Source organism: Ranitomeya variabilis, chromosome 4 (assembly GCF_051348905.1).
Source record: "Ranitomeya variabilis isolate aRanVar5 chromosome 4, aRanVar5.hap1, whole genome shotgun sequence".
Lineage (NCBI taxonomy): Eukaryota > Metazoa > Chordata > Amphibia > Anura > Dendrobatidae > Ranitomeya > Ranitomeya variabilis.
In genome coordinates, this window is record NC_135235.1 from 452,103,927 (window position 1) to 452,176,015 (window position 72,089).

The following is a 72,089-nucleotide window of genomic DNA, read 5'->3' on the forward strand; positions in this document are numbered from 1 at the left end:
TGTCATGTGCTGCTCCATCCTGCGCCCCCATCCTGTCATGTGCTGCTCCACCGTGTCATGTGCTGCTCCATCCTCATCCCCATCCTGTCATGTGCTCCCATCCTGCGCCCCAATCCTATCACGTGCTGCTCCATCCTGCGCCCCCATCAGTGCGGGCGGCTGTGCTGAGTGCGGGCGGCTGTGCTGAGTGCGGGCGGCTGTATGTGGCTGTGCTGAGTGCGGGCGGCTGTATGTGACGTGGCTGTGCTGGGTGCGGGCGGCTGTGCTGGGTGCGGCAGCTGTGGACGGCTGTGCTGGGTGCGGTGGCTGTGCTGGGTGCAGCGGCTGTGCGTGGCTGTAGGCGGCTGTGCGTGGCTGTGGGAGGCTGTGCTGGGTGCGGCGGCTGTGCGTGGCTGTGGGCGGCTGTGCTGGGTGCGGCGGCTGTGCTGGGTGCGGTGGCTGTGCTGGGTGCGGCGGCTGTCCGTGGCTGTAGGCGGCTGTGCGTGGCTGTGCTGGGTGCGGAGGCTGTGCATGGCTGTGCTGGGTGCGGCGGCTGTGCTGGGTGCGGCGGCTGTCCGTGGCTGTAGGCGGCTGTGCGTGGCTGTGCTGGGTGCGGAGGCTGTGCATGGCTGTGCGTGGCTGTGCTGGGTGCGGCGGCTGTGCTGGGTGCGGCGGCTGTGCTGGGTGCGGCGGCTGTGGGTGGCTGTGCTGGGTGCAGCGGTTGTGCGTGGCTGTGGGCGGCTGTGCTGGGTGCGGCGGCTGTGCGTGGCTGTGGGCGGCTGTGCGTGGCTGTGGGCGGCTGTGCTGGGTGCGGCGGCTGTGCTGGGTGCGGCGGCTGTCCGTGGCTGTGGGCGGCTGTGCGTGGCTGTGGGAGGCTGTGCGTGGCTGTAGGCGGCTGTGCGTGGCTGTGGCGGCTGTGCATGGCTGTGCTGGGTGCGGCGGCTGTGCTGGGTGCGGCGGCTGTGGGTGGCTGTGCTGGGTGCGGCGGCTGTGCGTGGCTGTGGGCTGTGGGCGGCTGTGCTGGGTGCGGCGGCTGTGGTCGGCTGTGCTGGGTGCGGCAGCTGTGCGTGGCTATGGGTGGCTGTACGTGGCTGTGGGCGGCTGCTGTGCGTGGCTGTGGTCGGCTGTGCTGGGTGCGGCTGTGCGTGGCTGTGGGCGGCTGTGCGTGGCTGTGGGTGGCTGTGCGTGGCTGTGGGCGGCGGCTGTGCGTGGCTGTGGGCGGCTGTGCTGGGTGCGGCGGCTGTGCGTGGCTATGGGTGGCTGTGCGTGGCTGTGGGCAGCTGTGCTGGGTGCGGCGGCTGTGCGTGGCTGTGGGCGCCTGTGCGTGGCTGTGGGCGGCTATGGTCGGCTGTGCTGGGTGCGGCGGCTGTGCGTTGCTGTGGGCGGCTGTGCGTGGCTGTGCTGGGCGCGGCGGCTGTGCTGGGTGCGGCCATTTTCTTGGTCCTGCTCCCGGAGTCGGCGCCTGCGCAGTCCGCGCTTTCCGGCACCATTTTCTTGAAGACACTGCAATGTGTCTTCAAGAAAATGGCGCCGGAAAGCGCGGACTGCGCAGGCGCCGATTCCGGGAGCAGGGGGACGGTCACGGCCCGGAAGCGCGTCGGTGGAACGGGTCAGGTAAGTATACTCACCCTCCGCCTCCTGGCTCGTCCCTGCTTGTCCAGTGGAGATCGCGGTGTGCGTTCAGCGCTTACGCATACCGCGATCTCCTGGGAGCGTCGCTCTGTGCGGTCCAGACTGCGCCGGCGCTTGCGCTTGCGCAGTCTATAGAGGCTTCGGACAGAGTGACGCTCCCAGCGTTATATTATAGATATCACTCCGTTGGTATAGTAGTTTTTTTGTCCACAGTATCCCTCTCGGTCTTTTATTCTTTATGGTGCCACTATCTTAGTTTTTTCTTCATCATGCTGGTAAGACATATTCTGATGTGCTAATTATATCCACAATAATCCATAGTGTATCAAACACTGCTAAATAAACTAAAATAAAACAGAAAATGAACACTATTAAAAAATCACATATAGACTAAGACAGAATTAAAATCTGGATGGAGTTTAATCAGATGGAATGGGCTATTGAAGAAGAAAAGTATTATCAAAAATACATTATAGGTAGGAAGAGAAGCCATGCGCCTCATTCAGCCCCTTCGGGGTAAGAGTCCCCAGAATGGTTATCCACCTACATTCCCTCTGTGCTAGTAGGCGATGTATATCGCCTCCTCTAATCCCACATTGGATATGTTCAATACCCCTAACTCGGAGCATGCCAGGGTCACATTTATGATGTTCCTTAAAATGGCGTGGAATGGTTTTCAATTTTGTAATGTCCTTTTCTTTTTCGGCTGCCATAATGTCCCTGACATGCTCTCGTGTACAGGTACCCAAACGTCTTGATGTTAGCCCAATGTAGATCTTAGGACAGCTGCATACTGCATAATAAATGACCTGAGTCATATGACACGTAATATGGTGTTTAATGTGATAGTTCTTTCCATCTACTGACTCGAATACAGAAGTTTGACTAATATTTTTGCACGAGATGCAGTCTCCACATGGAAAACATCCCATGGGTGGGCCTCTTGAACCAAACATATTTTTTAGAAGAGAGGGAACGTAATGACTGGAAACCAACATATCTTTAAGATTTTTGCTCCTTCTGGACGTCATCATTGGACGTTCCGTCAAAAGCCTAGAGAGTGTTGGATCCGTCATCAACACTTTCCAGTGTTTCTGGAGACAATCCCTCATAGTGGTCCATTCTCCATTAAATGTAGATATGAACCGGATTACATTATCCTGCTTAGGTTTTTCCTTGTTCTGGGGGTATAATAGGGCCTCACGTGTTTGGGATTTTGCCCTTAAGTACCCTCTCTTAATACTTCTATTGCTGTAACTCCTAGATTTAAATCTTTCTCGGAGGTCCTCAGCTTGCTTCTCAAACTTAGCTTCAGAGGAACAGAACCAGCAAAACGGTGGTGGACTTCCTTGACGTCAAAATTGAGGTGGATGAACATCGTTACCTACAGACTGATGTCTATAGGAAGTCCACCTCTGTTAATTCTCTGCTACATGCAGGTTCAAGTCACCCAGGTAGTACGATCAGAGCCATCCCGGTTGGGCAGCACCTCAGGATGAGAAGGATCTGTTCCTCTGAAGCTAAGTTTGAGAAGCAAGCTGAGGACCTCCGAGAAAGATTTAAATCTAGGGGTTACAGCAATAGAAGTATTAAGAGAGGGTACTTAAGGGCAAAATCCCAAACACGTGAGGCCCTATTATACCCCCAGAACAAGGAAAAACCTAAGCAGGATAATGTAATCCGGTTCATATCTACATTTAATGGAGAATGGACCACTATGAGGGATTGTCTCCAGAAACACTGGAAAGTGTTGATGACGTATCCAACACTCTCTAGGCTTTTGACGGAACGTCCAATGATGACGTCCAGAAGGAGCAAAAATCTTAAAGATATGTTGGTTTCCAGTCATTACGTTCCCTCTCTTCTAAAAAATACGTTTGGTTCAAGAGGCCAACCCATGGGATGTTTTCCATGTGGAGACTGCATCTCGTGCAAAAATATTAGTCGAACTTCTGTATTCGAGTCAGTAGATGGAAAGAACTATCACATTAAACACCATATTACGTGTCATACGACTCAGGTCATTTATTATGCAGTATGCAGCTGTCCTAAGATCTACATTGGGCTAACATCAAGACGTTTGGGTACCCGTACACGAGAGCATGTCAGGGACATTATGGCAGCCGAAAAAGAAAAGGACATTACAAAATTGAAAACCATTCCACGCCATTTTAAGGAACATCATAAATGTGACCCTGGCATGCTCCGAGTTAGGGGTATTGAACATATCCAATGTGGGATTAGAGGAGGCGATATACATCGCCTACTAGCACAGAGGGAATGTAGGTGGATAACCATTCTGGGGACTCTTACCCCGAAGGGGCTGAATGAGGCGCATGGCTTCTCTTCCTACCTATAATGTATTTTTGAAAATACTTTTCTTCTTCAATAGCCCATTCCATCTGATTAAACTCCATCCAGATTTTAATTCTGTCTTAGTCTATATGTGATTTTTTAATAGTGTTCATTTTCTGTTTTATTTTAGTTTATTTAGCAGTGTTTGATACACTATGGATTATTGTGGATATAATTAGCACATCAGAAGATGTCTTACCAGCATGATGAAGAAACAACTAAGATAGTGGCACCATAAAGAATAAAAGACCGAGAGGGATACTGTGGACAAAAAAACTACTATACCAACGGAGTGATATAGACTAATATTTGGTGATTATTTTCTTGGATTCATCCCTTGGATTATGTTTATGGAAGCGCCTTTCCGCAATTATAACCTAGTGTAATTAACCACTTGCGTCTTTCTATTTGATAGTGATGTATGGATAATATTATTGACAGAACTTTATTGTATGTTTATATTGTCACTATTTATATCCCATGCACGTAATGCACTTTTTTGTTTATATCAAGTCAGAATATTTATATGAGAAATAGCACTATAACACTTTATTCTATCTGTAAATGTCACTTAGTATAGTTAAGCATGCCTGATAGAAGCCGTTCTTTCTGCACGGTGGGATCTCGGTCTCTCTGGGGGTGTGATGGGGGCCTGGCGCCGGCCCGCTCACGCGACCCGGGTGGGCGGGGTGACCGCATGTAGACTGACGGAGCAGCGGCATGCCAGACTCGCAAAATGCAATAGGTTACTAGGGATGCTTACCATTAAGTGGAGACACGGGAAGCGGTCAGGCTCCATGGGTTACCATGACGGCAGGACGCCGCGGTCACAGGAGGCATCCTTTGGGAGCAGATGCATATAAGCACAGGGGTGGCGAGTCAGGCCATGGGTTACCATGGCAATGGAACGCCACATGAGCGCACGCGCACTTTAACTAAACACAGATAGGTGGCCGCAAGGTCAGGTGACCGGAACGGCTGACTATTAATACAGGACTAGGATTCAGGCTAAGCCACGCCCCCTGAGGAAGCGAGGCTACTGATAGCACGCGAAACGCGCGTTGGGGAGACCGAGGTCCTCACAGGAATCAGACCAACAACACATGGGTAATTATTACCATTAAATCTTTATTTGGACATCAACCAATGTAGTCAGTGATGGTGATATGCAGTGATTAGCGGCCCACTAGTAGAATGCTGAGGACAGAGTGTAAGGCCCAAACACATAGACAACACTGAAGCATTGGAATGTTATTACCATTGGGCACAAGCAGGTTTTGTCTTGTTTTTCTGTGTGGCCCATAGGTCATTTTATACTCACCTGGGTAGTTCACTTGTTTTAGTAATATGTACTTGACATTTATTATCCATTTTTATGATGTAAATCTTTTTGGATTCAATAAATAATATTCAGTAAACTCTTTGTCCTCCTATCTATATAATCTATGTATGAGTAATCTGAACAATTGGATAGTGTTGTATTGCTGGTATTTTTTCTAATGAATTACTGATTTCTGTGTTATTCACAGCATCTAAAACCAGCTTTAATATGGATTTCAGAGCCCGCGAACAGACGTGGCTAACGCAATTAAAGGATGTGTTTTGTGACGAACCCAAGGTGTTTCTGGTTGGAGGAGGTAGAGAAAAACAGGAATTGTTTAAAAAACTAAAAGAGATCTTGAATAAAAGAATGCGTACTTGGTGGAATAAGGCATTTTTAAATAAATATTTAGAGAGGGGGTTAATACCACGAGGACTTAGGGTCCAAGTATTCCCCTCGTTTGAGGTCGAAGATGACACATTTCGAAGAAAGTGGGAGGAGATAGCCAACTCATGTTCGAGGGGGTTCATGGATCTTTTGGCACAGCTGAATCAAACAGCTATTGATGGTATGGATAAAGAGATAGAGGAGATCCAGATTAAACTAAAACAGGATATAGCCAGTGAAATGTTGACAGTGTTTAATACTGAATTGGAACAAGAATTTGTAAAGTGGGAGAAAACTATATGTGAAAATAAAGCTAAGAAATTCCAGAGAGACGTTGGAGATCAACAATCCAATACGGTTTATAAATGGAATAGAAGGACATATCGCCACAGGGGATCCTCCCGTGCCAGATCAGCCTCTAATGTTTCAATGACCTCGAGTGAGGAATCAGTGAGATCTAGACCTATATACTATGACCTAAGAAATTCAGGTCTAAATCAGGAGAAAAAGAATGGCAAATTTAAGAATATCCAGAATAGTCAACAAACCAAAAAGGATAAGAAGGGATTGGAGGTAATTAATTTATCTCATCATATCCTTAATAATGACCAAATTAATGTTCTTCAAAAAGGTCTAACGTTTTCTCCCACAAATAATTTTGATTTGTTCACAGCCACCAAAGACCTTTATCTCTTCTCAAGAAAATTAATTTAAAAAAAACTTTTTTAAAAAGATGGGTCTATGCCTGATGATGATCAGATTGAGAGAGAGGCACAACAGGCATTGGAGGATCTCCTGGAGGAACAAACATCAGGCCCCACTGGTAGGTTCCCAACAAGTTGTTATCCTAAGTCAACAAAGTTTCCCCCCTTGTCCTTGAGTCCGGCAGTAGAGATTTTCACCTGTCTGGTGAAACAAGACTTTGAAAAGATAACTACTAAGCGTCAATATGACAACTTGACAGCAAAACAAAGAATAGCCCTACAACAACTGAGGGGCTATGATGATATTGTAATCAAACCGGCGGACAAGGGGGGAAACATTGTTCTATGGCCAAAGGTCCTTTATGAAAAAGAAGCAATGAGACATCTGAGAGATAGGGATACCTACCTTAAACTAGAGTGTAATCCAATAAATGAGTTTACTCATGAATTGGAGGACATTCTGGAGCAAGCCCTGGATAGGGGACTTATCCCTAAAAAAATTTATGATGGATTACTAACTAGGTTCCCTAAAGTACCCACTCTATACTTCGTCCCAAAAGTACATAAAAATCCCATTGATCCCCCCGGCCGTCCGATTGTCTCTGGCATGGGAGGTTTGAGTGACCCCATTTGCAAATTTGTTGACTTTTATCTCAAACCGTTGGTTGAAACCCTTCCCTCCTATGCCAGGGACACGTCGGACGTGTTGAGCAGGATCAATGGGATCCAGTTGGAGGAAGATATGATTCTTGTCACTGCAGACATAGAATCATTATATACATGCATACGACATGAAGACGGCTTGGAGGCGGTCCGTTTTTTCCTGGGGTCTGGCAACCGGGATGGCCTGATGTGTGACTTTATATTGGAGTTACTAACGTTCATTCTCACAAAAAATTTTTTTGTTTTTAAGGATGTGTTTTACCTGCAGCAGCGCGGCACTGCCATGGGTGCGGCCTGTGCGCCCTCGTTCGCCAACCTCTTCTTGGGTTTCTGGGAGAGGGAGGTTTTTGGCGGGGGGGGCGCCCGGGCTGCAGACCATGTGCAGTGCTGGCTGAGGTACATTGATGACCTACTCATAATATGGCAGGGATCTGAGAGTGAGTTACAGAACTTCATGCAGGATTTAAATCATAACAGATTTAATATTAAATTAACATACCAAACCAGCAAAACGGTGGTGGACTTCCTTGACGTCAAAATTGAGGTGGATGAACATCGTTACCTACAGACTGATGTCTATAGGAAGTCTACCTCTGTTAATTCTCTGCTACATGCAGGTTCAAGTCACCCAGGTAGTACGATCAAAGCCATCCCAGTTGGGCAGCACCTCAGGATGAGAAGGATCTGTTCCTCTGAAGCTAAGTTTGAGAAGCAAGCTGAGGACCTCCGAGAAAGATTTAAATCTAGGGGTTACAGCAATAGAAGTATTAAGAGAGGGTACTTAAGGGCAAAATCCCAAACACGTGAGGCCCTATTATACCCCCAGAACAAGGAAAAACCTAAGCAGGATAATGTAATCCGGTTCATATCTACATTTAATGGAGAATGGACCACTATGAGGGATTGTCTCCAGAAACACTGGAAAGTGTTGATGACGGATCCAACAATCTCTAGGCTTTTGACGGAACGTCCAATGATGACGTCCAGAAGGAGCAAAAATCTTAAAGATATGTTGGTTTCCAGTCATTACGTTCCCTCTCTTCTAAAAAATACGTTTGGTTCAAGAGGCCCACCCATGGGATGTTTTCCATGTGGAGACTGCATCTCGTGCAAAAATATTAGTCGAACTTCTGTATTCGAGTCAGTAGATGGAAAGAACTATCACATTAAACACCATATTACGTGTCATACGACTCAGGTCATTTATTATGCAGTATGCAGCTGTCCTAAGATCTACATTGGGCTAGCATCAAGACGTTTGGGTACCCGTACACGAGAGCATGTCAGGGACATTATGGCAGCCGAAAAAGAAAAGGACATTACAAAATTGAAAACCATTCCACGCCATTTTAAGGAACATCATAAATGTGACCCTGGCATGCTCCGAGTTAGGGGTATTGAACATATCCAATGTGGGATTAGAGGAGGCGATATACATCGCCTACTAGCACAGAGGGAATGTAGGTGGATAACCATTCTGGGGACTCTTACCCCGAAGGGGCTGAATGAGGCGCATGGCTTCTCTTCCTACCTATAATGTATTTTTGATAATACTTTTCTTCTTCAATAGCCCATTCCATCTGATTAAACTCCATCCAGATTTTAATTCTGTCTTAGTCTATATGTGATTTTTTAATAGTGTTCATTTTCTGTTTTATTTTAGTTTATTTAGCAGTGTTTGATACACTATGGATTATTGTGGATATAATTAGCACATCAGAAGATGTCTTACCAGCATGATGAAGAAACAACTAAGATAGTGGCACCATAAAGAATAAAAGACCGAGAGGGATACTGTGGACAAAAAAACTACTATACCAACGGAGTGATATAGACTAATATTTGGTGATTATTGTCTTGGATTCATCCCTTGGATTATGTTTATGGAAGCGCCTTTCCGCAATTATAACCTAGTGTAATTAACCACTTGCGTCTTTCTATTTGATAGTGATGTATGGATAATATTATTGACAGTACTTTATTGTATGTTTATATTGTCACTATTTATATCCCATGCACGTAATGCACTTTTTTGTTTATATCAAGTCAGAATATTTATATGAGAAATAGCACTATAACACTTTATTCTATCTGTAAATGTCACTTAGTATAGTTAAGCATGCCTGATAGAAGCCGTTCTTTCTGCACGATGGGATCTCCGTCTCTCTGGGGGTGTGATGGGGGCCTGGCGCCGGCCCGCTCACGTGACCCAGGTGGGCGGGGTGACCGCATGTAGACTGACGGAGCAGCGGTATGCCAGACTCGCACAATGCAATAGGTTACTAGGGATGCTTACCATTAAGTGGAGACACGGGAAGCGGTCAGGCTCCATGGGTTACCATGACGGCAGGACGCCGCGGTCACAGGAGGCATCCTTTGGGAGCAGATGCATATAAGCACAGGGGCGGCGAGTCAGGCCATGGGTTACCATGGCAATGGAACGCCACATGAGCGCACGCGCACTTTAACTAAACACAGATAGGTGGCCGCAAGGTCAGGTGACCGGAACTGCTGACTATTAATACAGGACTAGGATTCAGGCTAAGCCACGCCCCCTGAGGAAGCGAGGCTACTGATAGCACGCGAAACGCGCGTTGGGGAGACCGAGGTCCTCACAGGAATCAGACCAACAACACATGGGTAATTATTACCATTAAATCTTTATTTGGACATCAACCAATGTAGTCAGTGATGGTGATATGCAGTGATTAGCGGCCCACTAGTAGAATGCTGAGGACAGAGTGTAAGGCCCAAACACATAGACAACACTGAAGCATTGGAATGTTATTACCATTGGGCACAAGCAGGTTTTGTCTTGTTTTTCTGTGTGGCCCATAGGTCATTTTATACTCACCTGGGTAGTTCACTTGTTTTAGTAATATGTACTTGACATTTATTATCCATTTTTATGATGTAAATCTGTTTGGATTCAATAAATAATATTCAGTAAACTCTTTGTCCTCCTATCTATATAATCTATGTATGAGTAATCTGAACAATTGGATAGTGTTGTATTGCTGGTATTTTTTCTAATGAATTACTGATTTCTGTGTTATTCACAGCATCTAAAACCAGCTTTAATATGGATTTCAGAGCCCGCGAACAGACGTGGCTAACGCAATTAAAGGATGTGTTTTGTGACGAACCCAAGGTGTTTCTGGTTGGAGGAGGTAGAGAAAAACAGGAATTGTTTAAAAAACTAAAAGAGATCTTGAATAAAAGAATGCGTACTTGGTGGAATAAGGCATTTTTAAATAAATATTTAGAGAGGGGGTTAATACCACGAGGACTTAGGGTCCAAGTATTCCCATCGTTTGAGGTCGAAGATGACACATTTCGAAGAAAGTGGGAGGAGATAGCCAACTCATGTTCGAGGGGGTTCATGGATCTTTTGGCACAGCTGAATCAAACAGCTATTGATGGTATGGATAAAGAGATAGAGGAGATCCAGATTAAACTAAAACAGGATATATCCAGTGAAATGTTGACAGTGTGTTAATACTGAATTGGAACAAGAATTTGTAAAGTGGGAGAAAACTATATGTGAAAATAAAGCTAAGAAATTCCAGAGAGACGTTGGAGATCAACAATCCAATACGGTTTATAAATGGAATAGAAGGACATATCGCCACAGGGGATCCTCCCGTGCCAGATCAGCCTCTAATGTTTCAATGATCTCGAGTGAGGAATCAGTGAGATCTAGACCTATATACTATGACCTAAGAAATTCAGGTCTAAATCAGGAGAAAAAGAATGGCAAATTTAAGAATATCCAGAATAGTCAACAAACCAAAAAGGATAAGAAGGGATTGGAGGTAATTAATTTATCTCATCATATCCTTAATAATGACCAAATTAATGTTCTTCAAAAAGGTCTAACGTTTTCTCCCACAAATAATTTTGATTTGTTCACAGCCACCAAAGACCTTTATCTCTTCTCAAGAAAATTAATTTTAAAAAAACTTTTTGAAAAAGATGGGTCTATGCCTGATGATGATCAGATTGAGAGAGAGGCACAACAGGCATTGGAGGATCTCCTGGAGGAACAAACATCAGGCACCACTGGTAGGTTCCCAACAAGTTGTTATCCTAAGTCAACAAAGTTTCCCCCCTTGTCCTTGAGTCCGGCAGTAGAGATTTTCACCCGTCTGGTGAAACAAGACTTTGAAAAGATAACTACTAAGCGTCAATATGACAACTTGACAGCAAAACAAAGAATAGCCCTACAACAACTGAGGGGCTATGATGATATTGTAATCAAACCGGCGGACAAGGGGGGAAACATTGTTCTATGACCAAAGGTCCTTTATGAAAAAGAAGCAATGAGACATCTGAGAGATAGGGATACCTACCTTAAACTAGAGTGTAATCCAATAAATGAGTTTACTCATGAATTGGAGGACATTCTGGAGCAAGCCCTGGATAGGAGACTTATCACTAAAAAAATTTATGATGGATTACTAACTAGGTTCCCTAAAGTACCCACTCTATACTTCGTCCCAAAAGTACATAAAAATCCCATTGATCCCCCCGGCCGTCCGATTGTCTCTGGCATGGGAGGTTTGAGTGACCCCATTTGCAAATTTGTTGACTTTTATCTCAAACCGTTGGTTGAAACCCTTCCCTCCTATGCCAGGGACACGTCGGACGTGTTGAGCAGGATCAATGGGATCCAGTTGGAGGAAGATATGATTCTTGTCACTGCAGACATAGAATCATTATATACATGCATACGACGTGAAGACGGCTTGGAGGCGGTCCGTTTTTTCCTGGGGTCTGGCAACCGGGATGGCCTGATGTGTGACTTTATATTGGAGTTACTAACGTTCATTCTCACAAAATTTTTTTTTGTTTTTAAGGATGTGTTTTACCTGCAGCAGCGCGGCACTGCCATGGGTGCGGCCTGTGCGCCCTCGTTCGCCAACCTCTTCTTGGGTTTCTGGGAGAGGGAGGTTTTTGGCGGGGGGGGGGCGCCCGGGCTGCAGACCATGTGCAGTGCTGGCTGAGGTACATTGATGACCTACTCATAATATGGCAGGGATCTGAGAGTGAGTTACAGAACTTCATGCAGGATTTAAATCATAACAGATTTAATAATAAATTAACATACCAAACCAGCAAAACGGTGGTGGACTTCCTTGACGTCAAAATTGAGGTAGATGAACATCGTTACCTACAGACTGATGTCTATAGGAAGTCCACCTCTGTTAATTCTCTGCTACATGCAGGTTCAAGTCACCCAGGTAGTACGATCAGAGCCATCCCAGTTGGGCAGCACCTCAGGATGAGAAGGATCTGTTCCTCTGAAGCTAAGTTTGAGAAGCAAGCTGAGGACCTCCGAGAAAGATTTAAATCTAGGGGTTACAGCAATAGAAGTATTAAGAGAGGGTACTTAAGGGCAAAATCCCAAACACGTGAGGCCCTATTATACCCCCAGAACAAGGAAAAACCTAAGCAGGATAATGTAATCCGGTTCATATCTACATTTAATGGAGAATGGACCACTATGAGGGATTGTCTCCAGAAACACTGGAAAGTGTTGATGACGGATCCAACACTCTCTAGGCTTTTGACGGAACGTCCAATGATGACGTCCAGAAGGAGCAAAAATCTTAAAGATATGTTGGTTTCCAGTCATTACGTTCCCTCTCTTCTAAAAAATACGTTTGGTTCAAGAGGCCCACCCATGGGATGTTTTCCATGTGGAGACTGCATCTCGTGCAAAAATATTAGTCGAACTTCTGTATTCGAGTCAGTAGATGGAAAGAACTATCACATTAAACACCATATTACGTGTCATACGACTCAGGTCATTTATTATGCAGTATGCAGCTGTCCTAAGATCTACATTGGGCTAGCATCAAGACGTTTGGGTACCCGTACACGAGAGCATGTCAGGGACATTATGGCAGCCGAAAAAGAAAAGGACATTACAAAATTGAAAACCATTCCACGCCATTTTAAGGAACATCATAAATGTGACCCTGGCATGCTCCGAGTTAGGGGTATTGAACATATCCAATGTGGGATTAGAGGAGGCGATATACATCGCCTACTAGCACAGAGGGAATGTAGGTGGATAACCACTCTGGGGACTCTTACCCCGAAGGGGCTGAATGAGGCGCATGGCTTCTCTTCCTACCTATAATGTATTTTTGAAAATACTTTTCTTCTTCAATAGCCCATTCCATCTGATTAAACTCCATCCAGATTTTAATTCTGTCTTAGTCTATATGTGATTTTTTAATAGTGTTCATTTTCTGTTTTATTTTAGTTTATTTAGCAGTGTTTGATACACTATGGATTATTGTGGATATAATTAGCACATCAGAAGATGTCTTACCAGCATGATGAAGAAACAACTAAGATAGTGGCACCATAAAGAATAAAAGACCGAGAGGGATACTGTGGACAAAAAAACTACTATACCAACGGAGTGATATAGACTAATATTTGGTGATTATTGTCTTGGATTCATCCCTTGGATTATGTTTATGGAAGCGCCTTTCCGCAATTATAACCTAGTGTAATTAACCACTTGCGTCTTTGTATTTGATAGTGATGTATGGATAATATTATTGACAGAACTTTATTGTATGTTTATATTGTCACTATTTATATCCCATGCACGTAATGCACTTTTTTGTTTATATCAAGTCAGAATATTTATGAGAAATAGCACTATAACACTTTATTCTATCTGTAAATGTCACTTAGTATAGTTAAGCATGCCTGATAGAAGCCGTTCTTTCTGCACGGTGGGATCTCCGTCTCTCTGGGGGTGTGATGGGGGCCTGGCGCCGGCCCGTTCACGTGACCCGGGTGGGCGGGTTGACCGCATGTAGACTGACGGAGCAGCGGCATGCCAGACTCGCACAATGCAATAGGTTACTAGGGATGCTTACCATTAAGTGGAGACACGGGAAGCGGTCAGGCTCCATGGGTTACCATGACGGCAGGACGCCGCGGTCACAGGAGGCATCCTTTGGGAGCAGATGCATATAAGCACAGGGGCGGCGAGTCAGGCCATGGGTTACCATGGCAATGGAACGCCACATGAGCGCACGCGCACTTTAACTAAACACAGATAGGTGGCCGCAAGGTCAGGTGACCGGAACGGCTGACTATTAATACAGGACTAGGATTCAGGCTAAGCCACGCCCCCTGAGGAAGCGAGGCTACTGATAGCATGCGAAACGCGCGTTGGGGAGACCGAGGTCCTCACAGGAATCAGACCAACAACACATGGGTAATTATTACCATTAAATCTTTATTTGGACATCAACCAATGTAGTCAGTGATGGTGATATGCAGTGATTAGCGGCCCACTAGTAGAATGCTGAGGACAGAGTGTAAGGCCCAAACACATAGACAACACTGGAGCATTGGAATGTTATTACCATTGTGCACAAGCAGGTTTTGTCTTGTTTTTCTGTGTGGCCCATAGGTCATTTTATACTCACCTGGGTAGTTCACTTGTTTTAGTAATATGTACTTGACATTTATTATCCATTTTTATGATGTAAATCTTTTTGGATTCAATAAATAATATTCAGTAAACTCTTTGTCCTCCTATCTATATAACCTTATCTGCCCTAGTTGACGACAGAGCTACTGCCTCTGGGTACCGGGTAGCGTAGTCTACCACAGTAAGGATGTATCGCTTTTTAGAGCTGCTGGGGACGGCCAGCGGGCCCACAATGTCCACCGCGATCCTCTGGAAAGGCTCCTCTATCACTGGCAAAGGGATCAGGGGAGCCTTAAGAGCAGGCCCCGCCTTCCCCACTCTTTGACAGGTGATACAGGAGCAGCAGTAGTTTGACACATCTGTCCCCATCTTAGGCCAATAGAAGTGTTGAGACAGCCGGGCCTTTGTTTTGCTGATCCCCAAGTGTCCAGCTAGTGGGATCTCATGGGCAATCCGTAACAACTCACCCCGGAATTGCTGCGGGACGACCAGCTGTCTTTCCCTCAACCACTCCTTTTGCGATTTTCCGGGTACTGTCTCCCGGTACAACCTTCCTCGTTCCCAAAACATCTTCTCCTTTTCAGTCTCGGAGAAGGGCGTCCCGGCGAGTTGTCTCAAACTCTCTAGGCTCGCATCTATGTGCAGAGCGGCCGGAAACTCCTGGCTAGGGGAAGCCAGAAGTGACGTCAGGGTCCCTTCCCCACGGGAGCCCTCTTGGACCTGCTCTGGGTCCACCTCTGGTTCGGTCATACTGATGACTGAGGAGGGTCTGGGAGGCAGACAGTTATCTGCGTTCCAGGCACTCTGACTGCGGGTGACAGCAGCTACGTAGGCTGTCTCCCCCGGGATTTCTACAGACCCATCAGCCGACGCTGCTATGGGTTCTACCTCCCCATCCACCCCCAACACTTCAGGGGCATTGTTACTTATGGGCCAGTTACCTTCCTCCGCACTGGTCAATTTCATGGTGTCACCTTTCTCACGGTTCCCATGCATCTCCCCATTTTCTGTAGCACCGACACTTGCCCCTGCTAGGGGTTCCTCAGCCGTCTCACTCCACAGAGTGACGTGGCTGAGCACTCCTGTACCTATGGACACATCAGCTTTCACAGAAACATCATTATCAGATTCAGTTGGCACAGGTACCACATTTTCACCATCAATCCTAGGAAAAAATGGTTATCAGATGCATTATTACAAGATAAAGCATGGTAAGGTAACACATCATCATCATCATTTCCCATCATCATCATCATCATCATCAGGGTTAACGTTACCCTTATTAGGACATTGGGGAGGTATGTCAGGGACGTAGTATGAAACCATCCTCCCCAAATCAGTCCTCAACAAAACATCAGTGGGCAAATTATCAGACAGCCCCACTTCCTTCACCCCGCTCCCGGCACCCCAATCAATATACACCCGGGCCTTTGGCAAGGGACAGCTGATGCCCCCAATCCCAGTGACAGTTAGGGTTTTCCCTGGAATGATTTCTTCAGGGGCCACCAGTTCGGGTCGGATGACGGTTCGTTCAGCCCCGGTGTCCTTGAGGCCTGTAGCAACATGGCCTCCCACAGTGACGTGCTGTACGTTGTCACACACCCTCCCAACCACACCACCCACCAAAAGAACTGCTGCATTAGGCCCTGGGGCCTTGGATTGGGAGTTCTTCTGCTTGTCTGGACAGTAGTGACTGATATGACCAGGCTGCTTGCAGTGGTAACACAGGCGAGGGTCGGTGGTAGGTCTGGTGCTGTTGGCCACGGGGACAGGACCTCTGTTGTGTTGGCTGGCAGGAGTACTGGTGTTGGTTGCTGGCTTACCCCCTCTCCAGCTGGTGGTGATTGGCTTCCACACTTCCGATCTACGGTTGGCCTCATAGGCATCGGCAATCTGCTCTGCTTTCGTCACGTCTTTGGGGTCTCTGTCCATCACGAACTGTCGCACCTCAACTAAGCAAAGATGGAAGAACTGGTCTTTGATCATCAGGTCTCGCAGCTGTGCAAAGGTGGTCACTGACAGTCCTTGGGTCCACTGATCAAAGTGGGTCCCCAGTCCATGCACCACATCACTGTAACCATCATGTGGGCCACATTGGAGAGTCCGGAACTTTCTATGGTACACCTCGGGCGTAAGCTGGTACTTGGCTATCAGAGCCTGCTTGATGGCCTCATAGTCTCCATCTTGTTCTTGAGTGAGGGCAGCAAATGCCTCCAGAGCTTTGCCTCTCAGCCCTGGTGTCAGGTATCGTGCCCATTCTTGTGCAGGCAGCTGGTACTGTCTGCAGGCTTTCTCAAAGGCCCGCAGAAAAGTGTCCAAGTCCCCGTCCTTTTCCATAACAGGGAAGTGATCAGGCAGGGGCTTTGGTGTCTGAGCGCTGCTGGGCTCACGGCTGGACTGGGACAACCCCCTGCATTTGCAGTCGGGCCATCTGCAGCTGGTACTCCCGCTCCTGGTATTGCTGGATCAGCTGTCGACGTCCATCACGGTCATCGGCGGGGAGTAGTTCCAAGACCGCCAGCAGACTGGGGTCCAAACCACCCTGGTTGCTAGTAGGGCCCGTATTCAGTGGTTGGACCTCTGCTGCAGCACCATGTTCGCTTGTACTGGCTTCTGCGGCCTCTGGGCTCTGTGGCCTGGCTAGGTCTGCTTCAAATTGCACCAGTTCAGCGACCATTTGAACCTTGGTCTTGCCCTGGGAGTTCAGGCCATGGTACGTGAATATCCCATCAAGAGCGTCCATCTTCTGCTGGGTATACCAGGCTTCTCCTTTCACAGCCATGGTTGCCATATAAAATATAGGATAGAAAAACGAAGAGAAAGGGAGGGGATAATTACCAGTACACACAATTGTCTCAAGACTAATAAACACTGAGTTCGTTCTCCAAACTTATTTGCGCAGAGTCCTCACAAGAACTTTCTGCAAGTTTTTAGTGAGAGGAATGATTGCTCAAACCAAATCACTAATGCTCTAATATCCCACCGCTTTGCCACCAATTTTTCAGGATTCCTGACCGCTGCCACCAATTTGTCACGGATTCACACCGTGACCGTCACCCCTACCTCACGGATTGGGGTGACTTTAGGCCAGCAGATGGCTATCACATGTGCAGGGGGCTTATCTTAGTTATCCCTCCACTGCTACAATGTGATAAGAAAAACACACACAAGGCTATTGACCTCTTAGGCCATGTTCACACTTTGCGGGTTTTACCGCGGACACGCAGCGTTTCTGCAGCTGCGGGTCCGCAGCAGTTTCCATTGCGTTTACATTTACATGTAAACCCTATGGAAACCGCAAACCGCTGTGCGCATGCTGCGGGAAAAAACGCGCAGAAACGCAGCGGTTTACAACCCGCAGCATGTCACTTCTTTGTGCAGAATCGCTGCGATTCTGCACCCATAGGAATGCATTGAACCGCTTACTTCCCGCATGGGGCTGTGCCCACGTTGCGGGAAGTAAGCGGATAATGTGCGGGTGGAACCCGGGGTGGAGGAGAGGAGACTCTCCTCCAGGCCCTGGGAACCATATTTGGGGTAAAAAAAAGAATTAAAATAAAAAATCATGTTATACTCACCTCTCAGCGCTGCACGCGGCCGGCCGGTCAGAGTTGCTGTGCGAACAGGACCTGCGGTGACGTCGCGGTCACATGACATGACATCACGAAGGGTCCTTCTCGCACATCATCTTTGGAACCAGACCGCCGGGTGCAGCGCCGAGGAGATCGAGACGTCAGAGGGTGAGTATATAAACTTTTTTTTTATTTTAACATTACTATTGATGCTGCATATTGCTGCATATGCAGCATCAATAGTATAGGCGGAAACCCGCAGCAGAAACCACGGAACAAACCACGATAAATCTGCAGGGATAACTGCAGCGGTTTTGCCCTGCAGATTTATCAAATCCGCTGCAGGAGAACCCACAGAGGTCACCCGCAAAGTGTGAACATGGCCTTAGTTTACAGCAGGGGCTTATTTTAGGTATCCCACTGCTCTTCAATATACCATGAACTGCAGGGATCTATGAGTATCCCGCTTACAGTTCCACTTAAACCTTGTAGCTCTCTGGCACCCCCCTTACTGTCAGGTCAGATTAGGTACTGCACCTATGGTAATTAGTCACCAGAAAGGCTGCCTGCTATGTACTGGCTATTGGGCACGCTGCAGCGACGCGATAAACTACTCCCACTCAGGCAGGAACAATAATTATCAACGCCACAGTCGCTACAATGACACCCAAAGGTCTGCACACGGTATTGCTGCCACCAGCTTCGATTAAACGGGTCTGAAGCTAACCCAAAACAGTAGCGTAATTCCCTTCAGGAGACATAGGGTACGTTTTAGAACAGGAAGAACGAACTAGTATTAAATATTATACTCCAGAAAGTTTAGAGACATAACGACCTGAAATGTATGTAACACAAGATCTTTATTAGGACATATAATGGGACCAGTGGAGAACACGTGCAAATGCATATAAAAAGTACAACCGTGCAAAAAGATGACGACGGTCTGGAGAAAAGATCACCATGGATGTTATTTCCAGTAACAAGAGTCATAAATAAATAAATGCATGAAAACACGGCAATAGTAACAATAGTGGTCTTCACCTCAAAACAAACTTGGTATAGAAATATACAAACAATAATGATAGAATATATGAGGGAAACCTAGAGGTATATCTATCAGGGATGGTCAATATGACACCTCAATCGGAAAAAATAGTAGTGCCGTAATAGCAATTTGCCAGCTGGTACATCATAAACCAGCCTATTTAAAATAACCACGTAATAGTGAGTGCAAATAGCACTTTGGCAACCGAAAAGAGGAGAGTGACCTGAGTGAGGAATGATGAAAGGACCATCCCAGTATAGCTACCTGAATGCCGGCTAATGAAGATTCACAGACCGCCCATCTGTCCCGACGCGCGTTTCGGAGACTAGCTCCTTCGTCAGGAGTAGGCCACTATTGTTACTATTGCCGTGTTTTTATGCATTTATTTATTTATGACTCTTGTTACTGGAAATAACATCCATGGTGATCTTTTCTCCAGACCGTCGTCATCTTTTTGCACGGTTGTACTTTTTATATGCATTTGCACGTGTTCTCCACTGGTCCCATTACATGTCCTAATAAAGATCTTGTGTTACATACATTTCAGGTCGTTATGTCGCAATTTTTGTGGTCTCCACAAACTTCCCCTCTCCCTATGCATTGATGGCGATTGATCTGTAATAAGTCCATATTTGGCAGCCCATATTGCTTTATTAGAAGATACTATTAGTACAGTGATGCTGTTATCTACCATTGTCTCCTTCCTTTCCAGAAAGTTTAGGCAGTGTTTATCAAAAAATATTACTAGGATGTTACAAAAGAGACAATTGCAAATATGTACAAGGTAATTATAAAGAAACAGGGAATAACTTAGAAATAACACTTACATGTGTTCAGAGCATTGTAGGCAACCAGGCTAGTGGAGTTCCCATACGTCCCAGTGCATTAGGACTTCCTCAGGGCTCTTCAGGTAAAAAACTGACTGCTGGAAGCCTGCCAGAAACTTATAACCTGCAGCCTGTGACATCACAGAAAGGGCTGAGTTAAGATCGCCCTCCTCTTTCTTCAGTCTTGGTAACTCTAACACAAGTTACTCTAATGGCTGTATCTCCACTACAGAACATGTCATAATCATAACAAACTCAGCATTCATCTCGTATTAACGTTGGCATTCTAATGAGATCAAATATGTCCTATTTGTGATGCATAATTACAGAGAAATCCCTACTTCTTTATCAGATGGAGTTAGAAGCCTGTGCTTACCGTGACGGATAGATCCACCGAGGGAAATTAAGAATATGCATTTTCCTGTTCCTATCTTAATTGGTTTGCCTAATAGCTTACAAAAACAGAACAAAGGACTTTCATGGATTCTGGAAGCTTCTCTACCAGTTTAAGCTGGTACAACTGTCTATGCAGCTACGTTTAGCGGTCGTAAAAATTATTTTGGGACAGGTATGAGGGATTTGGGAGCTGAAAGTCAGGAATTTGCAGCTACAAGCCATAAAAGCTGTTGCAGAATCACTCCAAGAAGGGGGGCTTATCCCACAGCATGCTAGCAAGAGAAACTAAACTTATATGATATTTCATACAATATCGTGACAACCCCCCATATCCGATCACTGGCTCGCTCTTGTTATCTGCAGCTCAAAAACATTTCTATAATTCGACCCTTTCTTTCTTTCAACTCTGCAAAAACTCTTACTGCTTCTCTTATTCATTATCATTTGGACTTCTGTATTGTAACTCTCTACTAATTGGTCTCCCTCTTACCAAACTTTCCCCTCTCCAATCTGTCTTGAATGCTGCAGCCAGGATCATATTCCTCACCAATCGTTACACCGATGCCTCTACCTTGTGCCAGTCATTACACTGTTTACCCATCCACTCCAGAATCCAGTGCAAACTTATTACCCTCACCCACAAAGCTCTCCATGGCTCAGCACCACCCTACATCTTCTCCCTCGTCTCAGTCTACCACCCTACCTGTGCTAATGACCTGAGGCTAACATCCTCAATAATCAGGAACTCCCACTTCTGTCTCCAAGACTTTTCATGTGCTGCGCCAATTCTTTGGAAATCACTACCCAGGTTAATACAATTAATCCCCAATCCCCACAGTTTTAAGCATGCCCCAAAAATGTATTTGTTCAGACTGGCGTACCATCTCAGCGCATTAACCTAATTATCCCTGTGTTGCCCATTCAAATTTTTTTTACCATAACCAGGTTCCTCACATTATGTTCTCACATGCTTCATGCATTTAATAGCCCTCTGTGTCTGTATTGTTACATACTTAGGCTGATAACCGGTTCATGCAGCATTACATGAACACCCGATTCTTACACTTTGGCTGGTCTGAACAATGAAAGCAATCGTTACCATCTACCTTTTGTGTCTCCCCTTTTCCTCATAGATTGTAAGCTTGCGAGCAGGGCTCTCATTCCTCTTGCTATCTGTTTTGATTTATGTGTTTATTGCTTTGCTGTAATGTCTATTGTATGTACATGTCCCCTCTAAAATGTAAAGTGCTGTGGAATATGTCGGCGCTATAGAAATAAAATTATTATTATTAACAGTGAAACATGGTGGTGGCAGCATCATGCTCTGGGGTGTTTTTCAGCTACAGGGACAGGACGACTGGTTGCCATTGAAAGAAACATGAATGTGGCCAAGTACAGAGATATTCTGGATGAAAATCTCTTCCAGAGTGCTCTGGACCTCAGACTTGGCCGAAGGTTCACCTTCCAACAAGACAATGACCCTAAGCACACAGCTAAAATAATAAAGGAGTGGCTTCAGAGCAACTCTGTGACCATTCTTGACTGGCCCAGCCAGAGCCCTGACCTAAACCCAATTGAGCATCTCTGGAGAGACCTGAAAATGGCTGTCCACCAACGTTCACCATCCAACCTGATGGAACTGGAGAGGATTTGCAAGGAAGAATGGCAGAGGATCCCCAAATCCAGGTGTGAACAACTTGTTGCAGCATTCCCAAGACGACTCATGGCTGTACTAGCTCAAAATGGTGCTTCTACTCAATACTGAGCTAAGGGTCTGACTGCTTATGACCATGTGATATTTCAGTATTTCTTTTTTAATAAATTAATAAAAATTTCTGGGTTTTTTTCAGTCAAGATGGGGTGCAGAGTGCACATTAATGAGAAAAAAAATGAATTTTTTGAATTTAGCTTGGTCGCCATGAAAGTAGGACCCATACACATTTCTTGCACGGGTGCCCCAAGTTGTCTGTGTTCGCCCCGATCCTAACCACACTCCTTTCTACAGAGTAAGCCTATGTTCACATATTGCATTTTTGCTGCATTTTTTATGCAAATTTAAAGGTGAGTTTCACAGTACCAGCAAAAGCTATGACATTTTGGAAATCTCACACGAACATATTGTTTTTTTTTTCATGTCTCTTCTTTCAGACTTTTTGTAGAGTTTTCACACATAGACAGCAATGACTAAGTGCAAAAAAAAAAACACTAAAAACATTGCCATCAGTTTTTGCTGCATTTTTTATGGAAAACAAGCAGGTACAGCAGGATATAAAACCCATTTATTTTTGTGATTTTCTCAAATTTAAACCAAAATGTCTTGGTCTCCCAACATGAGAATGGCAGATTACGTTAAATTAGCGATGTGTTAAAGTAAACAATTGCCCCCCTCACTATTGTTGCATTTGTAATTGTGTATTTTTTCATGAACTCATGAATGTTTTGTTTTTTGTTCAGAATAGTCACTATTTTTTCAGAAATAAAAATCTTTGTCCACTAATTCATTTGATCAATTTGCCCTTTTTTTCAAAAAATGTTTTATGGTTTCACATGTCATGTATGGGTGGCCTAACGCCTTGTATTGTTCATGCTTCATTAGTAGTGTTGAGCGATACCGTCCGATACTTGAAAGTATCGGTATCGGAAAGTATCGGCCGATACCGGCAAAGTATCAGATCTAATCCGATACCGATACCCGATACCAATACAAGTCAATGGGACTCAAGTATCGGAAGGTATCCCTGATGGTTCCCAGGGTCTGAAGGAGAGGAAACTCTCCTTCAGGCCCTGGGAACCATATTAATGTGTAAAATAAAGAATTAAAATAAAAAATATTGATATACTCACCTCTCCGACGCAGCCTGGACATCACCGCTGGTAACCGGCAGCCTGCTTTGTTTAAAATGAGCGCGTTCAGTACCTTCCATGACGTCACAGCTTCTGATTGGTCGCGTGCCGCTCATGTGACCGCCACGCGACCAATCAGAAGCCGTGACTTCATCCCTCAGGTCCTATATTCCTAATTCTAGGAATTTAGGACCTGAGAATTACGTCACGGCTTGTGATTGGTCGCGTGGCGGTCACATGGGCGGCCACGACCAATCACAAGCCGTGACATCATCTAAGGCCCTGAACGCGCTCATTCTTAAGAAGGAAGGCTGCCGGAAAGAAGCAGGGCGCATCCGAGGGTGAGTATATACCTAATAGGAATATACTCACCCTCGGCTTCTTTCCGGCAGCCTTCCTTCCTAAGAATGAGCGCGTTCAGGGCCTTAGATGACATCACGGCTTGTGATTAGTCGTGGCCGCCCATGTGACCGCCACGCGACCAATCACAAGCCGTGACGTAATTCTCAGATCCTAAATTCCTAGAATTAGGAATTTAGGACCTGAGGGATGACATCACGGCTTCTGATTGGTCGCGTGGCGGTCACATGGGCGGCCGCGACCAATCACAAGCCATGACGTCATCTAAGGCCCTGAACACGCTCATTCTTAAGAAGGAAGGCTGCCGGAAAGAAGCAGGGCGCGTCCGAGGGTGAGTATATACCTAATAGGAATATACTCACCCTCGGCTTCTTTCCGGCAGCCTTCCTTCCTAAGAATGAGCGCGTTCAGGGCCTTAGATGACGTCACGGCTTGTGATTGGTCGTGGCCGCCCATGTGACCGCCACGCGACCAATCACAAGCCATGACGTAATTCTCAGGTCCTAAATTCCTAGAATTAGGAATTTAGGACCTGAGGGATGACGTCACGGCTTCTGAATGGTCGCGTGGCGGTCACATGAGCGGCACGCGACCAATCAGAAGCTGTAACGTCATGGAAGGTACTGAACGCGCCCATTTTAAACAAAGCAGGCTGCCGGTTACCAGCGGTGATGTCCAGGCTGCGTCGGAGAGGTGAGTATATCAATATTTTTTATTTTAATTCTTTATTTTACACATTAATATGGTCCTGATACCGATACCCGATACAACAAAAGTATTGGATCTCGGTATCGGAATGCCGATACGGCAAGTATCGGCCGATACCCGATACTTGCGGTATCGGAATGCTCAACACTATTCATTAGCTAAACTTTGGGATCCTGAAAATGCAGCAAGAAAAGCAGCAAACCCTGCTTTTTGTATGTAGCTTTTTTATTGCCAAAAGATCAGGTTTTGTCTGCAGAAAAAAGCAGCAAAAAAAGCAGTGTGCGAACATAGCCTAAATCTATTTGGCTGCCGTCACACTAGCAGTATTTGGTCAGTATTTTACATCAGTATCTGTAAGCCAAAACCAGGAGTGGAACAATTAGAGGAAAAGTATAATAGAAACATATGCACCACTTCTGCATTTATCACCCGCTCCTGGTTTTGGCTTACAAATACTGATGTAAAATACTGACCAAATACTGCTAGTGTGATGGCAGCCTCTGTCTAATGCCAGTCTCACACGTCCAGATATTTCTGGTACCGGAAGAAACGGTCCCGGAGCTATCCGTGTTCATGTGTGCACGTAGGACATCCATGTGTCATCCAGTTGTCCGTGTTTATCGTCCGTGTGCTGTCCGTGTCCGTGTATTGAAACAATTTACTTCAATTTTAACTCTATGACTTTAAAAAAGCACACGGACAGCACACGGACTGCACACGGACGGTTTCTGCAGAGACACATTTATTTTAATGTGTCTACGTGTGTCAGTGTCTCCGGTACGTGAGAAAACTGTCACCACACGTACCAGAGCCACTGACGTGCGAAACCGGCCTAAGGCCTGTCCCACACGTCCAGATAATTCCGGTACCGGAAAAATCGGTACCGGAGTTATCCGTGTCCGTGTGTCCATGTGCTCACGTGGCACATCAGTGTGGCACACGTGCGGCAGCCGTGTGCCGCCCGTGTGCCGACTGGGTACCACACGGACCGTGCAGGAGACAGCGCTACAGTAAGTGCTGTCCCCTGCATCTGGTGCTGAAGCCGCCATTCATTTCTTCTCTCCAGCAGCGTTCGCTGGAGAGAAGAAATGAAAAATCTTTTTTTTTTGTTTTTTTTTGCGTTTGAAATAAAGATCTTTGACACCCCCCCTTCCCACCCCCTGTGCGCCCGCCCGCTGGAAATTAAATACTCACCCGGCTCCCTCGAAGCGTCCTCTCCGTGCTGCAGATTCTCCTGTATGAGTGGTCACGTGGTGTCGCCCATTACGGTGATGAATATGCGGCTCCACCTCCCATACGTGACCGCTCATGCAGGAGAAGCTGCGGCGTGGAGAGGATGCTTCGAGGGAGCCGGGTGAGTATTTAATTTCAAGCGGGCGGGCGCACAGGGGGTGGGAAGGGGGTGTCAAAGATCTTTATTTCAAATGCAAAAAAAAAAAAAAGATTTTTCATTTCTTCTCTCCAGCGAACGCTGCTGGAGAGAAGAAATGAATGGCGGCTTCAGCACCACGCTGAGGGGACAGCGCTTACTGTAGCGCTGTCTCCTGCACGACACACGGACTGCACACAGACAGCATCCATGTGCGGTACGTGTTTTACACGGACCCATTGACTTTAATGGGTCCGTGTGATCCGTGCGCTCCCACGAACACTGACATGTCTCCGTGTTTTGCACACGGACACACGGTCCGTGAAAACATGCTGATATGTGCAGAGACACATTGATTTCAATGTATCTATGTGTGTCAGTGCCTCCGGTACATGAGAAAACTGACACCTCACGTACCGGAATCACTGACATGTGAAACCGGCTTAACAGTGTGCAGAATTAATAGAATTCTTCTTTATAAATAAGACACACATAATAGCTACCTACCAAGTTTTACAGGGTGCTTTTACCACTTTAGGCCTGTTTCACACGTCAGTGGCTCCGGTACGTGTGGTGACAGTTTCCTCACGTACCGGAGACACTGACACACAGACACATTAAAATCAATGTGTCTCTGCAGATGTCAGCATGTTTTCACGGACCGTGTGTCCGTGTGCAAAACACGGAGACATGTCAGTGTTCGTGGGAGCGCATGGATCACACGAACCCATTAAAATCAATGGGTGCGTGTAATCAAGTACCGCACACGGATGCCGTCCGTTTTAAAGTCATAGGGTTAAAATTGAAACAAATTGTTTCAATACACGGACACGGACACACGGGCAGCACACGGACTATAAACACGGACACACGGATAGCACACGGATGTCACACGGATGGCCTACGTGCACACACGGACACGGATAGCTCTGGGACCGTTTCTTCCAGTAAGGGCTCATACTCACTTGCGTGAACTTACTGCTGAGTCTCGCATGGTAACACCCGGCTCTGCCGCCGGCACTTGGGAGCGGAGCGTGCAGCTCCATGTATTGCTATGCGGCCGCAAGCTCTGCTCCGGTGTGCCGGCGGCAGAGCCGGGTGTTACCATGCGAGACTCGGCCGTAATTTCACGCAAGTGAGTATGAGCCCTACCGGAAATATCTGTACCTGCGAGTCTGGCCTTATGCAGTGCAGCAAAGAAATTTATGTTGATCAAAGAGTTAATGTTTAAGGAGTTAACACCTGGTGAACAAGAGGATGTTTTTTTTTATATTTGGGAACTGGACCTACTATTTATGTACCATACACGACATAGAGTATTAGCAACAGATTTAACAGGGTGTCTTGGGAGAAATAGTGCAAATTATACAAAGTGTTGATGGCATATGGAACCAGTTACCTAGAAACATGAGGCTATTCTAAGAATTAATTAGAGCAAGTAATATCACTGCGCTGTTATACTGTGTATGGGATACATAGATAAGAAGCACAATCCTGTAAATTGCTAATATGCTTTCCTTATACTTACTGCTACAAGTCACACTGATGGTAGAAGGGAAAAAAAAACTAATCACAAAGAAAGCTCAATAATTTACACATGCATCAGTTTGAAGCCGGCGCAATATTCACACGGTGCCAAAGGACAGAGAAAACATTGGAATTTCCTACCTCAGCCTCAGGCCCCTTTCACACTTCAGTTTTTTGCTATCAGTAGCAATCCTTCGAATTTAAAAAAAAAACGATCCGGCGACGGATTGCAATGGATGGCCTCACGCTTCATCCGACGTTTGCCGGATAAATAGAAAATTGTTTGTCCGGTGGCCGGAGACAACGGACAAAGTAACGTTGTGATGGATCCGTCACCGTCCGTCGTTTGCTCAAATGGAAGCCTATGGGCGCGGATCCATCAAATGACGGAATCTGGCGACGGATTCCATTTTTTTTTAACTTAGCATGCTCCGATCCAATTAGCCAGATGCGCTAGTCGGATCCGTCGAAAAAAATAATCCGTCGTCATCAGTTTTTCACAATCTTCGATGGATGTGTCGATCCGTCGAGCCAACGGATTGTGACTGATGGCAAAAAACTGATGTGTAAAAGGGGCCTTAGGATGGATTGACAAAAAGTGTGTTTGAGCAAAAATGCTTTGTTTTTGTGTTGTTTTTCCTGAAACTTATTATGCTTTGTTTGTGGCAAAAATACTGTAGCCAGATGTTGGATGTACGTTATTTAGAAAATATTAAAACACACTGTGGTGGATCAGCTCACTCAGCAATACATGGAGGTAGAAACAGTAAGGCTGCAGTCACACTAGCAGTATTTGGTCAGTATTTTACCTCAGTATCTGTAAGCCAAAACCAGGAGTGGAACAAATAGAGGAAAAGTATAATAGAAACATATGCACCACTTCTGTACTTATCACCCACTCCTGGTTTTGGCTTACAAATACTGATGTAAAATACTGACCAAATACTGCTAGTGTGACGGCAGCCTAACACCATCTCTTTAAATCACTAATTAATTAGTTACTTGTGGCATAAACCATTGTGAAGAAAAATTAACACGGCCCTTTGCGTAAAACAGGAAAACAAAACAAAATGGTATCTCACAGTCCATACGTCTGCAGGGATTCATCCCGCTCAGGGTTTAGCAAAACCACATGGTTCAGATTAGCACCAACACAAGCACTTTCCTGCAGTTACTGTATCCAAACACGCTGAATATTTAACCCCTTTCTGGCACTGGACATACTATTCCATCCATGTGACCTGGGACTTAATTCTCATGGACAGTATAGTACGTCCAATGCGATCAGCCGTGCTCCCCCCAGGCTGGTTGTGGCCGGGTGTCAGCTGATTCTCACAGACCGCTCCTGGCACTTTAATCCCCGATACACTGTGATCAAAAATGAGCCAGCAGACCCGGCAGCATGATTCGTGGTCCCAATCGCTCTCATGGTATCCCTATGTCGTCATGACAACATCCGGGTTACCAGAGCTGAGAGACTTCCTGTCATGTGCAGTCAGGAAGTCTCTGAGGTCAGTGTGCACAGAGAGCAGTGCTGACAGATCTGCATGCCATTTAAGCGATCAGCCTGCACAAAATGATTGTCCCATAGTGGGACAAACTGTAAAAGTTAGAATAAATGTAGAATTTTTTTTTAATAATTGTAAAATTATTTAAAAAAATAAAAAAAAATACAAAAAATCAATATATATTCTATTAAATAAATAAATATTTGAATTAAAAAAATCTAAACAATAAAAGTACACATATATCTTTGTGTCCGTAACGACCCGACCTATAAAACTATCCCACTATTTAACCCCTTTAGTGAACACCATTAAAAAAAAAAAAACAAGGAAAAAAAGCAATGCTTTATCATCATACCGCCGAACAAAAAGTGTAATAACACGCAATCAAAAAGATGGATATAAATAAAAGTGATACCACTGAAAACATCAACTTGTTCCACAAAAAAAAGCTGCCATATACACTATGTTCCAAATTATTATGCAAATTACATTTTTCTCGGATTTTCCTGAATGGTTGGTGCAAATGACAGTCAATCTAATAAAAGTCATCACCCGTTAGAGTATACATCGAATTTTATTGCAGAAACCTCCCAATGATAACAGTATAATCTCCAAAATGAATAAAAACTCAAAATGCACTGTTCCAAATTATTAGGCACAGTAGTATTTCTAAACATTTGATATGTTTTAAAGAACTGAAAATGCTCATTTGTGGAATTTGCAGCATTAGGAGGTCACATTGACTGAACAAAAAAGCTATTTAACTCCAAAACATCCTAACAGGCCAAGTTACATGTTAACATAGGACCCTTCTTTGATATCACCTTCACAATTCTTGCATCCATTGAACTTGTGAGTTTGAGAGTTTCTGCTTGTATTTCTTTGCATGAAGTCAGAATAGCCTCCCAGAGCTGCTGTTTTGATGTGAACTGCCTCCCACCCTCATAGATCTTTTGTTTGATGATACTCCAAAGGTTCTCTATAGGGTTGAGGTGAGGGGAAGATGGTGGCCACACCATGAGTTTATCTCCTTTTATGCCCATAGCAGCCAATTACTCAGAGGTATTCATTGTCATTCATGAAGATGATTTTGTTCCTGAAGGCACGTTTCTGCTTTTTAAACCATGGAAGAAAGTTGTCAGTCAGAAACTCTATTTACTTTGCTGAGGTCATTTTCACACCTTCAGGAACCTTAAAGGGCCCTACCAGCTGGTTCCCCATGATTCCAGCCCAAAACATGACTCCTCCACCTCCTTGCTGACGTCGCAGCCTTGTTGGTACATGGTGGCCATCCACCAACCATCCACTACTCCATCCATCTGGACCGTCCAGAGTTGCTCGACACTCATCAGTAAACAAGACTGTTTGAAAATTAGTCTTCATGTATGTCTGGGCCCAATGCAACCGTTTCTGCTCGTGAACACTGTTTAGGAGTGACCGAATAGTAGGTTTATGCACCACAGCAAGCCTTTGAAGGATCCTACACCTTGAGGTTCGAGGGACTCCAGACGCACCAGCAGCTTCAAATAACTGTTTGCTGCTTTGTAATGGTATTTTGGCAGCTGCTCTCTTAATCCAATGAATTTGTCTGCCAGAAAACGTCCTCATTATGCCTTTATTTGCATGAACTCTGTCTGTGCTCTGTTTCAGTCACAAATCTCATCAGAGTATGATGATCACTCTTAAGTTTTCGTGAAATATCTAATTTTTTTCATACCTTGTCCAAGGCATTGCACTATTTAACGCTTTTCAGCAGCAGAGAGATCCTTTTTATTTCCCATATTGCTTGAAACCTGTGACCTGCATAATAATGTGGAACATCATTTTTGAGTAGTTTTCCTTTAATTAGAATCACCTGGAAAACTAATTATCACATGTGTTTAAGATTGATTTCAGTGATTCATTGAGCCCTGAGACACAATATCATCCACGAGTTTATTTGAAAAACAAAACAATTAAATCTTTAAGACACTTAAATCCAATTTGCATAATAATTTGGAACACAGTGTAGCTCCATCACCAGAAAAATAAAAAAGTTATAGCTCTCAGAATAAAGCGATGCAAAAATAATTATTTTCTATATAAAATAGTCTTCATTGTATAAAAGCGCCCCCCAAAAAAAAGATGAGGTATCACTGTTATCATACTGACATGAAGAATAAAACTGCTTTATCAATTTTACCACACACGGAACGGTATAAATTCCCCCCCCTTACAATAGCAAGGTGACATTAACCCTTATTACCCCATATCCCACCGCTACACGGGAGTGGGAAGAGAGGGGCTAAGTGCCGGAATTAGTGCATCTTACAGATGCGCCATTTCCGGGGCGGCTGCGGACTGGTATTTGTACCTGAGGGGAGCCAATATCCATGGCCCCCTCTAGGCTATGAATATCAGCCCGCAGCTGTCTGCGTAGCCTTTCTAGCTATAAAATATAGGGGGACCCCATGTCATTTTTTTGGGGGGTCTCCCTATTTTAATAGCTAGTAAAGGCTACGCAGACAGCTGTGGGCTGATATTCATAGCAGGCTACAAATATTGGCCCCCAGCCATCGGCTTTCCCCCTCTGGCACAGAAAATTGTGCGGGAGCCCAAGCCGTTTTTTTCCGTTTTAAAAAAAAATTAAAAAAAATTAAACGCTCATAAAGTCCTGTTTCACACTTGCGTCGGTACGGGTCCGTCGCTATGCGTCGGGCCGACGTACCAACGCATGTTGTGAAATTTGTGCATGACGTGAGCAGCGGATGCAGTTTTTCAACGCATCCACTGCCCATTCTGAAGTGCGGGAGGAGGGGGCAGAGTTTCTGCCACGCATGCGCGGTAGAACATGGCGGACGCGATGGACAAAAAAAGTTCACTTGAACATTTTTTCATGCCGACAGTCCGCCAAAACATGATGGATCCGTTGCACGATGGACGCGACATGTGGCCATCCATCGCGATCCGTCGCTAATACAAGTCTATGGGAAAAAAACGCATCCTGCGAGCACATTTGCAAGATCCGTTTTTTTCCACCAGATCCGTTTTTTTCTGCCAGATCTGTTTTTTCCACCGGATCCTTTTTTTTCTGCCAGATCCGTTTTTTTCCACCGGATCCGTTTTTTCCCGCTGGATCCGTTTTTTTCTGCCGGATCCGTTTTTTTCCGCCAGATCCGTTTTTTTCTCATAGAGGTGTATTAGCGCCGGATTGCGCCTGATGGCCACTCGTTTCATCCGTTTTTTGCAGGACCCGTCAAAAAAGCTGTTTCCGCCGGACGGAAAACAAAGAGGAACGGTTTTTCTGTCCTGCGAAAAAATGCACAGCGATGGATCCAGCTAAAAATGGATTAAACAGATGTGAAATGATGAATAAGACCTCCGAATCCATTTTTTCATGCATGTTTCCATTCAAATCATGAACATTTTCCGTTTATTTCCAAAAACTGCATCAAAATCGGTCTAAAAACGGAACGAAAACTGCATCAAAAACCGCATCAAAAACTGCATCTAAAACCGCATCAAAAACTGCACCAAAAACTACATGTCGTGTTTTGGCGGACCGTCGGCACGAAAAAAACGTTCAAGTGAACGTTTTTTTGTCCGTTGTGTCCGCCATTTTCTACCACGCATGCGCAGCAGAAACTCCGCCCCCTCCTCCCCGGACTTCAGAATGGGCAGCGGATGTGTTGAAAAACTGCATCCGCTGCCCACGTCGACCAAATTTCACAACGTGCGTCGGTACGTCGGCCCGACGCATAGCAACGGACCCGTACCAACGCAAGTGTAAAAGAGGCCTTTATGAGCGTTGAATTAAAAAAAAAATGGGAAAAAATGGTGTAGGCTCCCGCGCAATTTTCTGCGCCAGAGGGGGAAAGCCGGCGACCGGGGGCCAATATTTGTAGCCTGCTATGAATATCAGCCCGCAGCTGCCTGCATAGCCTTTACTGGCTATTAAAATTGGGGGACCCCCCCAAAAAAATGACATGGGGTCCCTCTATATTTTATAGCCAGAAAGGCTATGCAGACAGCTGTGGGCTGATATTCATAGCCTAGAGAGGGGCCATGGATATTGCCCCCCCCCCCCGGCTACAAATACCAGTCCACAGCCGCCCCAGAAATGGCGCATCTTACAGATTCCAGCACTTAGCCCCTCTCTTCCCACTCCCATGTAGCAGTGGGATATGAGGTAATAAGGGGTTAATGTCACCTTGCTATTGTAAGGTGACATTAAGCCGGGTTAATAACGGAGAGGCGTCAATAAGACGCCTATCCGTTATTAATCCAATAGTAAGAAAGGGTTAATAAAACACGCACACATTAGGAAAAAGTATTTTAATATTCTTCATTTCACCATACTTACCATACTTCAGCGCCTGTAAAAAACGTAAAATAATAAACCGCATACTACCTGTCCGCCGTAGTCCAATTAATAATGAGTGTCCCACGACGATCTCCCCTATAGAACAGTAACATCGGGTGATGTCACTGCTCTATAGGACCCTCAGTGACACACTGACAGGAGACAATGGCTCCTGCAGTGCATCACTGAGAGGTTACCTTAGGACAAAGTCTCACTTTATGGCAATTGCTGCCTGGGAAAATGTCTCACCCAGCAATGCCATAAAGTGAGACTAGGGACTTTTTTTTACAGCGGCGGAGGAATACAATGCGGAAGGATACCTTCCTCCCGTCATTGTGTTCCTGGAGCCCCTGGAGAGCGGTTGCAACAGCTGTTGCTGCCGTTCTCCACGGGAGATCGTCGTGGGACACTCGTGGATTTCTACGGACAGGGAGTATATTGTTTGTTTGTTTTTTTCATATTTTTTACAGCTGACACTGGCTTCGGGGATCAAAATTTCAAGTAATGGTGAGTATGTAATCTATGTTTAATGTACTGTATGTTTGTATTGAATGTAATGTTTGAATGTATTGTATGTAGTATGTATGTATGTAGTGTGTATGTAGTATGTATGTATGTATGCAGTATGTATGTATGTATGTATGTAGTATGTATGGATGTATGTATGTAGTATGTATGCAGTATGTATGTTGTATGTATGTAGCATGTATGTAGCATGTACAGGGGTTGGACAAAATAATGGAAACACCTAACGTTTTGGCATCATAATCTTCGAACATGTTATAAACATGCAAACAGTGACATATGGTAATGTTTTGTAGTTGATTATTTGTGTTATGTGATATGTGTATTTGTTTTGCATAATTGTAAGAACATTGATGAGAACCTGATATTAATGGCAGACCTCTCGAATTTTCAAAAAGGCCAAATTGTTGATGCTCGTATGGCAGGGGCTAATGTAACTGAAAGTGCCCAAATGCTTGGCATGTCAAGAGGTACTGTCTCCAAAGTAATGACTGCATTTGAAAGAGGAGGAAAAACATCCACAGCAAAGCACAGGTCCGGCTGAAAGTCAAAGTTGACAGAGAGACCGTCGGACTCTAAAGCGAATTGTGAGAGAGGATCGCAAGACCACGGCTCCGAAAATCACTGCTGAGGTCAATGAACACCTACAGAACCCAGTTTCCACAAAAACTGTTCGTCGGGAGCTGCACAAATCTGGATTCCACGGAAGAGCTGCAATTAGAAAACCGCTGCTCTCAATAACAAATGTTTCCAAGCGTTTAGAGTGGTGTAGAAACCTCCAGAATTGGTCCCTCGAGCAGTGGAAACATGTGATATTCTCAGAGGAATCATCGTTTACCCTATTTCCGACCTCCAGCCGAGTGTCCTTTTGGAGACAGCCGAAAGAAGCATTCCATCCAGACTGCCTTCTCCCAACCGTAAAACATGGCGGAGGTTCTGTGATGATCTGGGGTGCTATTTCGTGGAGATCCGCCGGGCCAATGATATCCCTTCAAGGAAGAATTAACAGCCGAGATTATTTAGGCTTTTTGGGCGACCAAGTGCATTCAATGGTTCAAGCACTGTTCCCGGAGGGGAATGCCATCTTTCAGGATGATAATGTACCAATTCATACAGCTAGAATCGTTAAAGCATCTCACGAGGAACATTCTAATGAAGATGAGCATCTCATCTGGCCCCCACAATCCCCAGATCTCAACATTATTGAGCATTTATGGTCGATTTTAGAGATTCAAGTTAGACGTCGATTTCCGCCGCCATCGTCGCTCAAAGAACTGGAGGGTGTTTTAACTGCAAAATGGGCTAAAATTCCTTTGGAAACAATTCACACCTTGTATGAATCCATACCTCGGAGAATTGAGGCTGTAGTCACCGCAAAAGGTGGACCTACACCATATTAAACTAACTTTTGTTGATGTTTCCAGGTGTTTCCATTATTTTGTCCAACCCCTGTATGTAGCATGTATGTAGCATGTATGTATGTAGCATGTATGTAGCATGTATGTATGTAGCATGTATGTAGCATGTATGTATGTAGTATGTAGCAGGTATGTAGCATGTATGTATGTAGTATGTAGCATGTATGTAGCATGTATGTATGTAGCATGTATGTATGTAGCATGTATTTATGTAGCATGTATGGAGTATGTATGGAGTATTTTTTCTTTTTTTACATTCAACACATTAATCGGATGATGGGACTACTACTGTCCCATCATTGGCTAATGTGTCAATCACTGTCATTGTAGCAGTCATAGCCCGATGGGACTTGTAGTCCCATCGGACGATGCCTGCACAGACACAAAGACCCCCGGCAGTCTGCACAGACCCCGGAGAGGCCGTACAGACCCCCGGCAGGCCGTACAGACCCCCCGGCAAGCCGCACAGACCCCAGAGAGGCCTTACAGACCCCCCGGCAGGCACGCACAGACCACCCACGGTCCCGCACAGACCCCGCCCGCACAGAGACACGCAGTCTCCGCCCACACTCAATTATACTGCATTTTTGCACTGTGGGAACTTCCGATTCCGATTTCCGATGTCACAGAAATATCGGAACTCGGTATCGGAATTCCGATACAGCAAATATCGGCTGATACCCGATATTTGCAGTATCGGAATGCTCAACACTAGTGGTGATGCAAAAATGCAAAAACTATTTTTTGCAAGAAAAAGCATCTTTTAATGTGTGACAGCTGCCAAACAGAAAAACCCGCTATTAAAACACGCTATAAATAGTAAATCAAACCTCCTTTATCACCTCCTTAGTTAGGGAAAAATAAAATTTAAAAAATGTATTTATTTCCATTTTCCAATTAGGGTTAGGGTTAGGGTTGGGGCTAAAGTTAGGGTTAGGGTTGGGACTAAAGTTAAGGTTATGGTTGGGGCTAAAGTTAGGGTTAGGGTTGGGGCTAGAGTAGGGGTTAGAGTTTGGATTACGTTTACGGTTGGGATTAGGGTTAGGGTTGGGATTAGGGATGTGATTAGGATTAGGGGTGTGTCAGGGTTAGGGGTGTGGTTAAGGTTATGGTTAGGGTTGGGATTAGGGTTAGGGGTGTGTTTGGGTTAGGGGTGTGGCTAGGGTTGGGATTAGAGTTAGAGGTGTGTTCGGGTTAGGGGTGTGGTTAGGGTTATGGTTAGGGTTGGGATTAGGGTTAAGGGTGTGTTGGGGTTAGAGTTGGAGTTACAATTGGGGGTTTTTCCACTGTTTAGGCACATCAGGGGCTCTCCAAACGCGACATGGCGCCCAATCTCAATTCCAGCCAATTCTGAGTTGAAAAAGTAAAATGGTGCTCCTTCCCTTCTGAGCTCTGCTGTTCGCCCAAGCAGTGGTTTACCCCCACATATGGGGTTTCAGCGTACTCAGGACAAATTTGTGAAGATAAAAATTTGGAGGATAAAAAATCATTTTTGTGGGAAAAAAATGATTTTTTATTTTCAAAGCTCTGCGTTATAAACTTTAGTGAAACACTTGGGGTTCAAAGTTCTCACAACACATCTAGATAAGTTCCTTGGGGGGTCTAGTTTCCAATATTGGGTCACTTGTGGGTGGGTTTCTACTGTTTAGGTACATCAGGGGCTCTGCAAACGCAACGTGATGCCCCCAGACCTTTCCATCAAAGTCTGTATTCCAAAACGGCGCTCCTTCCTTCACCCTCACATATGGGGTATCAGCTTACTCAGGACAAATTGCACAACAACTTTTGGGGTCCAATTTCTCCGGATATCCCTGGGAAAATAAAAAATTGCGGGCTAAAATATCATTTTTGTGGAAAAAGGAATAATTTTTAATTTTCATGGCACTACATTATAAACTTTAGTAAAACACTTGGGGATTCAAAGTGATCCCCACACATCTAGATAAGTTCGTTGGGTAGTCTAGTTTGCAAAATGGGGTCACTTGTGGGGGGTTTCTACTGTTTAGGCAAATCAGGGACTCTCCAAACACGACATGGCTTCTGATCTTAGTTCCTGCCAATTCTGCATTGAAAAAGTCAAACGGCGCTCCTTCCCTTCCGAACTCTGCCATGCGCCCAAACGGTAGTTTACCCCCACATATAGGTATCAGCGTACTCAGGACAAATTGTACAACAACTTTTGGGGTCCAATTTCTCCTGTTACCCTTGGGAAAATAAAAAAATGGGGAACAAAAAGATAATTTTTGTGAAAAAAATATGATTTTTTATTTTTACGGCTCTACATTATAAACTTCTGTGAAGGACTTGGGGGTTCAAAGTGCTCGCCACACATCTATATAAGTTCCTTAGGGGGTCTACTTTCTATAATGGTGTCATTTGTGGGAGTTTCCCTTGTTTAGGCACATCAGGGACTCTCCAAATGTGACATGGCGTCCTATCTCAATTCCAGTCACTTTTGCATTGAAAAGTCAAACACCACTCCTTCCCTTCCGAGCTCTGCCATGCACCCAAACAATGGTTTACCCTCACATATGGGGTATCAGTGTACTCAGGACAAATTGCTCAACAACGTTTGCAGTCCAATTTCTACTGTTACTCTTTTTAAAATAAAACAAATTGGATCTGAATTAATTTTTTTGTGAAAAAAAGTTGTTACTTTTTTTTTTAAATCATTCCAAAAATTCCTGTGAAGCACCTGAAGGGTTAATAAACTTCTTGAATGTGGTTTTGAGCACCTTGAGGGGTTCAGTTTTTAGAATGGTGTCAGTTTGGGGTATTTTCTATCATAAAAACCCCTCAATGTGACTTGAAACGTGATGTGGTCCCTAAAAAAATGGTGTTGTAAAAGTGAGAGTTCGCTGGTCAACTTTTAACCCTTATGACTTCCTAACAAAAAAAAAAAAATTGTTTCCAAAATTGTGCTTATGTAAAGTAGACATCTGGGAAATGTTACTTATTAAGTATTTTGTGTGACATATCTCTGTGATTTAAGGGCATGTAAATTCAAAGTTGGAAAATTGCAAAATTATCAAATTTCCATTTTTTCACAAATAAAAACGCAAGTCATATCAAAGAAATGTTACCAATATCATCAAGTACAATATGTCACGAGAAAACCATGTCAGAATCATCTTGATCCATTGAAGCATTCCAGAGTTATAGCCTCATAAAGGAACAGTGGTCAGAATTGTAAAAATTGGCCTGGTCATTAACATGCAAACCACCCTTGGGGTTAAAGGGGTTAAGCCCCAGACCACATCTTGGGGTTAAGATAAAGTAGACAACCTCCCACCCACTCTATGGTTGTCCAAAAAAAACATCCCTTCTGCAAAATGCCTAATTAACCCCTCTCAAAACTTAGTGTGCTGGAGGAAAACCTCTGGGTTTTAAATCACTGAAGCCAATAACCTCAGCAAAACACATCTCCCCTACAGCACTTTGCCAGTGACTTTGTCATATTCCCCCCCCCCCGCCCAAAAGCAGGGGTTTGGCACCTTCACTTGCTAGACAGGGAAGTCAGGACAGGGCACCTGCGTTACCATGTAGCTTCCCGAGCCTGTGCTTCACATGAAAACTAAAGTCTAGAGCTAAAGAAACTACCTAGTCGCCCTGGCATTCTTCCCCTTCTTTTTCCTCATCCACGTCAGGGGCACATGATATGACTCTAGCCTGAACTTCCAGCCTAAAATAGATAGTATCTCAGGGTGTCCATTGCCCACTTGATGGCCAAGCACTCCTTCTCTATGATGGCAAGGTTCTTTTCACTGAAGGAGAGTTTCCTACTCAGGTATAGGACTGGATGTTCGCCCCCATTTATTTCCTGGGACAACACTGCTCCCAAATCGGCCTTGGAGGTGTCCGTCTGGACCAAGAACTCCTTAGTGAAGTTAGATGGGACCAAGACTGGCTGTTGCATAAGTTTAGCTTCCACTCCTGGAATGCCATCTCTGCTGCAGGGGACCATTTGGCCATCGATGTCTTTGTGCCCTTAAAAATATCAGTCAGGGGGCAGCTATCAATGCAAAATTCAGGATAAATCATCAACAGTATCCCAGAATTCCCAGAAACACCCTAACCTGCTTTTTGGAGACTGGCTGTGGCCACTTTTGGATTGCCTCCACTTTTCTATTTGCGGCTTTATTTTGCCCCTCCCAACAATGTAGCCCAAGTATTTTGCCTCTTTTTTTCCCATGGCGCACTTCTTTGGGTTTATGGTAAACCCTTCTTTCCTCATTGCATCCAGTACTGCCTGGACCTTCTGCAGGTGACTTCCCCAATCCGGGCTGAAGATCACAATTATCCAGATAAGCTGCGGTGTACTTTTGTGAGAAGCTAGGATCCAGTCCATGGCTCTCTGGAAAGTAGCTGGGGCTCCTTGCAGACTGAATGGTTTCCTGGTTTATTGAAAGCACCCATCAGGTTTAGAGAAGGTCACCTTCTCCTTGGCACTTGGGGACAGGAGAATTTGACAGTACCCTTTTGTTAGGTCCAGGGTGGTGATATATCTGACTCACCCTAGCCTCTCAAAGAGCTCGTTGACCCAGGGCATTGGATATGTGTTGAACTTGAACACTTTGTTCAGCTTCCTGTAGTCATTACAGAAACACCATTTTCCATCTGACTTTGGCATAAGGACAATTGGGTTGGACCAACCGCTCTTTGACTCCTCGATGACGCCCAGGCTCAACATTCTCCTCACCTCCTTGGAGATCACCTCGAGGTGTTCTTCAGAAATCCAATATAGTTTTTGGTTCACCCTCACATGCGATTTGTCAGGATTTCATGCTTCACAACCTGCATACAACCTGGCAGCTGCAAAAATAGGTCCCAGTTCTACTGAAGCTGCTCTCGGCACTGTTGCTTCTGGGTTGGTGACTGTGTCTCTGCCACTGTGACATCCTCCAACCTGGCTTCAGTATTGGCCCCGGGCACAGAGCTTCCACTGGTTCCCTGTCTCGCCATGGTTTGACCAGGTTAATATGGTACACCTGGTACAGCTTTCTTCTCCCTGGCTAGTGGACCTTCTATTTGACATCACTCAATTTTTTGACCACTTCGTAAGACCTTTGCCATTTGGCCAGGAACTTACTTTCCACTGTGGGGATCAACAACAACACCCGGTTTCTATGGCTAAATTGTATCAGTCTCGCCGACCAATTGTAGACCCTTGCCTGGGCCTCTTGTGCTTGGCTCATAATCTGGGCCACATGTTCAATCACACTTCGGTAGGATGTTACCTCAGCTTCCCAGGTCTACTTTGCAATGTACAGAAGTCAATACACAACTCAGTGAGAAAGAACTCACATTATCACAAAATGTCCCACGACTATATCAAAACCTCCAAAAAAATGGACATAATACCACAGTATCCAAAACCACTGTTAAATAGTTTATTAAATGTATTTTTTAAGTTAAAAAAATTGAGAAACTGACAAGATAATCCACAATACATATCACTTTACAAAAAACATCATATAGGGTACAGATCAAATATACTGGAAAATAATCCCCAATGAGACAGATAGGTATATACATATATCATAAGCGGTCTCAAAGAGACCAAGTAAGGTGCAAAAGAGAATGTCTCTAAACAAACATTAATACCAGTGAAAAGATGATCCGTGGTTCCCCTGGACTCCAGCTCCAACGTACGTTTGGCTTTTTCAAGGACTCCATTCAAAAATGGCCGACCTCAAAATGGCCACCATGGTCACCACCCATCTTGAAAAGTTTCCCCCTCCCATATACTAATGTGCCACAAACAGGAAGTTGATATCACCAACCATTCCCATTTTATTTAGGCGTATCCATATAAATGGCCCACCCTGTAAATTCCTCAACTAAACAAACAACTGTTTGGATCTAAGTGTGAAGAAGGGCTTGGGTATCATGCATAGGACCATGTAAAAAGCGCCGTGCAGATGACTTTGAGATTCCAGTAATATATTTCTACCAAGCTTTGTGTTTGCAAATCACTTGCAATCCTAGAAAAATGCAATATTTTGGAATATGGCAATATTTGGTCACATGGATGATAAAACAGACAGGTTTAGAAAACTTAGCTTCTCACAAAGACAGGAATGTCATCCAATTCTAGTTGATTTCTCCACTTTTACGCTAACCCATCATTACAATCACTTCCTACTTTAACAATGAATTTTAGTAATTGAAACACTGGACCGCTGAGAATTGCATGGGATCAAGTTCTATCCCCTTGTGCCACTGGAAGAATGTCATTGTGTAAAGATAACTCCCCAATGAGTGGTTTAAATGCATACATGCTTAACCTAATGCGGATTTAATATTCACAACCCGTGGTTTAACCGTTGCAAGCCCTGCTAGTTTATCTGTTGGATTAATGGAGAAAATGTTAGAAGGAAAATACAAAAGCTGCTCTATTCTAAAGAAGAATCCTACTCATAAAAGGTTAATGAATCCCTTCTCTCGGTTATTGTGAGCTTAGGTATCACCTGGGGAGTTGGGAGCAGATGTGCCGCTCAGTAATTAATTACTTCTGCCTAAAGAGCCTGGAAAATTATCATCTTCAGGATAATGATCTCAATATTTGTGGCAAGATTGCCAGGCATTTAAAGGACCCTCGGTGTACTGTGAAACAAGTCACATAACACAGTATCTAACCATTAGCATTTACCGTAAATATATATTCCCAATATCTATGCATACTGTATGTATACAGCTGCCATGGTGGGGGTATTATTACAGGGAAAAAAATAAAAAGCTTCCTGTATTCTTGAATATAGCTAAATAAGCCAATTATTCAACTAATGTTCCCACATTTACTAGAAACATCAAAATTCAACAGAATTACACTGTCTTATTGCCATGCACATAATGTCTAATACAATCCTTTCTAATTTCTGTTACTTTATGATATTGGCTCACATAAATGGTAAATGATAGGAAATGGGAAGGAATTCTGATTTGAAGATTAAAATCGATGCAATGTATAGCTGCATAATCAGAGTTTAAAGGTGATTTTTATTAGATACATTTAGATTCAACTGGTTAATCTTAGGGTATGTGCAGAGGAGCGCATATTCTCTGATCAGAGAGAGTCATGTCGATTAGGCAAATGACATTCCGATCATAGTTTGATTCAATTAATAAAAAATAGTAAAAAAAAAATCTCCATCTTCTCCATTCTGTCAGTTCGTGGAAGCTGGACTGCAGTCAGATGTCATCTCAGTGCAGTCTGATAGTTTGCACTGACTTGTTGGCTTGCATGGCCGAGTAGGATCCGAATATTAGATTAAACTCGCCATGCAGTAGAATCTGCCATGTGCACTGCCCCATAGACTAAAATTGGTCCAAGTGCGATTCTATGTTTTGTCAGATCACAATTGAACCGGAAATAGGCTCGCCTGCAACTGCCCTAGTAAGGATATTTTTCTGTCAATATTTCAGGATGGGTTTGATGAGAGATGCTATGCTGGGCTCCCATGTGTCTTTAGAATATAGATGGTACTTATGGCCCTCTCAGACACCTGAGCAGAGGTGGAACTACTACTTTTGCATCTTCCATATCTTAAAACTCTGCTTTAGCCCCCATTCTGTTTGTCATGAGCATGTTATATATCTTTGATTTTCTTGGATAGAACGCATACCCTTTATAATATATGGTGCAATTTACATGTCCATTTATTTTTGCAGACCTTTTATCCTCAAAGAAATCATGGCAACATGTACGTTTTTTATCCTAATCAAGAATCGAAGTTACCTATACAAGTTCATGTGTCCATGAAAATCATGAAAAAACACAGATGGCATCAGTGTACAGTCTGTGTGCTGTCCGTGATTAATATTGTAATTAGTGATGACTCATGACTGAACATGCTCGGCTAAGTTGTTATGCGGCATGCTCAGGTGCTAACAGAGTGTCTTCGGCGGGCTCGAAAACTATGTTCGAGTACCCGCGGCTGCAAGTCTCTTGGCTGTTAGACAGCCGCAACACATGCAGGGACTGCCCAACAAACAGGCTCTCCATGCATGTGTCACACAGCCGCGACACACGCAGCATAAGCTCTTATCCGAAGCTATTCGCTCATCCCTAGTTATATCCTGTCACCTAAGCCAGGTTTAAAGTGAGCCTATATCCTGTTGGGAAACAATACAAATAGTAAAACAAGACCATATATAAACCTTTCTCATAAATATATACTAAAGAAAATTTATTCATTTCCTCACTATTTTAGTGATAAAAGCTCCAGCCCTTTAAGAGATGAATACAAAAGCTGGCTTAAAATGGGGCTTTTTGCTGTCTCACTATTTGACAGCTGTGTGAGATTTCCTGTTTCTAAGCTTGGAGATACCAGTGTGTGTGAGGGGACTGGGAGAATAAAATGTAACCACAGGGCAGTCTCTTACATTATGCGGAATGTCGTTATGGGTGTGGCAATGTAAGACATATCCCTCCATATTATATGATGGAGCAGCAAGTGGAGGAGGATAGAAGAAGCAATAGAAGTTAATCCTAAAACCTTCTCTGTAAAGATTGACTGCTGCTGACTATGTATAGAATGAAGTAGGAGGCTCAGGTAAACCCTTTAAAGGCAGCTGTGTTCTTCTGCTGGCAGATTAAACCTTTAGAAGCAGCTATGTTCTTTTCCTTCAGGCACTCTGCAGAATACACAGTACATCTTTTTACATGCAAAGAAATAGCTATAGTCAGTATTTAGCATTATTCCGATTCTTCATTAAACAGCTGGAAAATGTTCACTGGATTTGCATTTCAGAGAAATTGCATTGGTGAAATTATTCACCACATTTGTGAATCGGTTTGGGAGAATTTACAAGGTTAATCAATACTTCCAGTGCATTCAATGGATCAGCAACTTGATAAAACAGGTGAATTGATGACTCCACTTTAAAGCCAGTGCAGGGAATTCAGATGTTGTGTAGAATCGGCTACCTCTCGCAAAGTTGCTACATCCCAACCTCAACAGATTTTGAGCTCATTTTGGTACAGTGAATCTAAAACTTGTGTCCTCTAACTGTGAGAGGAATTAACTGATTTTTTTGAGACAATTCTTATATTTCATCAAATGGCATTTTTCTCAAAATTGATATGTCCTCTTCAAAATAACCTGGTGACATGATGTCATCAACCTGGCAATATGATGTCATACTGCCATGTCATAATGCTGGTGAAGAAATGGAGCCAGAAGAGACAGTGGTGCAACATAGTGATCTTGGAACCTGACCAGTTACATGTTTTGCTCTGAGGTAATTAGCTTCAGGGTACACCTTAAACTAACACCATCTTCTGGGATGACATTTCTGTTCTATACTCATCCCACCAGAAATATAAATCCACCTGAATGACAAATATAACCTAGAAATCATTATAAGACCATGCATTGTTTCATTTCCACCAAGAGACACAGGCTAAGGATTACCTTTAGGATATTACCTAATATAGCCTCATATTCCTAAAGTCTATATATCCCATTCTGCATTTTATTTTACATAATACACTGCAGAGCACTTCTTCTGAACTAAAATGAACCTCTGTTTTCCACCATCATCTGTGCATATGTGCAGGGTAAGGCATGTGAATATCTGTTGGCTGGGAGTAGATAAGGCCCATGTCTGTCACACACAGAGGGATTAGACACCATTCCCTAGAAGCCTCTTATCTCAGGTGGAGAATGGGGTCTTGCCCTTGGATGAGCTGCACCTGGCTGATAACAAATCCAATTCCCCTCTAAGCTCAGACAGTGTCAGGACTGGAAATTAACCATATGGATTCCATGAACCTGTGATGACCATAAAATGCAAGATAATGAAAGACAATTTGCACAATAAGATGCAAATCATTTTACAAGCAAGAAACAACCTTCACTAAGTACATGGGTTTATTGTGTGGTTTATGAAAACTGTGGTTGGTGAGAGTTCTAACTTTAAAAGAGAGTTGTCATGGGTTTGTGGTGGTATCCGGTTCTCTTCAAATAATTATTGCAGACTGTAATGGTTGAACAGAAGATTTTTTTTTTTAATCATACAATAGCAAATTAACTCCCAATGGTTGCAGTGCCTTTGAAAGGGCACAGTATACATGATGGTTACAGTTCATTTACGTGGCGCTGTACACTTGACCGTCCAGAACATAATGTTAACAGTTTTTACTTTACAATGGTAATAATGTTCACTTTCTGCATATCACTCTTAGGCCGCCATCACACTCAGCGTAGGGAAATACGGTCCGTATTTTACAGGCGTAATACGCAGAAATGATCCCAAAACAGTGATCCGTATGTCATCCATAGGCAGGGTGTGGCTGCGTATTTGGCGCATGTCATCCTCCGTATGTAATCCGTATGGCATCCATAGGCGAGATTTTCTCGCAGGCTTGCAAAATGGACATAGAATGGATCCATGGGCTCAAAATTCGTGAAAACATATATACAGTCTATATATATATATATATATATATATATATATATATATATACATATATATATATTTAACCCCTTCATGACCTTGGGATTTTCCATTTTTCCGTGTTCGTTTTTCGCTCCCCTCCTTCCCAGAGCCATAACTTTTTTTATTTTTCCGTCAATTTGGCCATGTGAGGGCTTATTTTTTGCGCCACGAGTTGTACTTTTGAACGACATCATTGGTTTTACCATGTCATGTACTAGAAAACGGGAAAAAAATTCCAAGTGCGGTGAAATTGCAAAAAAAGTGCAGTCCCACACTTGTTTTTTGTTTGGCTTTTTTGCTAGGTTCACTAAATGCTAAAACTGACCTGCCATTATGATTCTCCAGGTCATTACGAGTTCATAGACACCTAACATGACTAGGTTATTTTTTATCTAAGTGGTGAAAAAAAATTCCAAACTTTGCTAAAAAAATAAAAAATTGCGCCATTTTCCGATACTCGTAGCGTCTCCATTTTTCATGATCATGATCTGGGGTCGGTTGAGGGCTTATTTTTTGCATGCCGAGCTGGCGTTTTTATTAATACCATTGCGGTGCAGATACGTTCTTTTGATCGTCCGTTATTGCATTTTAATGCAATGTAGCGGCAACCAAAAAAACGGAATTCTGGCGTTTCAAATTTTTTTCTCGTTACGCCGTTTAGCGATCAGGTTAATGCTTTTTTTTATTGATAGATCGGGCGATTCTGAACGTGGCGATACCAAATATGTGTAGGTTTGATTATTTTTTTATTGATTTATTTTGAATGGGGTGAAAGGGGGGTGATTTAAACTTTTAATTTTTTTAAATTTTTTTCACATTTTTTTTAACTTTTTTTTTTTACTTTTGCCATGCTTCAATAGCCTCCATGGGAGGCTAGAAGCTGGCACAACACGATCGGCTCTGCTACATAGTAGCGATCTGATGTTCGCTGCTATGTAGCAGAAATGCAGGTGTGCTGTGAGCGCTGACCACAGAGTGGCGCTCACAGCTGCCGGGGATCAGTAACCATAGAGGTCTCAAGGACCTCTATGGTTACTATTCAGAAGCATCGCCGACCTCCGATCATGTGATGGGGGTCGGCGATTTTACCAGATTGTGAGGTGTGGCCTAATACATAGTGCCCTTAGCTCCCCTTGGAGGCCAGACAGTGAAGTGTATTGGTGTCTGTGATACCTGGTCAGGTGAACTCCTTCAGTGCCATCAGACGTACCATAGCCCCCCTTAGCGGCGGAGCATCAGTACTGCAATGACCAGGACTCTGGGGCGCTGCACATGTGACCGCTCAGTACAGGAAAAAGCTGCGGCGCCGGGGAACAGACGTGCAAGGACCATGCCAGGAGCAGGTGAGTATAATTAGACAGCCCCCGCCCCCCCTCCCCTGCCAATCCCTGGGTATGACTCGAGTATAAGCCGAGAGGGGGACTTTCAACCCCAAAAAATGGGCTGAAAATCTCAACTTATACTCGAGTATATACGGTACCTGCTTTTCTATAGAACACTGGTACGTATTTCTCGTAAGTCACACTGATGGTCCATGTGTAATCCATATTTTTCTCTCCCCCATAGACTTTCATTGGTGGATTTTTTGCGCAATACGCTGATAAACGCAGCAGGCTGCAATTTTGTCAGCCCGTAAAATATGGCTGAGAAATATACGGCAGATAGAAGCTGCCCCATAGAGAATCATTGGTCAGTGTGCAATGCGTAGATTTTGCACCTCTCATACATCCGTAAATCTCTCTAGTGTGACGCCGGCCTTAGCCCCACAGGGGCCTCAGATGATTGTTACCATCACACAGACCCCAGGGACAATGTTAGGCTACGTTCACATTTGCGGCCAGCGCCGCAGCGTCGGGCGCCGCAGCGGCGCCGCATGCGTCATGCGCCCCTATATTTAACATGGGGGCGCATGGACATGCGGCGCACTTGCGTTTTGCGCCGCATGCGTCGCTGCGGCGCCCGCGTCGGGTCGCAGAGGACGCAGCAAGTTGCATTTTTGCTGCGTCCAAATTCAATGAAAAAAACGACGCATGCGGCGCAAAACGCAGCGTTGTGCATGCGTTTTGCTGCGTTTTTGTTTGCGTTGTGCGCTGCGGCGCCGACGCTGCGGCGCACAACGCAAATGTGAACGTAGCCTTAACTGTGCACCCCACTCTTTCACACCCAAACACCTTAAAGCTACGTTCGCACTTTGTGGCCATATTCCTTTTTTTACACCAACATCTGCCAAAAAAACTATTTTTTTGTTGTGATTTTTAGTTACAAAATGTTCAGGATCTACTGCAGTTGCCTAAATATGGCCATTATGTGTGGATGCAGGCTAAGACAGACCAGGACTGTGATAACTTCACAGGGACTCAAGCCAGGAGTACTCCAACAAAATACATTCAAAATTAACATAATTTAACTTTAATTTGAAACATAGCATGCAACACGACAAGTTTTCACTCCCAAGAAGGGCCACTGTATAGCCAACTTTCTCTGTTACTAAGGGACCTACTTCATCCTACTACAATCAATCACCCTCCTACCCCACTATCCACATTTTAGTCAACTACTGTCCTGGTCAGAACAATCCAGACCACAGTACAGTCCTCAAGATAGCCAAGATTATGTTACAAGTTGTCACACCATTCACTTCATGTCACTGTCTACACACAGTCTGCCTTCGTCTGAAGAGTCCAGAGCCACGTAAGCCACTGACTACCTTCCAGTCACTGAGCTGGAACTTACTACAACCACTTTATCACTAGAATATTTTTTTAACATTATTTGCATGCTCCTTTAAAAAGTAGGATATACACTCACTGGCCACTTTATTAGGTACACCTGTCCAACTTCTTGTTAACACTTAATTTCTAATCAGCCAATCACATGGCAGCAACTCAGTGCATTTAGGCATGTAGACATGGTCAAGACAATCTCCTGCAGTTCAAACCGGGCATCAGTATGGGGAAGAAAGGTGATTTGAGTGCCTTTGAACGTGGCATGGTTGTTGGTGCCAGAAGGGCTGGTCTGAGTATTTCAGAAACTGCTGATCTACTGGGATTTTCACGCACAACCATCTCTAGGGTTTACAGAGAATGGTCCGAAAAAGAAAAAAAATCCAGTGAGCGGCAGTTCTGTGGGCGGAAATGCCTTGTTGATGCCAGAGGTCAGAGGAGAATGGGCAGACTGGTTCGAGCTGATAGAAAGGCAACAGTGACTCAAATCGCCACCCGTTACAACCAAGGTAGGCCTAAGAGCATCTCTGAACGCACAGTGCGTCGAACTTTGAGGCAGATGGGCTACAGCAGCAGAAGACCACACCGGGTACCACTCCTTTCAGCTAAGAACAGGAAACTGAGGCTACAATTTGTACAAGCTCATCGAAATTGGACAGTAGAAGATTGGAAAAACGTTGCTTGGTCTGATGAGTCTCGATTTCTGCTGCGACATTCGGATGGTAGGGTCAGAATTTGGCGTAAACAACATGAAAGCATGGATCCATCCTGCCTTGTATGGAGCATCTTTGGGATGTGCAGCCGACAAATCTGCGGCAACTGTGTGATGCCATCATGTCAATATGGACCAAAATCTCTGAGGAATGCTTCCAGCACCTTGTTGAATCTATGCCACGAAGAATTGAGGCAGTTCTGAAGGCAAAAGGGGGTCCAACCCGTTACTAGCATGGTGTACCTAATAAAGTGGCCGGTGAGTGTATGTAATGCAACTGTTGGCTGTGCAAAAATAATGTGATATTTGACATTATCAAACCATTTTTGCCTAGCTTCTATCATGAGAGGGCAGAAAAGGGGTGCTTTACTATACAGTGACACCTTAGGTCAAAATTACTGTCTGTTATTGAGATTTATATTATATATATATATATAGCGCCCGCTAGGGCCGTGCGGTACTCGGGCCGGGTCTGACGGTTCTTAGGGGGGTGGTCACGGCAGCAGTGACCCGGTCCGTGTCCCTGTTCATTCAATAAAATTAAGGAAATGAACAGGAAATAGAGTCTATAGGGATTTAGTTCGTGACGCCACCTGTGGTGTTCGGCAATGGATGGTCGACGCTGCTTAAGGGGAACGCTGGGGCCGATAGTGACGCAGCTGGGATGGTTCTGCTCCCCACAAGTGGAGCAGAGTCCCAGGTCTACCGGTATAAATGGTAAGGGATCATAGACAATGAGGTGCAGGACTGAGGGTGTGGAAAATGATTGGAGGACACAAGGATTGCAGTTTCCTTTACTTGTTAGTTGCAGGTGATGATGGGGTCTGAGCAGCCTGGAAGCAACTTAGGATCCACCTAGCCAGGTGGGTTTAGAGGTCTTCCTTCTGCGCTATTCTCTTAGATCCTTGCTGCATTAAGCTCTGCTCAAGTTCCTCTCCTGCGTGTTGCTTCTAACCTGTATGGCAGACAGCATGAGCCTATCATGGGCACTGCCTTTTCACTGGCAGCTCCGGCTCTTGATCTGCTGCAGTGCCTCCAAGCATTCAGTATGGCCAGGGAGCTTGCAGTTCCCTGCCCTCCAGATTCGGCTGTCGGAGCGTATAGCACCCACACAGCCAAGGACTCTGGCATCCCATTTTGTCAGCGCTCTGTTCTGGGGTGAGCATGGTTACAGCTCCACTCCCCTGGCTCTCCTTGACTTGCCTGCTATCCTCTCACTCTCCTCACTAGACTCTGACTGACTAACTCTGTCTCCAGGCCAGAACTTATAGGGAAGCTCCCCTGAAACCAGGTGTAAGAGCTCCCCCTTCTGGTCTGGAGTCAGGAAGGTGTTTGATGCTGGTATTACCCAGCAAGTGGACCCCTCTTTGCTTCCATGCATGATATCACCCCTGTGAAGGAGGCAACCGGACTCCTGGGGTGCTCTATTATTATTATTATTATTATTATTTATTTATATAGCACCATTAATTCCATGGTGCTGTACATGAGAAGGGGTTACATCAAAATACAAATATCACTTACAGTAAACAAAACTAACAAGGACAAACTGGTACAGAGGGAAGAGGACCCTGCCCTTGCGGGCTTACATTCTACAGGATTATGGGGAAGGAGACAGTAGGTTGGGGGTTGCAGTAGCTCCAATGGTGTTGAGGTGGCCGTGTGGTCTTTACAGGCTGTAAGTTTCTTTGAAGAGATGGGTTTTTTCAGGTTTCTTTTGAAGGATCCAAAAGTAGTGGATAACCGGATGTGTTGGGGCACTGAATTCCAGAGGATGGGTGATATTCAGGAGAAGTCTTGGATGCAATTGGGTGAGGAGCGAATAAGCGTGGAGGAGAGGAGGAGGTCTTGGGAGGACCGGAGATTACGTGAGGGAAGATATTGAGAGATTAGTGTGGAAATATACGGAGGAGAAAGATTATGGATGGCTTTGTAGGTCAGTGTTAGTAATTTAAACTGGATACGCTGAGAAATTGGGAGCCAGTGAAGGGATTTGCAAAGAGGGGAAGCAGGAGTGTAGCGAGGAGAGAGATTAATTAGTCGGGCAGCAGAGTTAAGGATAAACTGGAGGGGTGCGAGAGTGTTAGAAGGTAGGCCACAGAGGAGTATGTTGCAGTAGTCGAGGCGGGAGATGATTAGGGCATGCACGAGCATTTTGGTAGAGTGTGGGTTGAGGAAAGGACGGATTCTGGAAATATTTTTGAGCTGGAGGCGACAAGAAGTGGCGAGAGCTTGGATGTGCGGTTTGAAGGACAGGGCAGAGTCAAGGGTTACTCCGAGGCAGCGGATTTTGGGGACAGGGGAAAGTGTGATTTCATTTATTTTGATAGATAGATCAGGTAGGGAAGATATGCGAGATGGAGGAAAGATAATTAGTTCAGATTTGTCCACATTGAACTTGAGTAAGCGAGAGGAGAAGAAGGAGGATATGGCTGATAGACACTCTGGGATTCTGGAGATCAGAGAGGTGACATCTGGGCCAGAGAGGTAGATCTGAGTGTCATCGGCATATAGATGGTACTGGAAGCCATAGGACCTTATGAGTTGTCCCAGGCCGAGTGTATATATATATATATATATATATATATATATATATATATATATATATATACTAGCTGTACTACCCGGCATTGCGCGTGGCGAGTTTTATGTGTGGTGCGTTTTGAGTATGTGCAAGTTTTGTGTGAGGCAACTTTAGCATGTGTTGCAACTTTTGTACATGTGGCAATTTTTCTGTGTGTGCAAGTTTTGCATGAGGTGAGTTTTCCATGAGGTGAGTTTTGCACGTGTGGCGAGTTTTCCGTGAGCCTAGTTTTGCATATGGCGAGTTTTGCATGTAGCGAGTTTTGCGCGTGGTGAGTTTTGAGTGGTGACTTTTGTGTTTCGACTTTTATGTGGCGAGGTTGGTGTGTGTGTGGTGAAATGTGTGCTGAGGGTCGTATATGTGTTCAAGCACGTGGTAGTGTGTGGCGCATTTTGTGTTTGTGTTCATATCCCCGTGTGTGGTGAGTATCCCATGTCGGGGCCCCACCTTAGCAACTGTACGGTATATACTCTTTGGCGCCATCGCTCTCATTCTTTAAGTCCCCATTGTTCACATCTGGCAGCTGTCAATTTTCCTCCAACACTTTTCCCTTCACTTTTTCCCCATTATGTAGATAGGGGCACAATTGTTTGGTGAATTGGAACGCGCGGGGTTAAAATTTCACCTCACAACATAGCCTATGACGCTCTCGGGGTCCAGACGTGTGACTGTGCAAAATTTTGTGGCTGTAGCTGCGACGGTGCAGATGCAAATCCCGGACATACACACATACATACATACACACATTCAGCTTTATATATTAGATATACCTGTATGTAATCTCCTGTATATAGTATATACCTGTGTGTCATCTCAACTATATATAGTATATATCTGTGTGTCATCTCCTCCTGTATATAGTATATACCTGTATGTCATCTCCTCCTATACATAGCATATACCTGTATGTCATCTCCTCCTGTATATACTATATACCTGTAGGTAATCTGCTCCTGTATATAGTATATACCTGTGTGTCATCTCGTCCTGTATATAGTATATACCTGTATGTCATCTCCTCCTGTATGTAGTATGTACCTGTATGTCATCTCCTCCTCTATATAGTATATACCTGTGTGTCATCTCTCCTGTATATAGTATATATCTGTGTGTCATCTCCTCCTGTATATAGTATATACCTGTGTGTCATCTCCCCTGTAAATAGTATATACCTGTGTGTCATCTCACCTATATATAGTATATATCTGTGTGTCATCTCCTCCTGTATATAGTATATATCTGTATGTCATCTCCTCCTGTATTAGCCCTCGTTCACACGTTATTTGGTCAGTATTTTTACCACAGTATTTGTAAGCTACATTGGCAGCCTGATAAATCCCCAGCCAACAGTAAGCCCACCCCCTGGCAGTATATATTAGCTCACACATACACATAATAGACTGGTCATGTGGCTGACAGCTGCCGGATTCCTATATGGTACATTTGTTGCTCTTGTAGTTTGTCTGCTTATTAATCAGATTTTTATTTTTGAAGGATAATATCAGACTTGTGTGTGTTTTAGGGGGAGTTTCGTGTGTCAAGTTGTGTGTGTTGAGTTGCGTGTGGCGACATGCATGTAGCGACTTTTGTGAGATGAGTTGTGTGTGGCGACATGCGTGTAGCAACTTTTTGTGTGTCGAGTTGCATGTGACAGGTTAGTGTAGCAAGTTGTGTGCAGCAAGTTTTGCGCATGGCGAGTTTTGCGCGTGGCGAGTTTTGTGTGGTGCCTTTTGAGTATGTGCAAGTTTTGTGTGAGGCAACTTTTGCATGTGTTGCAACTTTTGTGCATGTGGCAATTTTTCTGCGTGTGCAAGTTTTGCGTGTGGCGAGTTTTCCATGAGGTGAGTTTTGCACGTGTGGCGAGTTTTGCATGTGGAGAGTTTTGCGCGTGGCGAGTTTTGAGCGGCGACTTTTGTGTTTCGACTTTTATGTGGCGAGGTTGGTGTATGTGTGGTGAAATGTGTGCTGAGGGTGATATATGTGTTCGAGCACGTGGTAGTGCGTGGCGCATTTTGTGTGTGTTTTCATATCCCTGTGGTGGTGTGGTGATTATCCCATGTCGGGGCCCCACCTTAGCAACTGTACAGTATATACTTTTTGGCGCCATCGCTCTCATTCTTTAAGTCCCCCTTGTTCACATCTGGCAGCTGTTAATTTGCCTCCAACACTTTTCCTTTCATTTTTTCCCCATTATGTAGATAGGGGCAAAATTGTTTGGTGAATTGGAACGCGCGGGGTTAAAATTTCGCCTCACAACATAGCCTATGACGCTCTTGGGGTCCAGACGTGTGACTGTGCAAAATTTTGTGGCTGTAGCTGCGACGGTTCAGATGCCAATCCCGGACATACACACATACATACATACACACACACACATTCAGCTTTATATATTAGATAATGTCTTTCTTTTTTTCATTTAAAAAATTACAAAAGGATAATGAGCCTTTTTGTAATTTCTAAGAAGTAAAAATGGCAATATATTTTTTTTTTACTATAATACAAAGGAAATGTTTCATCTTTCTTTTTAGCTCTTTTATCTTAGAGATCATTTCCTCTTCAAATTCACAGTAGTTTTGACCAGGGATGCCCAAACTTTTGCATGCCATTGTGTAAGGGGAAAATTTGTAGGTATTATAACTATATGGGGTACTGAGGTAATAAAAGGAGTACTGTTACTAAATATGGCAGTAGCTGCTCAACTTTGGGGTATCAGCAGGATTGGGAGTTTGTGCAGGTTGGTAGTAAATGGAGACTGTGTTGTAAATGTATGAAGGCAAATTTCTCTTTGTTGTAAGCTCTGCTGATGATTTGTGTTTGTAAGAAGTTGTAATAGCGGTCTGGGCCAGATGGAAAAGACGAGAAAAGTGAATGACTCCATCAGAAAGAACGTCAGTTGTAAGTCACCACCATCTATAACTGTGCAGTAATCTCTAATATGTATTGTAGAACAGGTATCTTTGTCTTTGTATAGATTAGTAATTTTTTAACTTTAACAGTATAGTGATAGTTCTACATCTATGTCTGGAGGGATGTATATCACGCCAAGGAGAATTGGGTGAAATGAAAGATGGGATTCTCAGCAAAACTAGTTTCTGGTAAAACAATTATTTCTAGACATAGATTTTTATGAAATAATAGATATAATGGCAGAGAGACCCATCATTCACTATCCTTACAGTATGAGGTTTATGTAGAGTCCTCAAGCAAATTCAGTTGCTAGGCTTTGTAATGATGATACACCTTAGTTTCTTATTTGGATTATTTTTGTGAATAGAGTTTTATTATCTTTTTAATGAAATAGAAGCATGTTGGTTGAGGTTGAAAAGTGGCATTCGGACAAATAAAGCGCAAATTATTTTTACTCTAAGGACTGGAAAGCTGCTATAACATAGTAACATAGTAACATAGTAACATAGTTAGTAAGGCCGAAAAAAGACATTTGTCCATCCAGTTCAGCCTATATTCCATCATAATAAATCCCCAGATCTACGTCCTTCTACAGAACCTAATAATTGTATGATACAATATTGTTCTGCTCCAGGAAGACATCCAGGCCTCTTTTGAACCCCTCGACTGAGTTCGCCATCACCACCTCCTCAGGCAAGCAGTTCCAGATTCTCACTGCCCTAACAGTAAAGAATCCTCTTCTATTTTGGTGGAAAAACCTTCTCTCCTCCAGACGCAAAGAATGCCCCCTTGTGCCCGTCACCTTCCTTGGTATAAACAGATCCTCAGCGAGATATTTGTATTGTCCCCTTATATACTTATACATGGTTATTAGATCGCCCCTCAGTCGTCTTTTTTCTAGACTATAATTCTTAATTTCTAGGCTATAATTCTTTATTTCTTAGAACTAACTACTTTCATGATTTTGTGTGTTGTATTATTGCATTATTTACTGTGTCTGCCATACATTTTTTTTTTAAAATTATATATACATTTTTTTCAGACTGTACTACCACAAGGGAACTGGCATTGTCCTCTCATTGTAGTGCAACAAGCTTTTATTATGGATTGACATGTAAGAAATGCTATATGGTATTTTGGCCCAGTTTTCCGATAACATACCAAAACCCTTAGTTTTTGGATAGTTTCTGCTACACAGTGGCCGCAACATGTGAACATAACCTTACATCCACTTTAAAAAAACATCTTTGCTGTACTAGTGACTGAAAAAAGGCCCTCAAAGCCAACATTAAAATCTTTACCACCAGCACGAGAAGGCTTTGTACGCTTGATTTTCCAGTAAAATATCGACAGCAAAATATGAAGGGAAAATAAGCCATTTACTGTCATGAAAAACTGCTAGCCTGCTGTGCAAATGTCATTTTTCCTTTTCTAACATCATTATCATACTCCTGGATGATTGCATCAGATTCTACAAGTAAGCACTTTATTTAGCATGTTAAGAAGGCTTTCATATTATAGGTTGGGTAAAGCCAGCTAGCTAGATATGGATATTCATTGATAAAGATTTTAGATTTTTAGATATTGAGGAAAAAAATAAGGATGAAATGTAATGTATATTTAGGGAGAACTTGCACATTTAGTTAAGGCAATCCTGGTTTAATTATCGTCTCCGGTTAGTTTTTTGTTTTGTTTCTAGACTAGAACAGTGGTGTACATAGAAGGTAATGTGCACTATTGAAAAATGGGCTCCCATTATGGCGTTAAATTTTTCCAGCCACGACTAAAGGACTTTGTTTTGGTTACCCCTTCATCTTCTTTCCATGACTCTTCTTCCTATACCTCTCCCTCTATTTGCTAAAGATTACAGATTTTAGACCCTAGGTTATTTTATATGGGGCACATGGGAAAATTGCACAATGGAAAATCTGCAAGCTGGTTTGGGCAGAAGGAATTTCCTAACAGGTTCCCTTTAAGGCCGGGGTAACACTTGTGAGTACAATGTGAGAAACTAGCGTGAGTCTCTCACATCAAGTCCTGGCACTGCCGCCGGCACTCGGGACCCGAGCATGCGGCTGCATAGCAATGCATGCAGCCGCACACTCCAGTCCTGAGTGCTGGCAGCAGTGCCGGGACTTGATCCGAGTTTCTCGCACTGAACTCGCAAGTGTGACCCCGGCCTAAAGGTGAAAATGTAATCGACAGATTTGCTGCAGAAATTTCTGTTAGGCTGGAGTCACACTAGCGAGAAATACGGACGAGTGCTATGCGATAAAAAAAAAAAATCGCATAGCACTCGGACCAATGTTAATCTATGGGGCAGCTCACATCATCCGTTGTTTTCTCGGCCATATTATACGTGTGGAGAAAATCACCGATTTGCGCTCAAAATAAGCCAGTGAAAGTCTATGGGTGCGAGAAAAACTTGCACACCACACGGACTATCAGTGTGACTTGCGAGAAATACGCACCGCTGTCCTATAGAAAAGCCAGCAATTCAGTGAGGGGTAATGTAAAATCACACTGCCAACTTACTATAGAATAGCTAAAATAAATGTCTACACATAGTATAGGCAGATATATACAACCCCTGGCAAAAATTATGGAATCACTGGCCTTGGAGGATGTTCTTTCAGTTGTTTAATTTTGCAGAAAAAAAAAAGCAGATCACAGACATGGCACAAAACTAAAATCATTTCAAATGGCAACTTTCTGGCTTTAAGAAACACTGAAAGAAATCAAGAACAAAAAATGTGGTAGTCAGTAATGGTTACTTTTTTAACCAAGCATAGGGGGAAAATTATGGAATCACTCCATTCTGAGGACAAAATTATGGAATCACCCTGTAAATTTTCATACCCAAAAACAACACCTGCATCAAATTAGATCTGCTCGTTAGTCTGCATATAAAAAGGAGGGATCACACCTTGGAGAGCTGTTGCACCAAGTGGACTGACATGAATCATGGCTCCAACACGAGAGATATCAATTGAAACTAAGGAGAGGATTATCAAACTCTTATGAGGATAAATCATCACGCAGTGTTGCAAAAGACGTTGGTTGTTCACAGTCAGCTGTGTCTAAAATCTGGACCAAATACAAACAACATGGGAAGGTTGTTAAAGGCAAACATACTGGTAGACCAAGGAAGACATCAAAGCTTCAAGACCAGAAACTTAAAGCAATATGTCTCCAAAACAGGAAATCCACAACAAAACAAATGACGACCGAATGGGTGGAAACTGGAGTCAACGTCTGTGACTGAACTGTAAGAGACCACCTAAAGGAAATGGGATTTACATACAGAAAAGCTAAATGAAAGCCATCATTAACACCTAAACAGAAAAAAACAAGGATACAATGGGCTAAGGAAAAGCAATCGTGGACTATGGATGACTGGATGAAAGTCATATTCAGTGATGAATCGCGAATCTGCATTGGGCAAGGTGGTGATGCTGGAACTTTTGGTTGGTGCCGTTCCAATGAGATTTATAAAGATGACTGCCTGAAGAGAACATGAAAATTTCCACAGTCATTGACGATATGGGGCTGCATGTCAGGTAAAGGCACTGGGGAGATGGCTGTCATTACATCTTCAATAAATGGACAAGTTTAGGTTGATATTTTGGACACTTTTCTTATCCCACCATCCCATCTTAACCCATCAATTGAAAGGATGTTTGGGGATGATGAAATCGTTTTTCAAGATGATAATGCATCCTGCCATAGAGCAAAAACTATGAAAACATTCCTTGAAAAAAGACACATAAGGTAAATATCATGGCCTGCAAATAGTCCAGATCTCAATCCAATTGAAAATCTTTGGCGGGAGTTGAATTAAATGGTCCATAACAAGGCTCCAACCTGCAAAGCTGATCAGGCAAGAGAAAGTTGGACTCAGATTGCTGAAGAGTACTGTTTGACACTCATTAAGTCCATGCCTCAGAGACTGCAAGCTGTTATAAAAGTCAGAGGTGGTGCATCAAAATACTAGTGATGTTTTGGAGTGTTTTTTTGTTTGTTTTTCATGATTCCATAAGTTTTTCCTCAGAATTGAGCGATTCCTTAATTTTTCTCCTATGCTTGGTTAAAAAAAGTAACCATTACTGAATACCACATTTTTTGTTCTTGATTTCTTTTAGTGTTTCAAAAAGCCAGAAAGTTGCCATTTGAAATGACTTTAGTTTTGTGCCATGTCTGTGATTTTTTCTACAAAATTAAACAACTGAATGAACATCCTCCAAGGCCGGTGATTCCATAATTTTTGCCAGGGGTTATATATATATATATATATATATATATATATATATATATATACTTGACACATATATATAGCTTTATATTTCATAGAGAGTTACATAGCAGAATAGTGGATAATTCAATTGTCAGGTTCTGTAAAATCATTGCAGAACCTGACAGGATATGATACATGGCTTACATACAGTAAACCATTGCAAATCCGTTAGATTTATATACGGTATGTCCCTGACTGATAATGTTAGTAGTGTGTGTGTAAAATTTTGGAGCTGTAGGTGTTAAATTAAAGAATTAATTCATGGAAAATACTGGCATGGGCTCCCGCGCAATTTTCTTCTCCAGAGAGGGAAAGCCAGTGACTGAGGGCAGATATTAATAGCCTAGAAAGGGACCATTGTTATTGGCCACCCTGGTTAAAAAAAAAATCTGCCCCCAGCCACCCCAGAAAAGGAACATCTGTAAGATGCCCCTATTCTGGCACTTAACCTCTCTGGTTAATAATGGAGAGGTGTCAACAAGACACCTATCCATTTTTGCTATAATAGTATGAAAGGGTTAAAAATACACACACACACACATTAAGAATAAAGTATTTTAATGAAATAATGAAACACACATGTTTAACATCTTTATTGCAACTCTCAATCCAAGCAAAGCCCTCATTCTTCTCCAATGCAAAATAAAATCAGCAATATCCCATACCTGTCCGCTGTACAGTTAAGTCCCACGCTGCAATCAATCTCAAGGAGTTAAATAGATTACAACCCGAAGCAGTGCTAATGCTACCGACCGGGTTGTCAACCATGGAGGAATGAATGAAAAGCTGCCTGCACAGCCTCCTTGCCTGACCAGACATGAACTCATTAGCATGGGAAAGTTTCTGAACATTTTCCCACTCTGTCAAGTTCACCGCATCAGGTGGGGAGTCTGCGCATGCTCAGTGACTACCGCTGATGTCACTTAGGCTGCACCGACTCCCCGCCTAATGTGGGCTTGACATGAACTCCATGCGCCTGGATGACCTCCCTACAATGCCTGGGCATGCTTCTGATTAGGTGGCGGATGGTCTCCTGAGGGATCTCCCCCCAGACCATTTGAGGCCTGCTGGAGGTAATTTTGCAGGGCTCTGGCAGTGCTCCTCCTGTTCCTCCTTGCACTAAGGCTGAGGTAGCGGTCCTAATATTGGGTTGTTGCCCTCCTACGGCCTCCTCCATGTCTCCTGGTGTACTAGCCTGTCTCCTGGTAGCGCCTCCAGCCTCTGGACACTACTCTGACAGACACAGCAAACCTTCTTGCCACAGCTTGCATTGATGTGCCATCCTGGATGAGCTGCACTACCTGAGCCACTTGTGTGGGTTGTAGAGTCCGTCTCATGCTACCACGTGTGTGGAAGCACAGCCAACTTTCAAAAGTGACCAAAACATCAGCCAGAAAGTATTGGTACTGAGATGTGGTCTGTGGTCCCCACCTGCAGAACCACTCTTTTATTGACTGTGTCTTGATAATTGCCAATAATTTCCATCTGTTGTCTATTGCATTTGCACAACAGCATGTGAAATTGATTGTCAGTGTTGCTTCCTAAGTGGACAGTTTAATTTCACAGAAGTTTGATTTACTTGGAGTTATATTCTGTTGTTTAAGTGTTCTCTCTATTTTTTTGAGCAGTGTATATATACAACCCTTGGCAAAAATTATGGAATCACAGGCCTTGGAGGTCGTTCATTCAGTTGTTTAATTTGGTAGAAAAAAAAGCAGATCATAGACATGGCACAAAAGTAAAGTCATTTCAAATGGCAACTTCTGGCTTTAAGAAACCCTAAAAGAAATCAAGAACAAAAAATTTGGTAGTCAGTAATGGTTACTTTATTAACCAAGCATAGGGGAAAAAATATGGAATCACTCCATTCTGAGGACAAAATTATGGAATCACCCTGTAAATTTTCATACCCAAATATATATAGATAGATAGACTGTATGTATGTTTTCATGAATATTTGAGGCCATGGATCCATTATACGTCCATTTTGCAAGCCACACAGATGCCACACGAATGCCATACGGATGTTACACAGAAGATTAGATGCGAGAAAATCGCATCCTCGCATTGCACACAAATGACATACGTATCACTGTTCAGTAGTGTTGAGCGATACCTTCCAATATTCAAAAGTATCGGTATCGGATTGGATCGGCCGATATCCAAAAAATATTGGATATCGCCGATACCGATACCCGATACCAATGCAAGTCAATGGGGCACAAATATCGGAATGTAAATAAGCCCTTTCTGTCCTTCTATATGCTGTTCCGGAGGGGGGGGAAGAGTGTGGGCAGTGCGTGGGCGGACACTGAGTGTGTGTGTGTGGGCGGGGTCTGTGCGGGCCTGCCAGGGATGTGTGCGAGCCTACCGGGGCTCTATGCGGCGTGCCGGGGATCTATGTGGGCTGCCCGGGCTCTATGCGGCGTTGGGGGTCTCTGTGCGGCGTGGGGGGTCTGTGCGTGTGTGCAGGCATCGTCCGATGGGACTACAAGTCCCATCGGACAATGCCTGCTACACTGACAGTGATTGACACATTAGCCAATGATAGGACAATAGTAGTCCCATCATCCGGCTAATGTGTTGAATGAAAAAAAAAAATATTCCATACATACTCCATACATACTCCATACATATAGACATACAGTACATTAAACATAAATTACATACTCACCATTACTTGTCATTTTGATCCCCGAAGCCAGTGTCAACCTTTAAAAAATATGAAAAAAACAAACAACCAATATACTCCCTGTCCGCAGAAATCCACGAGTGTCCCACGACCATCTCCCGTGGAGAATGGCAGCAACAGCTGTTGTGAACGCTCTCTCGGGGCTCTAGGAACACAATGACGGGAGGAAGGTATTCCACCGCCGCTGTAAAAAATAAGTCCCTAGTCTCACTTATGGCATTGCTGGGTGAGACATTTTCATACACAGCAATTGCCATAAAGTGACACTTTGAACTATAGTAACCTCAGTGATGCACTGCAGGAGCCATTGTCTGCTGTCAGTGTGTCACTGAGGGTCCTATAGAGCAGTGACATCACCCGATGTCACTGTTCTATAGGGGAGATCGTCGTGGGACACTCGTTATTAATTGGACTACGGTGGACATGTAGTATACGGTTTATTATTTTACATTTTTTGCAGGTGCTGAAGTATGGCAAGTATGGTTAAATGAAGAATATTAAAATACTTTTTCCTAATGTGTACGTGTTTTATTAACCCTTTCTTACTATTGGATTAATAATAGATAGGCGTCTTATTGACGCCTCTCCGTTATTAACCCGGCTTAATGTCACCTTATAATAGCAAGGTGACATTAACCCCTTATTACCCCATATCCCACCGCTACATGGGAGTGGGAAGAGAGGGGCTAAGTGCCGGAATTGGCGCATCTTACAGATGCGCCATTTCTGGGGCGGCTGCGGACTGGTATTTGTAGCCGGGGGGGCAATATCCATGGCCCCTCTCTAGGGTATGAATATCAGCCCGCAGCTGTCTGCGTAGCCTTTCTGGCTATAAAATATAGGGGGACTCCACGTCATTTTTTTGGGGGTCCCCCTATTTTCATAGCCAGTAAAGGCTACGCAGACAGCTGTGGGCTGATATTCATAGCAGGCTAAAAATATTGGCCCCCGGCCTTCGGCTTTCCCCCTCTGGTGCAGAAAATTGCACGGGATCCCACGCCGTTTTTTTTTTTTTTAAATTCAACGCTCATAAAGGCCTCTTTCACACTTGCGTCGGTACGGGTCCGTCGCTATGCATCGGGCCGACGTACCGACGCACGTTGTGAAATTTGTGCAGCGAAGTGGGCAGCGGATGCAGTTTTTCAACGCATCCACTGCCCATTCTGAAGTGCGGGGAGGAGGGGGCTTAGTTTCTGCTGTACATGCGCGGTAGAAAATGGCAGATGCGACGGACAAAAAAAACGTTTACTTAAACTTTTTTTCGTGCCGACAGTCCGCCAAAACACGACGGATCCATTGCACGATGGACGTGACGTGTGGCCATCCGTCGCGATCTGTCACTAATACAAGCTAATGGGTAAAAAACACTTCCTGCGAGCACATTTGCAGGATCCGTTTTTTTCCGCCGGATCCATTTTTTTCCGCCGGATCCATTTTTTTTCCGCCAGGTCCGTTTTTTTCTCATAGAGTTGTATTAGCACCGGATTGCGCCTGATGGCCACACGTTTCATCCGTTTTTTGCAGGATCCGTCAAAAAAGCTGTTTCCGCCGGACGGAAAACACATACAGAGGAACGTTTTTTCTGTCCGGCCAAAAAAACGCACAGCGACGGATCCAGCAAAAAACAGATGAAACTGAGATGTGAAATGATGAATCCGGCCTCCGAGTCCATTTTTTCATGCATGTTTCCATTCAAATCATGCACATTTTCTGTTTATTTATTTATTTCCAAAAACTGCATCAAAAACCGCATCAAAAACTGCACCAAAAACTACATGTCGTGTTTTGGCGGACCGTCGGCACGAAAAAAAACGTTCAAGTGAATGTTTTTTTGTCCTTCGTGTCTGCCATTTTCTCGTGCATGCGCTGCAGAAACTCCGCCCCCTCCTCCCCGCACTTCAGAATGGGCAGCGGATGCGTTGAAAAACTGCATCCACTGCCCACGTCGTGCACAAATTTCACAACGTGCGTCGGTACGTCGGCCCGACGCATAGCGACGGACCCGTACCGACGCAAGTATGAAAGAGGCCTTTATGAGCGTTGAATTAAAAAAAAAAAAACGGCGTGGGCTCCCGCGCAATTTTCTGCGCCAGAGGGGGAAAGCCAACTGCCGGGGGCCAACATTTGTATCCTGCTATGAATATCAGCCCGCAGCTGTCTGCGTAGCCTTTACTGGCTATTAAAATAGGGGGACCCCCCCAAAAAATGACGTGGGGTCCCCCTATATTTTATAGCCAGTAAGGCTATGCAGACAGCTGCGGGCTGATATTCATAGCCTAGAGAGGGGCCATGGATATTGGCCCCCCCGGCTACAAATACCAGTCCGCAGCCGCCCCAGAAATGGCGCATCTGTAAGATGTTCCAATTCCGGCACTTAGCCCCTCTCTTCCCACTCCTGTGTAGCGGTGGGATATGGGGTAATAAGGGGTTAATGTCACCTTGTTATTGTAAGGTGACATTAAGCTGGGTTAATAACGGAGAGGTATCAATAAGACGCCTATCCATTATTAATCCAATAGTAAGAAAGGGTCAATAAAACACGCACACATTAGTGAAAAGTATTTTAATATTCTTCATTTAAACATACTTACCATACTTCAGCGCCTGCAAAAAACGTAAAATAATAAACCGTATACTACCTGTCCGCCGTAGTCCAATTAATAACGAGTGTCCCATGACGATTTCCCCTATAGAACAGTGACATCGGGTGATGTCACTGCTCTATAGGACCCTCAGTGACACACTGACAGGAGACAATGGCTCCTGCAGTGCATCACTGAGGTTACTATAGTTCAAAGTGTCACTTTATGGCAATTGCTGCATGAGAAAATGTCTCACCCAGCAATGCCATGAGTGAGACTAGGGACTATTTTTTTACAGTGGCGGAGGAATACCTTCCTCCCGTCATTGTGTTCCTGGAGCCCCTAGAGAGCGGTCGCAACAGCTGTTGCTGCCATTCTCCACGGGAGATCGTCGTGGGACACTCGTGGATTTCTGCGGACAGGGAGTATATTGGTTGTTTGTTTTTTTCATATTTTTTACAGGTTGACACTGGCTTCGGGGATCAAAATGACAAGTAATGGTGAGTATGTAATCTATGTTTAATGTACTGTATGTCTATATGTATGTAATGTATGAATGTACTGTATGTAGTATGTATGTATGTATGTAGTATGTATGTAATATGTATGGAGTATGTATGGAGTATGTATGGAGTATTTTTTTTTTCATTCAACACATTAGCCGGATGATGGGACTACTACTGTCCCATCATTGGCTAATGTGTCAATCACTGTCAGTGTAGCAGGCATCATCCGATGGGACTTGTAGTCCCATTGGACGATGCCTGCACATGCGCAGAGAGCCCCAGCACACACGCACAGAGGCACGGCAGTCCACAAAGAGGCACGGCAGCCCGCACAGAGGCACGGCACACACGCACAGAGCCCCGACACACACGCCCCACGGTCACGCACAGACACCGCCCGCGCACACACACGTAGTCTCCGCCCATGCACCGCCCACACTCCATTATAGTGCATAATTGCACTACAGCAACTTCCGATTCCGATTTCCGATATCGTAAAAATATCGGAACTCGGTATCGGAATTCCGATACAGCGAATATCGGCCGATACCCGATATTTGCAGTATCGGAATGCTCAACACTACGTGTTCAGGGAAAATTTGTGCGATTCTTGGCAGTTAAAAATGGACCAATTTTTTTTTTTAAAGTGCCCTGAAAAGGTATTTATGCCCCATGAACTTTTCCACATTTTTTCATGTTGCACAAAATTAAATCTATTTTATGTGATTCACAAAGTAGCAAGCATTTGTGAAGAGTAAGGGAAATTATACAAGGTTATCCTAATTATTTTAAAAATATAAATCTAAAAACTGTGACATAGATTTGTATTCAGCCCCTAGTAGTATGATACTCCTAAATAAAATCTTGAGTGCCAATTGCATTCAGAAGTCACATAATTAGTAAATTGAGTCAACCCACGTGCAGTTTATTCTCAGTAGAACTACATCTGTTCTGTGGAGGCCTCAGATGTTTGTTTGAGAATGTTAGGGATCAAACAGCATAATGAAAACCAAGAAACACACCAGATAGGTCAGGGGTATAGTTGTGGATAAGAGTAAAGCGGGGTTATAAAAAAATAACTCAAGATCTGAACATCTCACATGAAACATGGTGGTGGGAGCATAATGCTGCGGGGATGCTTTTCTTCAGCAGAGACAGGGAAGCAGGTCTGAATTAATGGGTAGATGGATGGAGCAATCTTTGATCAAATCCTGTTAGACCTTAGATGAAAACCTGCAAAAGACTTGCGACTGAGGCGTGGGTTCACCTTTCGGCAGTAGAATGACCCTAAACATACTGCCACAGCTACAATGTATGTTAGCGCAAAGCATATTCATGTTTTTGAATGGCCCTGTCACAGTCCAGACCTAAATCCCATTGTGAGTCTGTGACAAGACTTGAAAATTGCTGTTCACAGATGCTCTCTATCCAATCTCACTGAGCTGTAGCTAGTGTGCAAAGAAGAATGGGCAGAATATCAATGTCTGGATGTGCAAAGCTGGTAGAGACATGCCCCAAATGACTTGCAGCAGTCAGTAAAGCAAAAGGTGGTCTTACAAAGTATTGGGATTGAATGCAAATTCAAGTCACAATTTTCAGATTTATAATTTTAAAATAATTAGAAAACCATGTATCATTTCCTTTACACTTCACAAATACTTCCTACTTTATTTTGATATACTACAAAAAAAAATAAGTTTGATGGTGTAAAATAAGAAAATGTGGAAAAAATCACTGGGTATGAATACTGTTTCAAGGCACTGTATATTCTGCCGAAAGAACCCTAGTCAGATCAATTGAACTAATTTTCAATAACAGATTTTTCTGCAACATTTGTCATCTGTGTAAATTTACCTTAAGGCTGTGCGCCTAAATTTTAGCTTTAAAATTAGGATTTTTTTAGGATTAATAAAAATCTCATGTGCTTTTTTTTTAACTCAGTGTAATCTGACCTGCATGTTTCCTGTATCAGTAAAGTTTTATCAATACATGTTAATTTTAAAAAAATAGACTGAACTGCTCAAAAAAATGCCAAAAAAGGTAAAAAAAAAAATACTGGAGATTTTTACATATTTTTTAAAGGCTAAAATTGAAAAAAGTATGTGTGAGTAGGTGTAGCTTTAGGGCTCATACTCACCTGTGAGAAGCTCGGATGAGTTGATACCCGGCACTGCACCCCGCACTCAGGGGTGGAGCGTGCGGCTGCATGTATTCCTATGCGGCCGCACACTCCGATCTGAGTGCCGGGTGCAGTGCCGGGTATCAACATGCGAGACTCATCCGAGCTTCTCACAGGTGAGTATGAGCCCTTATAGGTGTTTCTGCTGAAGCTGTCAGGAAGCAGAGAGCACAAGATATGACTGTTTTTATTGCATGTCATTAACACGAAAGCTGAGAAGAATTCAGTCTGATTTCCTACTTAGAAGACAGAATGACTATTTAAGAGTTAAATCATTTAAGAAAAATGGGGCGTACATAAAAAAAAAAAACTTACCTATGTGACTATTTCAGACATTGTCATTTTGTGGTATTTAGAGAAATGTATTTTATGTAATATACTTAAACAGCGTGAAATTTTCTTAGAAAACACACCTACTGAATAAAAGTAAAGGGGACCTCTCAGTAATCGCATTCAGCTATAATGAACACAGCAGGGTAATTGTTGCTAAGAGTAAAAGAAGGAGCAAGGATGGTCGAGGGTTGACAGGTGCGATATTTGGATGCATTAAACGCCTCAAATATCATTCAAGTAATTACTTGAGATGTATTTGCGTGTCTGTTCCATCCAACTCCTATGATTTAATGGTAATTATTCTGTGAAAAGATCAGCGGTGAGGGAAGAATAATTCACCAGTAACATATAACTTACTGTGTAGTCCTAGTAGGGTTAGGCTGGGGTCACACTTAACGTATGAAAAATCGGTCTGAGTCTCTCTGCCGAGAGTCACACGAGTGTTCTCTATGGTCAACCGTGTGTAATGCATTTGCAATGCGATTTTCTCCCACCAATGTATCCGTATAACATCCGTATGGCATCCATATGTCCTTTGTATGGTTTTACATTTCTCATTGACTTTCGATCTCCGCAAAGAGAAACGATACTTCTTGGATAACAGTCTGATGTTTCTCAATCATCCAAACCAGATCTCCACTTTGCACTGACGAGGGGCAGTACCCCGAAACACAGTGTCTGCAAATTGAGATTCTGGTTTGGCTATTATCCTAAGTCATGTGACAAGGCTCGTTAAAGGGTCAACATTGACTGTTAGGATTGCTACCTTCCGATAGGTGGCACTAGAGTTCTAGCTCTCTTCCTCTCTGAAAAGACAATTTGCATAATTAGCATATTACCCAGAAGAGCATTGAGGCTTTAAATCTCCTCATCTCGGCATGCTTAGCATGTCGATCTCCGCAAGGATACTTCTTGGATAACGGACGGACCATCCATAGTCTTTCTGCTGTACTCAATGGAATTCAAATATCACATATTTAATGTATTCATTTTATTAATTTGCAGTGTTTACCCAGTAACCACATCCACATAGAAAAAGGAATATAACATAAGTAATGTTCTGAGGGCCCTGCTTGCAAGTTTACAATCTATAAGGAAACAGTGGGGCAATAGGTAGAATGTGCTGTTATGTACGGTCCAGTCATCGTTATTATAATAGGGGTTTTCCTATTAAGCTGCATGATCGGGTCATCAGCCAGGATGTGTGTGAGTGCAGTTATCGTGTGCTATTAGGTGTATGGAGGATGTAGATACAGAGGCATTTAGGATGGATTCTAGAGAAAGTTTGGCTAGAGGGAGACTGATCAGAAGAGAGTTGCAGTAGTTTCCAGATGAGAGTAAATAAGAGTGATAGTATACGTTTTCCAGTTTCAAAAGTGAGAAAAGGTCGAATTTTGGAGATGTTTTTAAGGTGTAGTTGACACAATCAAGTGAGTGATTGGATATAGGGAATAAAGGAAAGTTTAGTATTAACTATGACCCCAAGGCAGCAAGCTTGCTGTTCAGGAGTTATGGTTGAACCTCCCAAGGAATTGAAAAGACCGGTATAGGCAGGTTAGTAGAGGGAGGAAACACAAGGAGTTCAGTTTTGGAAAGATTCAGTTTCAGATAGAGGGTGGACATGATGTTAGAGCCAGCAGACAGACAATCCCTGGTATTTTGTATTAAAGTGGGGGTGATGTCAGGTGAAGAGGTGTATAGTTGGGTGTCATCAGCATAAAGATGATGTTGGAAACCAAATCTACTTATGGTTTGACTAGTAGGGGTAGTATATAAGGACAGGAGGAGAGGTGCTAGGACTGAGCCTTGAGGAACCCCGATAATAGAGGGAAGAGTAGAGGAAGAAGAGCCAAAAAAAGATACTGGGAATGAGCGGTTAGACCAGGGGTCCTCAACCTACGGGCGGCCCGCCGAGGACATTTATCCAGCCCCTAGGCTCGACTGATATTGAACTTCACTACAGTAATTCACATACAGAATTGACATGCAGCACCTGCTTCCCTACAGCTGGTAACAATTAGCTATTTGATATATTGGGTATAAGAGGAGCACGTTTTAGCCACTGGTACATACTTACCTCTGAGGAAGACACTTGTGCAGTGTCGATACGCGTGGGGCACCCCTTCCCCCAGACTTCACTTAGCACATGGTGACCTTTAGCTGCTGTGGCCTCATTTATTGAACACATTCTCTACGTTCTCTACCTGGTAGCAACCTTGTTATTTCTTATTAGGGCACCTTCTCTTGGAAGGTTATTCCATATGTTGTTTACCCTCTAACAATTGATTTCTATATTAGGGCTGGCAACATACTATCTTCTTAGAGTTCATCTATTGTGGTATAGCATGGACTTATACAGTATGTCTGTTGCTCATATTTGTGTAACTATTCTAATGCATAAGATATTGATAAATGTTATCTTTTGATTTTGTTATCTCATGATTGTGCTATGTGAGTTTTGTCTGGGGGTGACCATCATTGGTCAAAGGCTTTTTTCCTGTGTCTACTGGCATTTTGAAATTTTTTTACTGTGTGGCTTATGTTTTGCTTTTATTTGGTATCCAATTAAATAAATTATTGTTGTTCAGGTAATCTCTGTTATTATGCATATTCTTTTGCTCTCTTTGTTTCCAATGTCAGCGGGCCCTGTAATCGTGGGCGGAACGATGAGGCGGCGAAGAAAGGCAAAGCGCGGCCCTCCGGTTACAGCACAGACCATGCGATTGTAATCACGCTGCCTGTGCGGCCTGATGATGTCACGCCGCCTGTGCTAGAAGAAGACCGAGTCGAGTGGGCGCCTCTTCAGAGCAGCAGGGGACGTAGGTGAGTACTGATATTTTTTTTATTTCTTTATTTAATGCCGGGTCCGGACTATGCTGCCTATTGGGGACCTTTGCTGCCTATTGGGGACCTGTCCTGCCTATTGGGGGATGGGCTGCCTATTGGGGACCTGTGCTGCCTATTGGAGACCTGTGCTGCCTATTGGGGACTATGCTGCCTATTGGGACTTGTGCTGCCTATTGGGGACCTGTGCTGCTCAGAAGCATCGGTGCTGAGGCCGGATGTGATGTATCGGTCGGAGCGCTCTGCACGACGCATGCGCCGAATTAACTATTAGCCGGCTGGAGGTCCTATATATATATATATACAGTATATATATATATGAGAACAACGCACAAAAGATTACAGCCCCCGAGGAAGCTCACGTGAAACACGCATCAGGGCTGTTAGCACTTAACACCTCATGTGGATACTATGGGTAAGACACTCCTTATGTGATCTAATCTTGTTTGCTGCTTGACTATTGGTGTTCCGTGTACTTTTATGATCTTCTCTGCCTATTGGACATTATTACTATAGTGTTGATGGTTATGATCCATGACCTTGGCACGGTTGACTCCCCGTGATTCCCCACACCTTTCTTGAATAAACACGCCACACCTGTATTTTGGATAATAATGGCCACAGCAGCCAATTTATTATTGATAATAATAAAAGACCCTTGGTGAGGCCCTCAAAGCTAACCCGATCCTGGTCTGGTGATTATCTCATCGGCACTGCCTCTTCCCTCTCAGCCTTACTTCCAGCCGCGTTTTCCCCATGCTCGGAAGCACCACGAGTTGAGGGAAGAGGTTGCCTACACACAGTTAACCTGTACCCGACTTCCATCGTCGGGTACCCACCCATCGGTACCGCGCACCCGACCTCCAACATCAGGTGGCCCTCCGGGTCCCACGATAATGTGATCCTGACCTGCCTCGTCGGGTAATACCCAAGTATCACCAGACCACCAACAAAGTAACTATCCATGGTAGTGGGGGTCCCGCAATGCAAGAATCCCCCCTTTACCAGACTTTTTTGCCAGCTTCGAGGACCCACCAACGCCACACCGAGAGCACTTGACCCCCCCTTCAAGTGCTCGAGACCCCACCGACTGACCCTGCTGTGGCCTTCCGTATACTCTCGAGCAAGCCCTCAATCCATAGGTCAGTCCCCGCGGTGTTCAAATGCACCCCGTCCCCTAACCAGCAATCTCACTCTGTAGAATCCAAGCCTGCGTGACGTATCGTCACCCCTCCGTTCCTTAACACGAACTTAGATACCTCTTTATTAACTTTTACCCGGGCTTTGTTAATCTTTCCAACTGACCGTGCCCCTCGCCACTTCCTTCTAGGTAACATGTCAGACCACACTAGCCTCAAGTTTGGACATGCTAACCCAAGTTGTCTTACATCCCTTCTGATTTTGGCACTCAACCCTTTTCCCGAGCTAGACCCCAAGTCATTAACCCCGGCATGTAATACTAATATATCTGGGACCCCGTAGAGGTATACCGCCCTGTCAAACTCGTGCAGTACGCGGCCCCATGTTAAACCCCGATATCCCAACCACCTAATCACCTCCCTATCCCTTGCAATACCTAACTGTCTCCCACCCGCCCGTCTGTCAGCCCGCTGTGCTCCCCAGTAAACGTATGGATGTCCTAAGATCTAAATGACGATCGGGACATGTCCTGTAATAAACCAAAAGAAATTAGTGTGATGTACCAACTCTGGGGGGAATCCCTGCCTCGTAACCTTGAGGTCGTACGTAAGACCTGTACCGTTGCGACTCCCACCGGCCAATTCGCTTCACTGTCTCCGGGCTCAGCCCACCCACCGCGGCCTCCGTTGCCGCCCTGATCTGGAAGGAATGGCCTGTGTATCTGCCAGGATCCATACCTGCCCTTACCACACACATCCGGAATACCTTAATAAATTGATACCTGGACAAAAATGACCCATCCTCGTGACATAGCAACGGTCCCCCTTGTTTAGGCCTGCCGAGAATATACCTAAACATTTCCATGGACACATGATAGAACAGCTTACTTTTCCCAATAACACCCTTTTTCCTTTTCCATTTTGGTCTGTCTTGATCTCCTAATCCAAAATTCCAACCCGCCTTTTGTCTTCATAATGTCTTCAGCTAGAATGACCCCCGCTATGGCCTTGCCTGGCGCTACCAGTTCCCCTACCCTCATAGCTCCAAAGAATGCAAGTGAAAAAGCCAACCTAAACAGGCCCACCTCAAATTGTGTCCTGCACACCCCTTCTAACTGCCCTCCTAACTCTTCTAACATGCCGAATGACACCGGCCGCCTGCTGTCCTTTCTAACCCTTCCCTTACGGTAACCTTTTAAGG